We start from the raw sequence: 70,771 nt of genomic DNA on the forward strand, positions 1-70,771 counted from the left end.
CGATCGGGCAGAGACTTTGGGACCTGGACTGTAAATTATTGCCCTTTTTAGCACAACTTCTATAAAGCTTGCTTAGCATGAGTAGCTAAATTTGCTGAAGCCTTAGGCCGCACTCCCTAGTTCGGTGAGAAAGGGCCCCAGAGCTGGTGCAGGCAGGAAAGACAAGGGGGTTACCAGCAGTTTGCATTCCCATGCTTCACGCTCCGGGAGGAAGGATGTCAAGGCTTTGAAGTGAGGCCTGCTTGGGCACCGGGACCCTGGGGAGCAGGGCCTCCTCTCGCTGCGGAAACAATGCTGATTGGGGGGGGTCTGGGCTATCTCGGGGTCCAGATCATATTCTCTTTGTCTGGACCTTGGGAAATAACACCTACCGTCACTGCTGGGGAAGTAATAATTTGTCAAGGCTTTGAGAGATAAGGGCAAGACCCGAAGAATGAAAACACATCTGTCAGCAGAAACCACAACAGTAAACAACCTACCTAGGGACCCAATAAGGAGCAGGAGACCCCAGACCTAAATATTACTATTGGTCCAAACTACTGCGTGAAGGGCGGAGAGCTTAAGATTGGAAAGTATAATTGCCCAGGGATTTCTTTGTTCGGGGTCCCTCTTCGGAGGCACCCAGCTCGAGCTGTAACTACTGCATGCGTGTCATTACAATTTATTTATTTAATTTGCCTTGATTTGGCTCCGAACTTTTCAGCGGGAACCTAGGGTCGGACCCTGCTCGAGTTGTAATTACTGCACGCGCTTCACTAAAATTTACACCCAGGGTGAAGAGGACCAACAGGACACCGCTGGATCCACAGGTGGTGATATCCCTTTCTCTCTCCCTCTCTCTCTCTCTTTTTCTCTCTCTCCTCCCCTTCGCCTTTCCCCACCTTTTCTCCCCACTCCGTGGAAAATAAAGTTAAAAGGTTGTACGATATTTGACTGGTTTTAGCATCTTAATCTCGTCCTTGGGATCGTAACGAAACCCCCCCCGATATTGGATTGGGACAGGGAGAAAACAGTAAAGGAAGTCAGATTTACTGTCGATGTGTCAATAACATAAAAACAGAACTTTTCTTGTTAATACATGGACAAAATGTACAATGTATTAGATAAATAACCAAGCACCTGCTTATTTTAGTGGCTAGAAAAACCACCCTCAAATGACCAATCAAAAAAGGAGACAGAATTCATATCTGATCTGTTGGTGAATGGAAAAAAATGATTAATTTTATAGTATTCTCTAGTGTCAGTTACTTCACATGCCCAAGCTGAAAAACTCTCACACATAGACCATTCTGGCTTCAACTTCTGAAGTCTCAAAGCCATGGCAGGACATGTGGAGACCCTTGTGAAATAAGTACCCCACACAGCTGTTAGGTGTCTCCAGACTGGACACACTTAACACAAACTCTGTGCCCGGTTCTCCTCTTCTTTAAATTAGTGAAGTTGCTCTGAAATTCTGCCAAACGTTCCAAAGGCAGCACATTCATTAAACCTGGCACCAGTACTGCCGAGGAGATCTGAGGCTCACTGAGCTTCTGTGAGGCAAGCGTTACTGTTCTAGTTTCGAGTCCAGGTAAGGCGAAGAAGAAACATCAAGTAGTTCAGCAGGTTTGTACTATTGGTGAAGTGCAGCTGTGCAGCTGAGATCTTAGCGAAGGATGGATGGCACTGCATTGGATTCAGGTCTCGTTGCTAAAACCTCCTACATCACTTGGCAGATCACCAGGCCTCCATGAAGAAAAGGCTAAAATATTTCCAGTGTCCAGCTTGCTGAGGAAGAGACTTTCTCTGACTTGGCCTTTGCTTGCACAGGAGGACAGTGTCCCTGGCCAGAGTTCGCAGATATTGCTGTAGTATTGAGAGTAATACTCCCTGCTTTCTGCTCAATCACCTGGAATACGCATGTTCCTAGAAGATATTCCTCTTTGTTATTCAAATTATTTTATAACTAGACCCCAAAACAAAATACCCACTAGCAATACGAGGCATACTTACATCATGTCAAAACACACCTTGCAGGCAGGGAGATCAGAAGTTGCCACGGCTCAGCAATGCCTGAAACACCAGACCAGGCAGAAGCACTCACATGCGTGCAGCTTTGCGAGATAGAGACGTTCCACATATAAATTTCCCTGCCTCTTTTAACAGGTTGTTTTGTAAATGAGAAATGTTCAAATTTCCAGGCATGCTAATAGATTTACCGCAAAGGAAGAACAGCAAGTTCGACAAGTTTAATCAAGTTAGCTTTTTGTTAACACCTGAGAGCACAAAGTCAGGAGTTTAAAGCTCCCGCAGAATTAACACGAGAGAGTTTCTGCAATACCGTCTATTACCAGGAAACAATTACTCTGGTGCATTATTCACCTGAAGCATTTCAAGCCCCTGGGGTGAAAAGCATCAGTGCATGAGATGGACACAGCTTACTTAAATCAACCGCAGTTGTAGTGAAATGCTTAAGACAAGCAGAAGTTTTGCTAATATGAAGGGTAGGCCAGAGTCTACCATGCTAAAAAAAAGGGGTTGAACTTTGTACTTATGTGGATATCTCCTGCCCAGAGCTCTCTGCGGGCAGGCAGGAGACCCGTGTGGCAGTGCCAGCAGCAGTGCTCGTGCCAGCTCGGCTCGGCAGAGCGCGTGTTAGCGCCCCGGCTGGGCACGCGTCCCCCAGGCTCCGGAGCTTCATCCTTGCAGCAGGCTTCCCGGCTGGAACACAGGGCACATGTTCTCCTCTGCGAAGCACGGAGGTCAGGGTGCAGAGCTGTGCTGCCACATCTCTCTGCCCGTGCTCCAAGACTTTTCACTTTTTTAAACATAAACAGTGGGAGGTGGGAAGAACTTGCAAAGTCTGACTAACTTAGTTTTTCTGCAAACTTCTCTCTCATACAAGGCCATAACTGGAAAATGATATCTGCGTAACAGGGTTGAAGACATCTGCTTAAATGGACCATGCTAAGTAAAGTCAACTCTAGGTCAAACCCCGGCAGGCTCAGAGGAGCAGAAGCACTGGTGGTTGGGATCGCTGTGCTGGCAGCATCACCAGGCAGGAGAGGGAGCAAACACAGCACACTTACCTGGTCCTGTTCTGGGGAAAAAAGCAAGAAGTAGACTTTGTCAGCAGCCGTGTCTACGAGGAGCCGGTGCTCCCGGGAGGCGGAGGCGTGTGATCCGGGGCTGCAGCCCACCCGCAGCCCCCGCGGGTGCCAGGGAGGGCTTCTCTGCTCACTCCACCGGCTCTTCATGCCTGCCCTAAAAACTAGAAGCATGACTGTGCCTTGCACACATATATCTTATTTAGCTTTAAACCAGCTGTCCAAATACAGCACCAGTCACAGCCTAGCCACGGAAGCACAGACCTCAGTGCGGGCTGTGGGGCAAAACGCAGGCTCCCCTCCCCTGCTGTCGTCCTGCTCCCAGGATCACAGCGAACTGCTTTAAGGCTTTTAGCCTCCGCGTTGTCATAAAGACACACTTTATTCCCTCTCCATCTGCCCTCCCTAAGGGCCAGCAGTCAGGCTGTATCTGTTTCAAAGGCAGTACAAGCCGGTGCCTAAATAAATAAAAGGCAGCATGCACCAGCTGTGTGTCGGGATTCACATGCCGCTGCATTGCCCGTGGGAATGCCACCAGGTTTTTGCACACTTGTAACGTGAACAAAACCCGTGCGGCAAACACGGTGAGACAGGCGCTGGCTCTGCAGACAGCAGCTGGCCGCTCGCCCTCCAAGACAAGGGCAGGACTTGTCTCCAGCTTAATTTAAGAAGCGCAACACCTTGTCTATCAAGCATAACACTCAAAACCCTCACAGATTATTTTTTTGGAAAAACCTTGCTGGGGTAGCTAATCCTTGAGAAGGATAAATGGCTTCTGGAACGAGTGTACGACGCGTGGAGCAGCAACAGCCGCCCACAGCCCTGCCTGAGCACGACGCTGCTCTCGTGGGTCTCCCGTGTTCACAGCCGTTTCTTTTGAAAGAGACCTGGGTATCATACAACCACTTAAACTCCACGGGGCAGTCTGCAGAGCCCCTTGTCGCCTGCTTGCAGCAGGATGAGTGGTGACAGCGCAGCCGGGCACCGAACCCCCTTTCGGCCTCACCACCAAGGCGTGCTCGCTCTCCCCACCTGCCTCCTGCCAGCGCCGGCGGGAGTTAGCGGTGCGCGAAGGGACGGCCGGGCCGGGAGCCGCTGAGCAAAGAGCCCGTCCCGCGCTGCCTCCAGCGCCAAGGCCAGGCTGCCAGCTGCGGTAATGCAATAAAAAGGCGCTTCGAGATAACTCCGGTTATCTTATCTCTGGCGTATGTCTGCAGAAGGCCAGTACCGGCTCCCTGGGGACAGGGAGCTGGGAGCTGGAAAAAGTGAGCACTCGAGCCTGTGTTATCATCCGCAGGGAGGCAGGGAAGCAGTGCCGGCGGCTGGCGGAGGCAGGCTTGGAGATGGAGCCGGATCCAGGCATGTGCTAGCAGCTCCACTGTCAAATAGCTCATCGGAGACTATCTCCAGTGCACATGAGATAGAGGCACTGCGAGGCCTGGGTTGGCAGCCTGTTAAAAGCAGACTGTCAGATCGTATTTTTCCTTTTCTGTTTAATTTCTGCTCCTCCTTTATTCATTTTCCTGTCTCAGGCTGCCAGAAAGATAAAATGATCAGGACCAGCAGGGTCTGGCCCTGCGCAAGGCAGCTGCGGGCTCTGAGCTCGGTTGGGGGCCAGGGCCACGAAGACGCATCACCCCCGGTGCTGTGTATTCCCTTGGGCTCTTGCCTCTCTCACCAGTGCTTCACCGGCTGGAGCATCCGGGACCTGCAGAGCTGCTTCTGTACTAGCAAACTAAAAACGGCCCGGGCACAGGCCAGCGTACCCCTTTTAGAAGCTGTTTAAAGGTTTGCACGCTGTATAGCACAGCTTTGAACTATGCACAGCTGCTGCTTTTCCAGGCAAGGCCTGGGAAAGAGGCAGGGGACTGAACAGGCCAGGCGCTCTTCCCATAAGCAGCAAGGCTGAGATCGCCCGGTTTGGAAAGAAGTGTCCAGCCATGTGGCCAGGAGCTGTGCACTGCGGTTTGCCCTCAGCGACGAAGGGAACCCAGGCCCATTTTATCTGTTAGCGCTGGTGCAGTCCAGGTGGTGAGGCCCAGGAGGAGAGTACGAGACCCAAAATTATTGCAAAAATTAGCATTGCATATTTCATTGTCGGAATGCAAGACAGACTGTGGATGTCCCTACTACATTGACAACATGGGCTCAGTTGACTCAACAGTTCTGGTATACCAGTGCAAGTGATACATGAGTGGAAAGCTGCTTAATTTAAAACGGAAGTTTACCTACCTCTGTCTACATTAGATGGCCAAAGACAGAGTAGTTCTACCTAGATATTAAGCTAAGTCTTGTATCTTTTTATTGACATTGAGTGCCACTAATTCACCTCCCTACACTTTCAAATTGGACACAAACTCTCTCTTCAAGTCTCATTGAAACATCACTGCAGAGGTGCCAAATTGCAGAACACCTAATGCATTGTATACCAGGGATGGCCAGTTCTTTTTTTAGTCGCAGTTGAGATAGTCTGTACTTAAAAAGTTAGATATGGCTTTAAATTAAAATATATAATTCACTGCTACTATTGCGCATGAAGTTTGAGTGCAGCATGCAGTGCAGGCTCAGACTGCAGGTCAGGTCACCATAACTTAACCTTCACCTGCCCATTCATTTGGCGAAGCTGCCTAGTCTTATGGGCATAGTCCAACCCGCTACCTGAAACTGTGGGAAAAGGTGATGTGAGCGTTGGTGTTTCTTCTCCCATCTAGGACCAGCGACGGGCATGCATGCAGACACACTGGCTCAGCTGGCAGACAGGCACTGATCAAGCTGTAGTACCTAGGGCAGACTTGGTGGGGTTTGTATCCCTGCAGTAACTGTCCCAAACAACTAAAAATTAAAGCAGCTGTATACATATGGAGAAGTGAAACATTGCAGCAGTCATGAGGAAGACGGAAAGAGCAAGATGTGCACCGTTCTCAGCTAGCCCGGGGCAGTTTCACAACCTGAAGAAGAGAAGAATGGTCCTTTTTTGGAGATTTGCACTAGGACCCTTCCTCACTCAGAGGGGAGCAGTCTTCAGGCAAACGCAACACTCGAGAGAGAAGCAGGGAAGAGGAGCTGCCTTCATTTGTCGTTCATAAATTTCACGGTGATGTTTTGATTTAAAAAGCATGTGAAGGGTCTTGGCATACTGCTGGATGAAATCGGTGCATGATGCAAGCACTTATTACTCTTGGCTGTGGTAAAGTGTTTAAACTGGCAAACCCTGCTGAGCAAATCTAGGCACCTCTGAGAAACCTCCCATTTTGGGATATTTAATATGAAATCCCAGTGACCTCCCAGCTCCTTTCAGTTAGGAAGGCAAGCTGCAAGTTCAGCTTTTCTGCAGAAGTGCAACGTTAGCTGGCTGTCCAGAGGATGCACTCCCCTATCTCCACGTGATGGGTATCCTTTGGCTGATCACCAGCACTAACTGGCAGACATTAGCAAAGGTTAAAAAAACTGAAAAAAACAACCAAGTGTTAAAAGAAAAAACCTCCTCAGAAAATACTCCTTCTTAAGCAATCTCCTCTGACAGAAAATATGAAGTGACATTTCTGTGAGTTGCTGCCCATCCTTCATTTCTTGCACCTCTATCAGGAGGAAATTCAGCATCAGTCCCCAAAGAACGGCCGCTCTAGCAGCCCAGAGAAGGAGCTGAATTTTTTTGAGCACTTGCCCCAACCGCCTAAGCCAAGAGCAGCAGGGTGGTGGCAGGGACCCGCGTGTGACGGGGGCTGGGGAAGCAGGGCTGTGCAGCCCTTTTCCTCACCTTTTCCCCTTCGTAACTCAGGCAAGGACAACGCTGGGCTTTCTCCAGCAGCAGGCTTTCCTCCCTGGTGTTCGAAAGCCCGGATACGTTGCCACGAAGAACAGACGATGGGCCATCCCAGAACACGGGAAGATACACAAATATGCAATTTAAGGTGAAAGTTAGGTTTCCGAACTTGCATTCTGCTCCTGCGTTAGGGCTTTTTCAGAGGGGGGAACTTGTCCAGTCAAGCATATACTCTGCGAATGCAGGCTGTATGCCCCAAATCGCCAGTATAAGTGAGCCTCTGTTCCTGCAGAGATATTTCATTTCATCTAAAAAAAAAAAAAAAAAAGAATTTTAAGCGCACGAACAAAATCCAGAAAGAAACAGCTATCAAATAAGCAAACTTAGGTTTTCAAAGCATTTGATTCTATTTCATTTTCATCTCTATTATTGAGGAAAGACATCCCAGTATTAGCTGATTAAATTGGGTCGCATTTACTAACATGGTGCAAACACTCTGCAGGCAAGTCGCGCTTACGGGATTGCCGGATTCGTAGCGAGTCCGCTGAGAGCGCAAAAGGAGCAGTAAGAGCTAACGAAGAATTACAGTGCTGTAACACCATCTAGGGGATTCAGTCGCATCACAGCTCATGAGGGGCACGTGCTGCTGGGAGCCCAGCGCTAGGTGAAAAGGGCACTGCTCATTTTAAAGAGAATAGCACAGTTCTAACCCCCCCATCTTTCCTCGCCTTTTCCATACCACTGATTTGTTGCACAGCTCTTAAAATCTCCTGCACTACATGTCTCTCACCCTTTTTTCCAGCTTTCATTTAATTTTACCATATGTGGTGCTAGTCTAGTCCTCAATTTCCCTGCCTCTTGCCACCGATAAGCATAGATTATATATATAAACTTACATATGTATGATAACGAACACACAAAACCGACTGCTTTCAAAGTGGTTAGACTGTTTCAACACGATGGAAGCAAAGGTCATTTAAAAAAAGTGGCAAACCCACAAACACATCATAAGTTTCTACAACATAAAAAAGTGAAGCAAAACTTGACTTTGGCAAAGGAAAGCTGTGCTGCTTCTGTTCACGTCGGGGTGAGCACTGGGTATCAGAGCATCTCCCACTCGCTTCAGGTCACCCTGGACTTTCCTGAGCGCTGAGGCAAGAGAGAAGGTCCTCGACTCGTGTGGTGCACGGACACTCCTGTTCCTGCTATTTCTGCGAAACATGTGCGTTCCAGCACTGCTCTGGAAAACGCCCATCCAGCAGCACGAACACAGGCGTCTCCGTATGTTCGGGCCGCGATGGTTTTGCGCATGCTCACACCACAATGCCCAGTCCCTCCTGCCGAGTGGGCCTCCACCCTCCGCAAGGGCACCACCAAGCTCCCAGTTAAGAGGCTGGTAGGAGCCAGCCGTTTCCAGAGAGCCACAGACTGTGCTCCTTTTCCCCAGGGCTATTTCCAAACCTCAGCTGCTCTGTGATGCCCTTCTTTATTTTGGTCCCACTCAAGAAAAAGACAAAAAACAAAACAGTGTCACAGACTCAGAGAGGCCCGGCACAATTGCCCACAGCACAGTGAAAACAGGCTACAAAGTATGATGGAGCGAAGAGCAAGAAGTATTTCAAATGCATCCCGTAGTTGCTGTACTCAATTGCGGTGCTTCTTCACAAGCTTGACAGCAGGCTGTCAAACAGCCAGGTGCCTGACTTGCGTTACTGGTAAGCTGGTGCTTGCCTCCCACAGCTGCGATGGTGCTTGGCAGGTGGCCTAGTACACAGGTGACCACAGGTGACCACAGGCTCATCTCAGAAAAATCACCCCGCTCACCTCGCTGAGGACCCCTGGAGGAAGCCCGACCCCGAAGGCGGCCGGGGCAACCTCTGCTGTCTGTGCGCAGGATCCCGGCGACTTGCCGGAGCCAGGTCGTTCACCCGCCGGGCGCTGGCAGTTGTTCGCTGGGCAAACCCAGCGGCGGGTTCGAAGAGGAGTGCCTCATTCTGCAAACTTCTCTCAAAAAATGCCAGGGAAAAAAAATATCTCTGGCATCGCTACAGAGCATTGCCATGTCTGCCACGTGGACCGCTGCGACATCCAAGCGGTACGTGGATGGAGCAGCCTGCTTGTGAGGCTTTCCATTAGATATCCTAGTATTAGCCACTGCGCAGTTATGGCAGATGGAAATCCTGTAGCAGAAACGACCAACAAGCAGCCGTAAGCAGTGGGTGAAAGGAGCGCGGCAGCTAGGATGAGTAAAGGAGCCTACTCAGATGTATGCAGGCTTTAATCAGAGCCGTGGCTACTGCTCAGCACTGAGGAAGCCTTAATTTATGTACGAACACACTTCCCACAGTAATCCCGATCGTCACAGCACTGGCCAGCATCTAAGCATTTCAGATAGCATTTAAATGTCGTAGTGCCTCCGACAGAGTTGATCCAGGCTTGAACTGACATGCATGAAAACATCTGTCCCAACACAGCAGAGACTTTTGGGAGGCTTAAAAACAAATAGCAACTCAAGGTACACACAGCTTTTTCTGTGTGTTGCTGCTAATTTTTGACAATTAGATTAAATCACACGCCTGCTTCTACTCTCTGTGAAGCTGGTAGGTATCACATCTGCCCTGTAACCACACCTGCCTTGGATTTGCCCTGGACATAAAAAAAATGAGACTGGTGCCTTTCACAGAGGGAAGAAAAAAGATTTTAAAAATTATTAAAAAATAAAAGAGGAGCAAATGGTTGATTATTGATGATCATTGCCCCCATATCATAAGCAAGCACTAGACTGGCAAAGATTTATAAGCTGCTTGACTGACTAATTTCAAAGTAGTTCACAGGGCCACCTCGTATGAAAAAAAAAAAAGTGGTTCTAGATGAGTAACAGCGTGTATATAGACTGTATGTAGCAGCTCCATTTCCTGCAAGGACTGTTTAGGAAGTATCTTCTCCTTTCTGAATCCCTAAGAGATAAGCCTATACCTCACTAGTGCACTTAACCAGCTCTTTAGAAGGAGGAAATCATAAACTCACAGAATCGCTGAAGAGCTGGGGCTGGAAGGGGCGTCTGGAGAGCATCTCGTCCAGCCCCCTGCTCAAGCAGCTCTGCAGCTATTGCTTCTCCTCCTGAAATGTTACAGTATCACACACATACAATATGTGCTATCACCACTTGAACAGCACCAAGAAGAAATGCCTTGAAATACATCATAGAGGAAGTAATTTCCATTTACAAAACAGTTTCACATTCACGTAGAAATTTGCATTTTTAAACACCACAGTGTGACTTTGATCTCTCTCTGGAATTATCCCACTGGCTTCAGCTGAACTATTCGTGATTTAAAATGTTGAATAAAAATCAACTCAAGCTATTTTTGCTTCAGTTCACCTGTAAGAGCAGGTGCCTCATGTTACAGACATAAATGCAGAAACACCAAAGAGGAATGAACTGGCCGCTCAGAACGATTTCATCATCTCACCTATGGTTTCTAGTTTAAATATTTTTTTATTTTAAAGCAATGCTTGTGCATTCTACACACACAGATTTATGTTTAACAGGGAAGATGTAATTTTTCTCTGCCAAAAGAGAGAATATCCTAGTCTGAGCATCTTAGAAAACATGTTTTAGTGCTTAAAACATTGCATATTCTGCTGCTGCCTGACTGGTTTCCCCTGTGCAGCGACTTTGGCTGGTGCAGGGAGGAAGACACTGGTGCAAGGAGGAAGGCATCACCGCTTGATCACTTGCCTCTTGGGGCACTGCAGCCGACAGCTGTCCCTTTCGTAGACTTTAAGGCCAGAAGGAGCCACTCTTTAGACCTCAGGAATAACACAAAGCTTTCACTTTGTGCACCAATCCCAATACCTTGGCTTAGACTAAAGCGCTGGAGCCCTCAGCAGTGTTAACATGCAATCTATATCCACTGCCACTTCTTTTTCCACCACTCTTTAAATGTTTGTAGAATCACGATCTTTTTAGCACTCAGTAGGATAAACTAGAGCAGATCCAAAGGCTCACAGAATTTCCTGCTTTATGTTCTTCACTGCATACGCCAACAGGCATGTCAGTGTCGGAAACCTGGTGCGTCTGCGAGTCCAGGCGTCCTTAGTAGTCGTGAGTGCCACCTCCTGGTCTACTGCAAGCACATAGCCAGGTGAGCACCAACACAGGTAATCTGTGAAGTTTTAGGTCAAAGATTGACTGATAAAAAGCAGTGCAACATCATATTGACGTGTACTGGATGAGGATTTTCCCATGTTTCCTGTAATTTTTGAATGCCTGGAAGGAAGTTTTGTAACCGTCCACCTGCAAACAACCAGCAAGTGTGAAGAAGCAAGCTGAAGTCAGCAACAAACAGCATTTTTTTACTATATATGACATGGCTATATCAAAGAAAAGGCTGTACTTCATCAGAAAAAGATCTGGCAGTTTGTAACAGCTGCTTAACAATTCCCATCTTTAGCTCCAAATGATGGAAGATCCATTCCAGGCCCTAGGATCCTGATCTGTCTTCTCTGTCAGCGTGCTATCAGATGCTGGTCCATACTTTCCTTTTGTTAGCAAGGTATTTGTTAATATGGCAGTAGAACAAGTTCTAATTCACCATTTCTGCAACAAAACTTTTTATACAGATGGAAAACTTCAGTCAAAATTCATAAACAGCTTTGTTTCTGTTTACAGAACCAAATATGTCATATTAGCAGGCCACACTACATTGGAAAAGTGCCAAAGAAAGGACAGAATTCTGATGTGTTTTATCAGTGCAAATTAGGACAGACTTTACTGAAATGAAAGGATTATTTCAGTCCTAATAATAAGGTCCAATCTGGACAAATGTGTGCTAACCTCCCTTTTCATGAAAAACAGGAAAATATTTTTCCTTATTCTCTCAAAAATATGATTAGAAACAAATGTCTGCAGTAAGAATAAATATGGACCTGGTCTTAAACTTAATCACAAGTGCAAAAAGTGGATGGAAGCGACGTTTTAACTACTGTATGTATGTATGCTCTTACTATTGTGAAATTAATGGCTTGCAAATCGATTTGGACATATGCAGTACCTTAATTTCTGAATTTGTGTCCGTATTAGGAATAATGTTCTTAGAATCAAATTAAACATGAATAGCGATTGTTTCTAGTATACTGTACATGGTACTTACACTACATGTAGATCGTATATTTAGATATTTGAAACCACTTTCATTAGTAGAGGGTGGAATTTGGTCACTGGAATGGGATGGACTTTTCCTTGCTACGTTAAAGAGCACATTGGCACACCGAAACGGTCGGTGCTGAGGTCCCTACCCATGCAGAGCAGGTGCAGTTCAGGGGTTCTCCTCAGGTCTAGATTTAATCTGTGCCCTGAACCAAACCTCCTCACTGAGCAAGAGCCCAAGCGATCCCTGGGGCAGGTCTTCATACCTGACCCAGGGCTGGACCCCCAGTGTGCCCCAAGTGGTGGTGTCTTGAGGGTGTCTGTGAAAGGGGTCTCCCCATCTTGCTAGTGACAGAGACACTTCCGCAAAGTGGCCACGAATGCTTGTGTGTCCCACGCGCTGCAGACACACGGAGCTGATGCCTGCTGAACCATTAATCTGCACTGAGCATCTCTTCCCAAAGGCATTTAGGTCCAAATTAATTCCACACCAAAAGCCCATTCAGCGTAGGCTCCCTCTAAATTCAGTAGAGGGAAAAAGACACCACCAAAGGGCAATCCAGATCTCAGACAGGCAGAATAACCTCTAGATCACCCTTTTTTTGGCAGTGAATTCAAAGGGAACCCAAGCTGACAAGGCTACACTGTCAGGTGCCTGGTAGGTGCCTAAAACGAGGTGGGATGAATCCACTGGTTCAGCCTTGATTTGGCAACCACGACAGCAGGGAAATCCAACATTTCCTTGGTGTTTCGGCCAGAGGGTAGTCACTCTCAACATTGAAGACATGATTTTAAATATAATTTTAATTTTTTAAAATAGTATTAATAAAATTTTAAAATATAATCTGAAATTTAATTCCTCTGGGTTCGTTTCCAAACATTGGCTTTTTTTACTTCTTAGTAGAAGAAAAAATCTTTTCAGTCAGTGCACTCACTGTTATAGTACTTCCGCATTAGATAAGTCACTCTATATTTGCTGTTATTCATCAAGAGAGGAAAGACATTTGAGTCATGCCTGATTGCACCAAGTGATCTAACACAACACTAAATGCTCATAGTATTCATACACACAGCGTTTTCATCCTCAAAATGTTTTTCAAACACTAGTCCTAAAATTTGACACATTTTAAACTGTTGTTAAAAGCAATTTCAAACATAATATTCATCTGGTATAGAGACGATATATGGCAATGGTCATTAAATGTGTAGAAGGTAGAAGCAGAGCAGAAGAAAATCTTTCTTCCACACCTACAGGGGAAAGAGAAAATAGGTAACAGGCTTAAGTGGCAGCAGGAGAAATTTAAGGCTTGTTTCTGGCACCTGGTGCCATCTGAGGTGCCCTGGAGTGTCCAAAGCTCAAGGGAGCAGATCAGACCCAAGGTCTGTGGGATGCCAGCACCCACCTGGAGCAGCACTGAGGATCCAGCGGGATGCCCCAGTTGGGATGCAGGGTGCCACTCCTGTGGCGACTGGTCTGAGCCCTTTTTTGGGCGTCTGGGACAGGGCTCAGCTGCATTTGAGATGCTCCAGGACATAGCACCCGGATCCCTCCCTGCTGGCCCAGGAGGCACCACGTCTCCCATAGGGTCCTGGGCTGACTGATGGCCACACACGGATGCCGGGGATGCTCCAGGTCATTGCAGCTGGCCCCCACTGCTGCCTGTGGTGGAGGCACCTGACCTGCACCTCCAAGGGAGCCGAACAGCCCTCGTGGTGCTGCCGAGAATGCGGCACCCAGACACTCACCCACCGGCAGGCTTCTACTTGGAGATGTCACATTGAACAAACGCACGCCAAAAATAACAAGATCCTTCCAGCACTGCTTTTTATGCACATCCCAGAAATAAAAACAAAGAATAGTCGTGCTCTGCTTAATGTGTTTCCGTGTGCATCAATCCTAACATTAGAAATCTCAGTCACACTCACGATACATGGAGCATTATTATACCCAGAAACCAGCACATAAGCAAAATTCAGATTTCTTGTTTCTTACCCACAAAGCAGCTGCACTACTGATTTGCTTGCTTCCCATTTCTTGCATTAGAGGTACTGCTAATGGGAACAAGAACTTCTGTTAACAATTTAGAGTATTCAGAGCACCATAATAATGGTAAGTGGTTTTGGTGTATGGGTAGGGATTCTGTTTACCAATAAAACTCAGAAATAGAGCTAGTCTGCAGCAAGAAATAAATGAGAAAATTCTTTCCAAAATCTAAAATTTCAGTAGTAATATCAAATTCCAGAATAACAAGGGTAAGAGGGAGAAAAAAAAGAAATGCAGAAATGTACTTGGGCTAGAGAATTTCCACTGGCCCTGAGGGACTCTAGAATTTCTGTCCAATCTGGAATTTGGACAGTTTTTTTCAAAACCCTAGGTACTGAGGAACATAGCCCACATATCACATAATGTAAGAATTATCAAAACATACTAGACTCAGAAAAAAGCACTTATCAGAATGAGGGCAGCACATTAAACATGAAAAAGCTAGTTCAAATTGAAGTTAGCAGAAATCATGACCTAAGCTGGTAATGTGACACGGGGCATTTAAATGAAGTTATCTTATAGAGAAATTACGCAGGTGTCAAGAGATGAAATTAGGAGTAAATATAAAATTGTGTCTGTTAAGTCCCATAGTCTGTTGTAGAGTCAAAAAAAAAATCACAAATCAAGGTCATTCATAAATAGTCAAAAGAAAACGTTATGCAAAACTAACATGCAACATCAGCTATGATGTTTAGTATTCACTGGAAATGCTGCAAAGCCTCAAAGCAAGAACTAATGCTAATTATCATGCCATTTTCCTTTAATTTCTGATGAGCACTTGACAGAAATGAAATGCAAAAATAATCTCTGTGTTTCTAAGGCTCCTTGAGTATAGGAACAGTGATTGGCATGCAGCTGCCTAAATGAGTTTAGATGCGAGACAAGTGTTATCCATTCCAATGCACTTAAAAAACAGACTCTCTGTCCTATAAAACAAGCATGCAGCGCAAATATTTAAATAGAGGAAGAAATGGCTTTCTTTAATTCCATTTACTGAGCTATTCTGGTCATGCCCTGAGGATCTGCAAGGACGTATAACATCTCAGAAACCTCAATAACTCCAAAAGCAAGCAGAAACACCAGCTGGCTGCCAGAAACTAAGTGTTGCCAATGCCCCAATATCAGCCATTTAAAGGTATTAGGTAATGCTCTGATTTAGCACACTTCTTCAGTTTTTTATCTTTAAAAATATCCTAGGATAGGTTTAAATTTATAAAAGCAGAATACTGAAAATCATGATGATCAAAGCCTATTTACGTTATAGTTATAACCCAAACAGGAAAAAAAAGTCAATTCAGTTAAGCATTGTCAAAATGTGCCCATCCATTATGAAAGGCAGCTAGATCTGGAGAAATGAAAAAAAAAAGCTTGGAAAAACTACCAAGCTATAAAATTAAGCAGACAGGGAATGACGTATGGTGGGATTTGGGGCAGTTACACCATGACAAACTCAGAAAGTGTAATTTGTAGTGCTCTTACACAGCAGATAAGCCTCCCTTTTTTTTTAATTTTTCATGCAAAACAGGCGTGCAAAATTGCATGCCAATTTATCTATCTTGGCAGGGTAAAAAAAAAATTCATCTGGTTTTCTAGCTTTTGTGCCAGAAAAGGGTAGCTCCATCAAATGCTTTAGCTTTTCCATGAAATTCCTCAAGGTTGTGAAGCAAAACAAGTCACAGACACTTTGATTCCAACTTTGAGTCAAACATTACATAGTATTGATACAGCTGTTATTCCCCAGGCAAACCTTAATTCAAGAGGCTTGTGTCCATTTTCACTGCAATTCCACTGGAACCTGTAGCAGTCCATTTTAAAGTAATACTTTTGTTTAAAAAAACTGTTGTTACTAATACTTCAATTCTTATTGACCTAAGTGCTGTCAGTACCTTCTCTGATGAAGCAAAAGAAGGTACAAACAGCCTGGAGGGGAAAAAAATGTTGATTTTCTTCTACCTACCTTATGGGAGTATATTACCAATCAATTTTGAAGATGATCAACAAAAATAACTGAAGAAATTGAAAACATTAACTCTATAACTCCAAGTAAATTTTGGAAAATGGACATTAACTAACTTTTAAGTCTTCCAAAGGACTATGGAAACTAGATTCAGGATCAAATAGGTAGAAAGGCCTTCACAGGTTGTGCAAATCTGAAGAGCCCTGCAAATCCGCCACAGCAGGCAGAGATCTGTAACACAGCTATTGTCACCTAGTCAAAATATGGCAGAGAAAGAGGGCTGCACTTGAGCAGAGGGTTGTTATTTTGCAATACAAAACTCGAATTCTGGCTGGTGCTCATCAGATGGTGCAGTGTATTATTGCAGTGCACTGATTTTTCAAATATCCTCAAAGCATCTTTTGAGTAAGAACATTACTTTGCATTTCTGCATCATCGTACAGCAAATCTCTTAGGTAACGCTGGATTACATCAGCCAATAGCCCTTGCAAAGCACGATGGCACGATCCCCAGAGTAGGGATTATGAGACAGGCACAGAAAGGCCATCCAAGGAGCTTGTGCTGAAAAGCCAGCAGCAGCACACACTCTAGCACACTTCCTCACAAGATGCTATTTCACCTTTGGGCAATTTTTAGAGATATCTTCCTGCAAAGATAAAAAACAAAACGTTCTTTAACTGGCTACTGATGAGAGCAACAAGCCCCACCATCTTCATCCTGCACAATACTGACACCACAAAAAAAAAAAAAAAAAAAAAAAAGGGAAATTCACAGTATCACTAGGAATTACAAAGTAATTGCCCAGATTTGAAACCTATTATAAAAGGCAGAAATAAACCAATATTTGCAGTGCTGTAAGGAGGACTGGGAGGAAGGAAAGAAAGGAGAGAAACCGTGAGAAAGTGCAGTGCTGCACACGCAGCCACAGCAGAAAGTAACCTTGTTCCTTAAGCGGCCTTCAAACCCTCTCTAAAGAGCTCTTGCCCATTCCCCATGTCTCTGTGCTGCAGTAAAAGCCAGGAGATGAACAGCAACAGGCATCTACTTTCAAGGAGCAGAGAGGTTGCCAGTCTCCCAACAGTGTAGGGGATTACCTGTTAAATTTGGGAGCTGCTCAGTGCTGGCCAAGGAGAGCCGGATAGCACAGGGTGCCATCCTGGTGCTGCGCTTCCAAATAGTCCTGATACCAGGTACTTAATTCTGAGCAACACCAGGAGACAGGCAGCTTGCAGTTGTGGTTTCAAAGGTCTGATACCTCATTTAACAAATACAAAGACTGTTTGCTCCAAAAAACAAAAAGTTTTCTCCACCACTCATCATTTCCCAGGGATAAAGATTCCTCCCTGGGTAGATCTATTAATCCCTTGAACCAAAAACATTGAAAATGCTTGACAGAACTGTCTTGTCAGGAAGCGAAGCAAAGGAGTCGAAGCAATGCAAAGAAAATTGGGATGTCAAAAAACAGACATCTCAAAATGTGCTCTTGGCAGAGGGAAACTCCCACGCACGTTCTGAGCACCCTCTCAGAGGTAATTGCCTCAAACCAAAGACAAGTGCTTTGCACAAGCATATCTCCATATTTCCAGGGGCTGACCAAACGCTTCAGTCTTACCAACCGCTCAGCAGCACCAGTGAGGTCCCCTCCTTCCAGTGCTTAGCAGCTGTCCAAATCAGACCCCCCCAAAGCAGGGTAATACATTAAAAAGCAGTTATTCTGCCTATTTTACAGTCTCTGACATGCACTATTGTCTTTCTGGTATTTATTTCCAAATCTTGACATATGTAGCGAACCTCCCGCCCTCTTCGTCAGCATTATGAATCCAGTCTCACCATCAATATGGAAAAAGTACATGGAGAAAGCTGTGATATGGAGAAGAAGGTAAAATTATTCATGCTTAGGGGGTCCAGTGGAATTAATGAGGTTTAGATACAGCTAGCATGGCCATCTTCTAGTTTTCTGGTCTTGCAAAATGAATAGCAAATCTGAAGGCTCATTATAGTTAATTGCTTTTTTATTGGGCTAGCAGTACCTAACACAGTACCCAGAGTTGAAATGCAAAATCAATCTGACTAAATTTGTCCTAATCAGCTTCATAACTGGTATGGCATTATAATCTAGTAATTCTTTCTTCAAAAATATAAAAGATAAATTCTTTCATAAAAAGGCAATAAACCCCAGAGCATTATATTTTTATACATGTCGAAACCAATTTATTTATAGCCTTCTGTGCCTAACACTAATAAGTATTAATACATCCAGGCATAAAGTGAATACATTACACTAATCTTGTAATACAGTTTAATAATAGCTTTTTTATCTCTGCTATGACAATGCCAGAAGAAAAGCAGAGAACAAGGTAGAGAACAAAGGAGATGGTCCCTGCACTAGTGAGTTTATAATGTAGTTTACCAGTAATTTGTTTGAGCAAAGCAAGGTGGTTGCATGTTCACATTTTGGAGTTAGTTTTGGTGCTCCCCTGTGGTCAGCACTGGTGGTAACTTCTTTCTCAGGCTGCAAAATCCTGCCAGACACCGATTCATTGAGTCTGCACTGTTCTCGGGAGATGCACTTAATGTATCACTGTTACTACAAAGAGCAACTCTTTTATCTAGCCTATTGCCATGATCCAGATACGTGTTGTCAAGGAAAAGGAGAAATGCCACTGCTGAAAGCCACCACTTGTAGCCCACCAGGAGCTGTAGAACCATAAATCAAATTCTGCGCTGGGCGAATAGAGAAGAGCAGCAGGTTACACTCTGGTTCAATGGAGCACTTAAGCCCATCTTTATTTTATACCTCTGCATGATTCTTCTTGCTGTGGCACATGTGTAGATGCATAGGATGAAGTATATATTCAAATGCTTTCCAGAAGAAGACAGTTCCCCTGGTGAGCAGGAGCAATGACTATTAAGCCTCTTGCAACAGCTAATGTGGGGAACGTGCTCCCACAACAGCTCCGACAGGCGTGAGCACTGCATATTTTACACTTTGACTTTGGAAATTGGTTCCTCACCTCCTTCAACCAAAATGACTCCAATCCAATAACGTCCAAAGTGTGTTACTATGTCCACCTTTTTTATCAAGACTTTAAGGAAGGCTGGACAAGCTGAGCTTGGTACTGAAAGCCTGCTCTTAGTATGACATTTTCTTTCTTATTTTAGATTTCAGGAAGTCTGAATGGTTTCTTTTTCGATACCTGCAATCATTATGTTGCAACAGAGGAGAGACACAGGCAGCCCCAGACAGGCACTTTATTCTTTTTATGACTCTTAATGCACAAATATAAGAACATGAGGGACTGCAAAATACAAGCTGTCAACTATCACCATTAGAGAACTGATCAGCAAATAAAGTGCATCTATCAATATCAACAGAGAAAATGAGCCACGGTCTTTGGCTTTTAATAGCAACCGTTCAGTCTTCAAGAGCATGCACGTTCCAGCTATCGTGACGTGACAGTGAGAGAAAAGCCAATTCTGCTTGTAGTTCACAAGCAAAATAAAGTGTTTTCCAAATGGAGGAAGTCAATATTTCTGTGCATCCATTGACATAAATTCATTTAGAGTAAAACACTAATGCAATTAACTGCATTTACAGTTGTCTCCATCTAGAAGCTTAGCACTTTAATTACCTCAAAAATATTGTAGGAAAGTTTGGCAAAAAGCAGTTGTGAAAACTTCTGATCTCAGTCTCTTTAGCCACGTTCTCTAATACCTGCTAAGGAAAACAGATTGTCAGTGAACAGGGATCTGATTATTTGCTTCTTGTCTGACCTGAGGACGTGCAGTGGAACAGATAATTGCATGTTTAAGTGAGTTCTGGTCTTGGATAAGAGACATCTAGCAACGCTTCAGAGTGGAAAGAGACTGAGACAATGTACCTGATTTTTGGAAAGTACCCAGAAGCAGAAGTGACAATTTTATCTGTATACCTGACTGATGAAGCCCAGCTGCCACTTATAAGTACATAACAGTATAGAATTATTATAGAATACTATGTCCTGCTGCTATTATTACCTGCTTTACAGGAGTGTTCAACATAACCAGGTGTTTTTTTCCAGCTGAATCTTTTTCTAGGAAGACTTTGTCTAAGTTCCTTGTATTTGTGATCAGATCACAGTAACAGAAAGTAATACCTAGGTCAGAATACCAGGTCAGAAAACTGCTGCCAGATAAGGCTAACTGCAGGAAAACCAGGTTCTCCCGAGACCACGTACAATCAGCGATCCAGGGCAGTCACTTAGCTTTTCTGGAGGTCATGCCAGGAGCATGAATGTCACTTCTTTAATTGAACTTCTGTTGTGTCTTTGCCCCCACTCTGTCCTAGGAGGGGATGTACTGGCTGTTGCAGGTTATGGGTAGAATCCAAGATACTGGTTCTTACCCATAATGTCCATAATGCTTTTCAAGGCCTGGTAGGGGGTACCAGAGAGCTTGTCTCTCTTCTTGCTCAACACCGTCTTATCTAGAATTGGCAGTAACTTCTAAGCTACCCTTCCCATACAGGGAGACCATTGCTGGCAGTGTTTCATTAGCTAGTACATGCATCACGCTTAGGGGACTTTCTCCTTGAGGTGTTTGAAAACTGGGGTGAGGCTTAGAGAGACCTATTCTTTACTACGTAGGTCAGGTTTTGTTCTGTTCACTTGAAGTCCATTATTTTGAAGTTTTGCTCTGCACATTCATGCATGGGAGAGCAAAATAAATTCCCCATTAAGCTGCTAAGAGAATAGGGAACATAATCATCCTAGGACAGAAGAGGAAAAAAAACCACTTCATTTGTCGCAAAGCATATGTAATCACCTGGCCAAAGATGGGTGACCATGACTTCCACTACACTGAGCAGCTTGTGCCATCTCCATTTGCTTCAGGATGCAATGGCCCCCTGCTCTGATCTTGTGTGACCCCGCTCCTCTTCCTCACGGCCCTGGAGATCATTTGTGGTGCTTTGTGGTGTGCAGACACAAACTCGCTGTTAGAGAGTGTCACCCGGGTGGCAGATAAAGGGTAGACCATGATGGACAGAGCATCAGGTCACTGAAAACCTCAGTGTCCCCCAAAACAGGAACACAATGAAACAAGACAAGTTGACACCTCTGATTTATACAGGCTACACCTAAGTTAAAAAGAAATAGAGGGCTGTTTTCTGCTCTATGAAGAGGAAACTTTGAACTCTATCGCTTAGTAGTTTGAAGGAAAATCCCTGGAATTTTATTAAAAAAACCATGCTGATACATATAGTTCCTGTTAGAGTCATCTCTAGGTATTGAAGAAAAGCTGCATTTTAAAAGCAGAACAAAGCTTATTTTAAAGCCTGGAATTCCACAATTTTGTATCCATGATGCTAATACATGCTGAATGTTGAATACATTTTTCATCTGATTCAGTTTATTAAAAGTACTTTGTCATATGAATTTTATAGGAGATGTCACTTGAAAATAGGGGAGGAGCAGAGCAAGCAGTTTTATTATTTTTTATCCACAGTATTGGTTTCTTGACACAGCCAAGGCCCTTGCATTGGAGGCCTCTCAAAAATGAAATCCGGAGGGTTACGAGGTTACGCTCACTGCAAACGAAGGAACATAACACACCATTATTTCCTGCAGTTCCTGTTCTGTTTGTGCTGTAATTTGTGTGACTGCAAAGATCAAAGAGATGTAAAGCACAGGGACTGGGTAAACCTATTGTTAAATCAATACAATGTAAACACAGCACATGGAAAGAACAGTTTGACCTTATTTCACTTTCTCCTGCTCTCGGAATGAACACCATGTCAATATGGTCAGCAATGTAGCAGTCCCATGGCTGTGTCCCCACAATGACTTCGGCTATGGCAAATATGGCACTTATAGGTACAATGGTGAAACACCAAGAAGCTTTCTGGAGACATTTTCCCTGTGCTTTGGTGAGCCTTGGGTGAATAGATGCCTTTAAGTCAAGCAGATGAAGCCTGACTTGGGGTGCTGGCACAAAGGAGGAGTTGCCACCTCCATAAAAGAGGCTTAGATAAGCATGGCAGTGCTGAAAATTTGGATTACCACGTGCAGCAGCTGTCCTGGCAGGGCCTGACAGGAGGAGAAGTGGGAAGCCCAGCAGCAGCATCGGCTCCGCAGAGGTCCTGCAGCTTCTCCAGGCAGAGCTGCAGGTTCGGGGCACCTTGACACTGCACACCATCCTTGGCCTTTGGCTGCTGTGGGCTGTTGTCATCTCTGGCATCAGCTTCTTTGTACTACCAAGGTGTCTCTGGAGGTCTCAGAGCACTTTATTCATGGAAAAATATTGCCTCACAAAGCCCCCAGGGAATAAGGTTAATATTAGGTCCATCTACAAATGGAGGGCTTCTTTGCAGCTTTCCATGGTTAAAACGAGGGGGAATGAGCACAAAGAGTCAGCCAGGAAGGTCCCGTCTCACTCCATTAGAGCCTTCCTGGGAGAAGGAGTCAGTCATCCCAACTCACCAACGCCCCAGCATCATTAATTTCTATCATATCTGACCTTGGTTAAGAACCAGCCCTAAGCTACACGTATCTGTCCGTGTGTTGTTTTGTGTCAGGTGCACATGGCTCCACAGGGTAAGGCTGAGCAGAGACACCCCGCGTAGAACCACCAAGAGACAGCTGAAGCTAAGGGGTATCTGCTCGAGCAAACCAGCACTGCTGCCTCCGGGGCAGTCAGGCAAGAATGACTTCCAAGTTATAAGTAAATAAGTCTTCAAAAAAGATGAAATCTACTCATGCCTCCTGGAATACTCCTTACAGGAGTCTCGCTGTATGAGCCAGCTTGTCTTTTGTATTTCTTCTTCTGTGCTTCTTGTGAACTTCTGCAAATATGCTCCCTTAATGTTGTAATGGATGATTTAAATTAACAGGTTCCTTACCTGCATTTTACCTCAACCTGGCTTGGGATGAGAATGATTTCTAGGTTACTGGCTAATGACAAGTCATTTTCATACAAATCATGGTAAGTCTGTATCCCAGGACAGCAGGATGCTTGAACAAGAGCCATAGTTCCCCAGCCCTTTCTCCAGAGTGTCAAAAGGGGAAAAAAGGCCTTATATAAATTGCAGAGACCAGTTTGAAAGCTCTTATCATAAGTCAGGAGCAGAAAAAACATACTTCAGTGCCTGGCTTTCAGAGCAGCTCACACCTGAAGCCAAGGAGTTTGTCAAACCTCGAGAGGCAGCATGCAGGTCTGCCCATGTCGGAGGCAGGACATCAGCCTGGCTGCATGGGGAAAGATGGGCAACACTGTCGAAGCTCCTTCCATGCCTTGGGGCAGCTGGAATAAATCCAAGCAGCAAATGAAGGAGTTTGGGGAAGATGGTGTCCCCTTCTGCCCAAGCTGTGGGTGGATCGCATGCCCCTATACCCTCATGTACTCTGGGCCATGATTTGGCCTGAAGACAATGAATTCCTGTCATTATGAATAATAAGCACATAGCACAAGTTGCCTTTTGAGGGGACAATGACATATCTAGACTATGGTCCTACGATTGAAGAGCCTTGATTTCATTGGCCAGGAAATATGCCCTATCTAGACATAGGACTTTGAAACTCCTCAGACATCAATTTCATGTTTTATACCAAACTTTGTGGAGGCTGAAGCAGAGAAGTTTTTGTGACATTTTCACTAAAGCCATAAATTCTTCAGCTTAATGCTAATGCTGAGTTTTCATCATATAAACCAAATAACCTGCAGTATAACTGACCTTATTTTCTTTTAGCAGAATGGAGAAGTACCTGTGAAATCAGGCGATTGACAGCCCTGGAAATTAAATACACCCACAGCACAGCAGATTGCTTTGCTGGCATTTCTTAACCTGTGCTAGTAAAACCAGCTGGATGACATGCCACTGAAACAAATGCATACTTTTCCTCTGATCTAGTGGTAGTACTTTAGAATGATCAAATGATCTATAGAAGAGTTTTGTACCCTGGGGACCCCATGGGAAAGAAGATGAATCCAAGAGGGACATTAAAGTAGGATGCCTCAGTGAGAACAAAGTCATTACTCCCCAGTATTACCCCTGTGGTAAGATCCTGGGCGAGGTTCAGGCTCCTCACAACCAACCAGATGCTCCTTGTTATTGTTACTGACCTGTCAGTCATCCAGTTCTGTGGTATTTCTTTAGCGTTCCCATGTGTCTAGGTATATCTAGACCACAGCCCCAATGGAGGACTTCAATCTTCATACGGGCATCTCAGTGAATGCAGTAGGGCTGCACAGAGCCAGCACCGACGTGGACAACAGCCTGGTGCCTCGGCCAGGTTCCTTGCCAGCCTCTTCTGGGATCTGCCTCTGCCAAATCGTCCTGGCTCTCCCAGGGCTTCCTGCTCAGCAGAGCTGAAAGGCCCTGCCCAGAGCCGTTGTACTGCTCCAGAGCCATTGTACTGCTCATCAACAAGCCTGAGAAACAGGGGACTTCTGGGTCTGGTTCAGAGCCACTCGCATACTGCCTCCCTCATATTCCCCACCACTCGTCACTCCCCACCACTCGTCACTCCCCAACATTCATTACCCCTCTTGCTTGCCACCACTACAGCCCTGACTACCAGGATATGCTTCAGCACTAATACACTAGTGGCCTAATACAGATACTTTTTTTAGCTCAGAAGGGCAGAGCTGGTATTTCAGTAAAAACCCGGTTCTTGTATGTTGACCTCCTGAAATAAATCCAGGCTCCTACAGATGTGCAAATTAAGATTCATTTCAATGTAAAGAGAAGTGTAATGGTACAAGTCTTAATGGTGTAGCTGCCTGCTTTGACTGCTGGATCTCTGGTGCTGAATCATCTTTCAGCAAAATTATACATTGATAAGATGTAGAAATGACATATACATTTCTCTCTTGTAGAACGTGAAGGAAAGTATTAAGAGCTCTTGGTGTGTGAGTTGAGATTTTTGGTTAGATTGCTATAGCTAATGCCTAATTATCTATTTTTAACAAATTTAAAGCCAGTAGGTTAGCTATAGGGAATCAACATATACATCCATACTGCACATTAAAGCCTACAAATAAAGAAGTGCAGGTTAAGATCTCTAGTTTTGCCTGAACAGCAGCAAAAATGAGCTTGCAAGCACAGAACCTCATAATCTCCACCTCACCACTGATGGACCTGCCATCCGACCTAAGAAGTGCTGATCAGTAATGAGTACTCACTGGATAACTATGAAATTTGTTCTTCAGCTCTCATTTGTACTCTGTTACGCAAGCCCTGCCTTAACATATGGGTTGTCATCTGATCTGTCTTGATGCTGTGCCAAATTTAAACTTCTAACTGGATATAAAAGTAGACTCATTTGAATAAAAGATACCAGTCCCAAACTGTTACCTTACTGTTGGTGGGCTTTTCTGGCTTGTTACTGTAGGTTTTTCTGTAGGTTTTAAGCATAGGAACATTCTGAGGCCTGGCTAAAAACCTATAACAAAGTCTGTGCCTGTGACCAAAACGGTCTCTTCCTGTTTTTTATTGCTAAGTTCTTTGCATTCCTCAAGTTCTTTAGATGATGGGTTTCAAAATACTTTAGCAATACAATAAAATTCTTTGATGGCATTTGCTTATCATCTCCATCTCACACACAGAGTCAGGGCCAGGTCTGGCAGGCATTCGCACTACCTGCGGGGACAGTGCCCTTGGGGGCTCTGCTTGAACGACCTAAGCCAGTGATCCAGAAGGGAGGGAAGATGCCTCAAGCTTCAGCATCCTCCCATGGACTGTGTGGGCAGAAACAAGACCCCAAATCCCCTCATCTACCCAATCTGCCCCTTCAGTGCTGTTGTGCAGTAGAGAGCAAGGAGGAGGGCGTGTCCCTGAAGGATGTAAAGGACATATATCACTTGCCGCAAGGGCTAGGCAAGATTTATAGGCAATCTGAATGGGGTAGGAAGAGTGAGCTTTTGCGGTGCACTGGACTTCAGACTACTCCTGACAAACCAATTGTCAATGGTATCTCACTATCGCTCCTCAGTGATTTCCTAACCATGATGAAGCAGAGCCATGATTAGGAGATAGGCTTTCCTCACAGCTTTGAGCAGGAGGCCAGATTTCCTCTCCTCAGTATGGATATAAGCAGAAAAAAAAAATGTTTACTAAGAGCTCACCAGCTCCTGTGAATTATTTCTGATGTCCTGCCTTACACAACCTTCTAGTTATCTGAGATGGAAATGACTAAGTGTAGTGATAAACTATTAACAGACAAAGAATCTGAAGGGGAAACTATATACCAGAACCAAAGCAATAACGTGTTTTATAAAACTAAAGCTATTTCTTTAATGTGACTATCTGAAGACAGATGTAATTGGCACATAATATTCCAAGTATGAAAGGAAGTACCTCAGGAGGTGAAGGTGGGTATGCTGGTTTCCATCAACTGAGAGCTTCATCTTGTATTTCTACTTATTTGGAAACTCCAAAGCAGATACGTCCTAAAGGACAGGTTGCTTTATGAAACTCTCAAAGAGACTGCTGAATCAATGAAGTTTCAAGAAACATCATTCCCTCTAGGGCTAGTATGAAAAAATCAAACAAAATAAACAAAACAGATTCTTTTTCATTTTAATTGGGATTCACCAAGTAAATATTTCAGTTGTCATCTCTGCCTCAGCTAACCTTGCCTTTTCTAGTTTTATTGATGCAAATTATCTCTTTTCTTCCTCTGCTTATATGCAAGTGTGCCTCAACAGCACCTTCCTGTGCTGAGCCCTGGATCCTATTCCTCTCTGTCTGGCAGGTTTTAAAAGACACAAGGGCTATTTAATAGAAAAGTGAACATTAAGCACTGAGGACAATAAAACAAAAAAATCATAACTTGTGGGATTAAGCTACCTTAATAGCTTTACAAGAACTCAGCAGAATGCTCATTTTTAACAAAGTAGATAAAGCACTGCATTTAGCAACTGATCTTATCCAGTACTAAGAGGAATCAAATTCCTAAGGGCAGATACAAACTGAGTGAAATCCTGATTCCAGTAAAAGCAGTGTAAAAACTCCTATTGGTGTAAGCTGAGTCGTAAGCATCTTACCTTCCAACAAGCAACCAGAGCTGAAGTTGGATTACTGCCTTCTGTGGCATTTTGAAAGGTGTCCTCGGGGTATGAGAGGAAAGAGGACAGGAGAGGAGATGTGGCTCCCTCCTCTCCTACAATCATCCCAGATAGATCAGCACCTCTGGAAATCAAACGTGCTCCTGTTATAAGGAGGATCTGTTCTGGAGGACCTAAATCAAAAGAGCACAGCAGACACGACCCAGCACTTCTGCAGGGTTTAGGAGAGAACAGCAAATAACTTGTCCACAGCCACAGTGGAAACGTCTACAACAAAAAACTCCTGGCTCTTAGCTCAGTGCTATAAATTCAAGAGCTGCTTTCCTTTTTCAGTTACATCAGTGAAATATAGTTTTCAGTTCTTATTATTTTAAACTACTTTTGTAAAATGATAGAATACATTTAACATCTGTGTTTAAGAATAAAATCTAGATTTGTTATAATGGCAGCAGTTTCCATATTTGAAAAAAAAAACCCAAACAAATTACAAAGAAGAGTAATTCAGCCTTATTCAGGCTTTAGTCTTCCTTCAAGAGTTCAATTCAGAAAACATGCTTCACTGCAGTTACTGTAACAGACAGGACAGAGAACCTGTGTTTTTTCATAAATACACACGACGGTGCTTTATGAGAGCCTGAATTCAGCTCAGATTAACCTAGCTTACTTTTCCACAGCACAGACGTACTGAATTGGGATTTTGTGTTCGAGGTCCATCACTGAGATAATAAAAGACTGAGAATCTTCTGGGATACTTGACAAAATAATCTTCATAAATAAATAGAAAACTCACAGCATAAAGCCCCAACCATAAAATCTGATGATATGCTTTACTCTAGGCTGGAGTCTTGGACAAAACACTATCATAAATCATGCTTCTCTATTGTATCTTCAGCTTCTAGCACTTACTCTCATTCACAGCAGAACAACAGGAAAATCATACCAAAAATTCTCAGCAAACATCCATATATCAGCTTGGCTTCAGAAGGGCCATCAGAGCCACAGACCTGTGCACATCTGAGGAACAGTGACTGAATGACAGAGAAGGGAAATCAGCATTAAGCCAGACAAAATGTAGGTTTTCTTCTGGCACTGAAGAGCAGGGTGAGATGGTTAAGCCAGCGCTGACCTGCCTTGCCAAGATATCAAACACTAGCAAGAAACAAGTCTGAAAACTGGCTTTGTCTGTAAAACAGCCTGTCACAAGGGGCCTTAAGGAATGGGTATCAGTACTAAAGACTATTAATGTCAAGGGGTGACATGTAATGCAAGAAAAAGTTTCAGAGCTCTGGCTTAATCTCGGAGACCAGTCCTATACAGAAATGGATGCAAGCATGCGCACGAGCATGATCTGAGTTAATGTTTGCTGTTTTTAACTGCGGCTAGACTCAGCATTTCCAAGAAAATTCTCTCTGTTCACATTTAAATATTTAAAATGTATATCCTATATCCTTGTTTTCCTGCAATAGCAATTCATTTAATTTGTCTTGCATTTCTGTATCAGTTCTTCATTTTAAATCCAACTTTACATTCAGGACAATTCTTTTGCTGCATCTTATCTAGTCCAGTTATGCTTGTTTCAAATAAATCAATTGTCTTTGACACTACAGGAGATTTGACAATAGTAGGAATGCAGCAAAATATATTTAACAATACGACAATCTGTACTTTCATGTTTGCAATCATCTTTTTGATAATTATTAAAAGAATGCTACTAAAATATTTATTGTTATTAGCTAAAGTCTGATTTCAATTCCATTCACAAAATTTAAACCCATGCAATTATATAATTCCAGGGACCTGAAGATCAGGAAGAACTTTGCAAAAACAGTATGATCTCTGATTTTGATGTATTTATTTCTTAAGAGAATGCTTTCCAAAGGTCTTTGCTTTCCAAAGGTCTCTTCTAAAGGACCTTTTCCAAAGGTCTTGTAGCTGCAGAGTGCTTCCTGGACATACTGAGCTGTCTCACTGCCGAGTCCCCGCGCAGCTTTCCAAGTGCTCCTGAAAAACAGGCCTTGTCATCCTCACCTCATATGCTTATAGGGAGACTCTCAGGAATGGCAGTCCCTGTGCCAGATGTAGGCTTAAATAATTAGCTCAAGATCATGAAAAAAAAACAACTGCAGAATTTAGAGCAGACGTAGATACTGTGGCCTTGAGTGTTGTTTCTAAACTGACTGTAGGAAAAAAACCACAGAATTATACAGATCATAATTATTGAACAGTCATTTGCATGTGACATCTGAGTCACTCAAATAACAATTTTTTTCTGATTAGAAATGGACTTTTGGGTCCTGTACTTGGAACCTGATTTATCTTTAGTTAAATACCTCTTAAATCAGTGTTAAGTCATTGTGTTCTATTCAACAGATTTTAGATTGAACCAGCTCTGTGCTCCCTACAAAGGACTATTTACACTCTTAAAACAAACAGCATTTTATACAATTGCTGGATAGAGAGCCATGCCAGTGATTTTTAAACTAATCAGACATAAATCACTTTTTACTTACAGTCAGCAAATGGGCTTGAATAAATGCACCCAATGTTTGGGAGAAAAATATTTGCCTAAGTCTCTACCATGCAGAGCTCAAACACATCTGGAAAACCAGCAAATAAGCATTTCCCTTCTTGGGCACAAGTAAACAAGCAGCCAGTTTAAGCTCTATTTGCAAAAGTTAAATATAACAGTGATATAACATAAACACCTGAGGAAAAAAAATGAAGACTGGAGCACTCACCACATCCTGGTTGGGCAGGTAGTGTTAACAGAAATGCCAAAACTTACTGAAATACTGACAACTATTTGCTACAGAAGATGAGCAAAGAGAGAGATAAGCAGTCAACTTTGCTCCAACCAACATTAATCAAAACTTTGGCAGAAGTGGTTTGGGCCCTTTGTCTTTTATTGCTCAGTTGAAGACAGCGATGAACAAGCATGAGAAAAGCCACAGAAGAAAATAGTTATAGCAAAATGTGCCTAATCACAATCAATAGCAATATGTGCCAAAGCACAACCTTTATTTCATTTTGAAATTTAAGAAAAAAAAATGTCCAAGCACTTGAAAATTCTCTGTAGGTCAAGGGACAGTATTATTTTCTGAAAGGACACTTTTCCCAGCAGACATCCAGCTTTAATAAATGCTCCTTTTCATAGTGAAAATAACTCAGTACAGCCTCTCCAATGAAAACACATTTGCCCTGGCACAAGCAGGCTTTATTTCTAACCTCAGACGGTCTGGTTACTTGGAGAACAATCAGCCACTTCTATTGACTAAAAGATGGAAAAGTAAATATGAAAAGAATTTCTCTTCAAAAGGCAGTTTTCTACAGCTATCTTTCATAACATGTGAACAAGAGGAAACAATAAAATAGGGTCATTCTGTGCTGCTTCCTTTCTGTAATTTTATTGAGTGTTAATCTAAATAATTAATACAAATATAAAGCTAGTCCATTCCATGAACGTTAAGAGACTTTACAGTATAAAACTCCCTGAGATACAATACAAGCATTATATGTAACTTAAAGGAAAGGATCACATACTTCTTTATTCCATTTAAACCATAATCAAACAGTAATATTAATTCTTCGCATTAAAAGAAGAACATAATTGCCTTAATTTCCTCCACCTCCACCCCAACAATTCTAGGCATAGAACAAAACCACTTTTTCAAAAGGTATTTGGAAAGATTTTTCTATTTAGAATAGAAAATAAATAGACTTAATTTTTTATGGATGGATTATATATATCACCTGCAGCATCTTGTGGAGATGTACATGATCTACAATCCAACTTGCTAATACAAATTTATTTCTTATCACTGAATTTGGACTCTACAAACTGAATTTAGAAAAAGAAGTCCTTCACTTATAACAGTATGCCTACTATTAGCTTCTTGCCCATCAGTCTGCAGAGCAAGCCAAAAGTCAGACTAGATTCACAGAGATGTTGCATAACTGACTTCAGCAGCTGTAGACCAAGTCTGAACTTCCTCCCAAATCTAAAGGGAAACCTGTGCAAAGCTTATGCGAATAGTATGAAACCAGAAAAGGCTACTTTTCTTCCTAAGCAAGTACTTTGTAACAGTTTTTACAAAACTGCAGCTTTCATTATGAAATTCTTGAAAATACTCAATACGTTATTTACAAATACAGCACAACTGTGATCTTTTCATTCAAAATGATGCTTTAGATTATGGCATGACTGTTTTCTGAATTTTATAAAACTCTAATTACTCTATGATTTTAATTCCTGCTTCTCTTGGAAAGACTGAGAAAAAAGTATCAGTTGCAATCTTTGGAAATGCCTATACTAGGTATTACAGCCAGATCTTCTGCCTGGGGCATTACTAATGATTACACAGAAGACAGTGCGTCAGGAAGCTTTCAGGGAATGCTAAAGAATTTAGAAAGACTGAAAAAATACTTTATTTTTAGCAGCCTGATGAAAAGCAGTGTAGTTTTAAAAAGCAGTTTAAAAGATAACTCACTACTTTTAAGAACAGATTTTTGTATACATTTAAGTGAACTGTGATTAAAAAGTAGACAAAAAAAGGATAGATCAAAAGGAGATTCTATTATCTTGACACTAGGTATCAGTGTTAATGCTATACTTAGAATTATTTTTTTAAAGATCTCAAAACAGCAGTTTTGCAGAACTAGTAGCCACTGGGCAGAGGAACAGATGGCATGCTGTCAACAAGCTCCTGCTTTAAACTATCACTTAAGACCTCTCTGAAGGAAAATGCAGCATCAGGGACCATTGCTACTGTGCTCTGCACTGAGTTAACCGTCTTCTCCGCTTTCCACATAAAATCCCTGCAGCAACTCTACAATTAACAACAGAAAAGTTCATGAAGCACTTTTAGCCGTCTTTCCTTGCACAATAAAAGAAGGGAATAGACACTGGAGCCAGCATGATCTCACCTAGTAAATCTGTACCAAATTACCCACAAGCTTCATTATTATTACAGATTTTTTTCAATAGCCTTTAGCTCCCTGCTTAGCCAATCATAAGGAACATCTAATTTAAAATAAATTACAGTCAGCTGTCAGCTAATGACTATAGAGAACCTACTTGACACCCCTTATTGCTTGAGTCAAACCTAACCTTATTCCACCCTAAATACTACTCACAAATGCCAGTAAACTCACCTCTTCTGACACCCCTCGTTCATTTAAAACTGCCATTCTTGTTTCCTCACCTGTTCCGTTCCCCCTGCTTTTATTCCAAGTGAAGTCTCTGGGTAATCCCATGACCTCAAATAGCTGCTGGACGAAACCCATAATCATTTGTCCTGCACTCTTGTAGGGTACCACTTTTTACCACCAAATCTTACAGTGGCAGGAGAGGAGGGAGGGCGCTGAGCATCCTGAGGACCAGGAAACTGCAATTGAAGTTTCCTTCCAGATTACAGCATACAAGATGCAAGTAACCAAAAAATATCATACATTGACTACTAGGAAGATCTTAGTCCAGCAAAGTGGCAGAGCTTGAAAGGCTTGGGAACATCTACTGTAAGTTTTCTCCGTAGGCAACAACTGAGGAAGTCTTAGCTTGGGAATCTATTCATATATTGAAGAAAAAGAAAAGAAAAAGCTGAGGTGGAAGACACCCTCAAAACCAAAAGAAAAAAATAGTAACTCTTCCTCTCCCTTTCATGTTCTTTCTTTGTACAGTCTAAGTTTTTAACAACAGTTCAGATGTTATTCTATACAGTAGTTTTCTTTTGGAAAAGTTTTGGGGCTTAGGCTGTTCGTTTTTTCTTTTCTTTTTTTAATTATTATTTTTACAAACAGCAAAGTGGCCTTCTGAATCATCCATCACCTGGCAGAATTTTTAAAAATACATGCTATAAACTAAAATAATTTCTACATATTCTAAAGATAACAGAGAAATAAGTTAATCTTTTGTATACATAATCAAGATAGTAATAAAAAAATCTGCAGTTCTGAGTCTTTCCCTGCTTTTTCCTATATGGCACTAATTTTGCAGTGAAAACATACAGACTCCTGTAAACATCAACTAATTCCTGAATAAAGCAAGGGTGGGAATGTTCCAGCTTTATTTCTACATTCTGCTTTTTCCTGTACTTATAGCTCTTCTCCACTTTCATACGGCATAAATGTGCTTTTGGCTTTAGTAGGCAATGGAAGAAATACTTCATATTATCTGAGGCGTCTGTTCCACTCAGACCCAGACCCTTCCACACACTTTTTCCTAACTGGAATTTTTATTTGGCTCAAGGAGTTATTATTTGGTTGCTGCAATTTAAAACATTGCTAAAAAGTGCTACTATATCATTACATTCTTCCATTCAACACTTGAGCCTAAAAATTTGCCTGCAAAAGCTTCTTCATATTCCTTATAATCACGGTTGAATATATTTGCCTTTGTGTAGCAAAAATATGTCTTCAGAGTACAGAAAGCCAGCACTGATCACGTATCTCCTATGAGCAGAAGAAAGTTTCTTGGTCCAGGAAGCTGTCGTTGCTGACAAAATTGGTTTCAGCTGTATGGCTGAAGGACTTGGCATAGTTTATTTATGTCTAGCTATGCACAACTGTAAAGGTTTCAGATCTGCAGGACTTCTGGAAGCTTAGTTTCAGTCTTGAAGAGCTGCCTGACAGTCCTTCATACTTTCATAATGTTGCACTTTCATAAAAAGTCTCCCTTTTTTCAACTTTTCACAGCTTATTTGCCTGCATCCGTACGCTTTTCTTGACGACGACAGACCTCCACGTACCGCTTTGGCCAAGCAGGCGACCTCCGCGAGAGCCAGCCCTCGCTCAGCCCTGACAGAGCCTGTTCCCAGGAGAGGCCCGGCAAGCCTCGCCCGCCAGAGCCATCAGCTTTCAAACCAGCTGGCCAGATTTCGCACGGTCTTGATTTGATTCCCAGCCGTCCTCACGGCCTCGCAAACCTTGCAGTAATGCTCGTCCCAGAACGAGGTGACGTGGACCTCGTATTTCTTCCTCCAGGCGAAATAGCGCCTGTAGTTCGGCTTGCTCTTATCGAGGAATTTCAGGTAGGTGGCCAGCCGCCGGGGGCTGGGGAAGTCGTCGACGTGGATGAAGGAGTCGGGCGGGATGAAGCGCTCGTAGTTGGCCCTCCGGGGGCCGAGGACGACGGGGACGGCGCTGGCGGCGAAGGCGTTCCTCCAGAGCTTCTCGGTGATGTAGTCGGTGTGCTGGGAGTTCTCGAAGGCCAGGTAGAACTTGTAGGCGGAGACGGTGGTCACCACGCCGCCCTCGGCGAGCGCCAGGCCCCGCGCCCCGTACACGTCGATGGCCAGGTGCTCCTTCAGCTGGCGGTAGTAGCGCACGCGGGCGTGCTCCTCGTTCCAGTTGCTGATGACCCAGGCCACCAGGCGGGTCTTGCGGGGCAGGCTGAAGGGGCGCGGCGCCGGCGGCGCGTAGAGGTACCCGTAGGGCACGAAGACGTCCGAGTCCGCCCGGTAGGACATGGTCCAGTTGAAGAGGCCGGCGAAGGCGCGCAGGCCGGGCGAGTGCGAGGGCGACTCGAAGTTCATCCAGACCCAGATCTGGGCCGGGGGCCGCGGCGGGGGCGCGCGGGGCAGCCCCTGGGCGCCGTGCAGCGCCAGGTCGCGGTGGTGGAAGAGCACGGCCCGCGCCTCGCCCAGCCGGCCCCGGTCGGCGCTCAGGCGGCAGCCCGTGATGTTGTAGCGCCGCCGGCAGTCGGGCGCCCGCCGCGGCCGCCCGAAGGGCTCCCACCACAGCAGCACGCTCACCTCGGCCCCGGCCCCGGCCCCGGCCCCGGCCCCCGGCCCGGCCCCGGCCCCGGCGGGCGGCGGCTCCCGCAGGCAGGCGTACAGCGCCAGCGCGGCGCCCAGCAGCGCGGCCGCCAGCGCCCAGCGCGGCCGCCGCCGCCGCCACCAGCGCCGCGGGCAGCGCGGCCGCGCAGCGGGGCGGTGCCGCGGGCCCGGCTCCATCGCGGCCGCCCGCTCTGCCCCTCGCGGCCGCCGCGGGGGAGCCGCGGGGCCGCCGCCGGCCCGCGCATGCTGCTCCCGCCGCTGCTGCTGCTCCGGCTGCTGCTGCTGGCGCCGCCGCCTCTCAGCGCCCACCCCCTGCCCCGGCTGCGCCCCGGCGCACGGCGGCGGGCAGCCACCGCCCCGCCCGGCCATCGCGGCCCGGCCGCCCCGCCCTGCCCTGGCCCCGGCCCCGGCCCCGGCCCCGGCCCCGGAACCGGCCGCCCCCGCCCCGCCCCGCCCCCTCGGACTCCCCCCGAGGCTCCCCCGGCCCCGCGGGTATCACCCTCTCCTCCCCCGCAGGCCCTTTCCCCCCTTCCCCCTCTTTTCTTTCCTTCCGTGGCGGTGGCTGCTCTCCTCCGGCTTCATCTCGCACCCCGTCCCCTCCCTCCCCGCGGATCTTCGCTGTCACCCGCCGCCGCTCTGCCTCTGCCGGGCCTCGGCTCTCCGCTCCGCCCGTGGGCAGCGCGTGGGCACTGGCGGTCCTCGTCTGCCCGCGTCCCGCAGGCCCGCGTTCCCCTTCCCCGACCCGAGGACCTGTGCTCGGGAAGGGCCCCGCTTCCCCTCGCCCGAGCTCCCGCCGCAGAGCGGGCACCGAGCGGTGCGAGGACGCGGCTCACGCGGGCTTGGGGCCTCCGCAGGCCTGCGGGGAGGAGAGCGGGGCAGCACGCGTGGAGGGGCGCCCCGGCTGTCGGGGCACACGCACCGTCGAGGCCGACCCTCACTCCTCACCCTCTCGCTCACGATGAAGACTGCCTCGCTGCTTCCCATGCACCTGCCCCCTTTCTATTCCTTCCGATCCACCTCCTTCCCAGAGCCCCAGGTTCAGTCAAAATCCTTTTCCTGCACAAGCAGACCTAGGGGCTACACAGTGTATTTGGTGGACCTGCAGGTAAGTACTTTAGAAGAGGTAGAGGATTTTCTTTTTAAATAGCTGCTATTTTGAAAGTTAACTTGAACGAAGTTTTGAATAAATCACTTGGCAAAGAGATAGCAAGCAGCCACAGTAGCTTTGAATTCCTGCCAAATTCATCAAACAGTTTAAAGCGCCTTTGCAAGGATTTACAATTTGGCAAGGGAGAAATAAATACTTTAAACAAGTGGGATTTTTTATCTGTCATTTGAAAACATCTTTTAGAATCAAATATGTTTAATTTTTAAACCTCACAGGTATTTAAAAAAATACAAAACTTTATGCTTAACAGAAATTTACCTTTTCCGGCTCTGTTTTGCTGAGAATAATGGTATGAAAAGTATTTCAGATAGGCTTGAAACTTTTCCCCAATCATTTGCTTCAGTGAACTAAGAGATCATTGATTCACACAGTTCAGAGAATGTTTTTACAGAACTGGAGAGTTTCCAAATCTGACACTACGCATTTTCTTATCCAACAGCTATAGATCCAAGGTCATCTCTTTTATAAGTCCACTGAAAACAACAGAGTTACATCAGGCATAAATTCAGTGAGAATTTTATGCCTGGTGTAACTCCACTATCTTCAGTGACGGTGAAGGCTCACTGACCATTTACACTGCAGCATTGTATTTACATACCGAATAAGCCAAGGCCCCGTGACTTGCTGCTGTATTAGTAGAGAAAGTGACTCAAGACTGTTTTCCCCCCCAGAATAAAGAACAGTTGTGTGTGAGGTTGGTGTTAGTAGGTTAATAAATAGAGGTACCTCCATAAACTTAATAGTTGCACATAAAAATACTTGCAGATTTCCATTGTCCATGTTGGAAGCACTCATAAAATATAAAAAACACCCAACACCAATGGTTATAGTTCAGCGATATTTTCTTCTGTATTGGAACATTATGTGCAAAATTTTCTATACTTCCATACCATATTTCTCTAATTCATGTACAAATAAACACCTATCTCATTTGCTACCTCTTGGAAAATCTTTGAGGATTACCATCTTGTTGGTCCAACTCCATTCAGTTACAGAGAATGCGAATGGGATGTGCTAAACCCAAGCAGCATTCGTAGAGCTCTGATTCTTGAATGGGCTTCTGTGAAAACATCTGTACATGCATATATTTATCACAGAATCAAAATTAGAGTTACAGGTGGTCATCATATCTTCGTTAGCCAAAGTCAGTATTATATTACTTCTGTTCTAACACACAGTGTCGATTGGAAGGGATCTCTGAAGGTCAGTAATCCACCCTCCCACTCAGAGCAGAACCATTGCCAACAGAACCTCAGGTGCTCACCTAGGTGCTAGCTTGACCAGCATCAAGGTCTTGAACATATTCAAGGGTGGAGCCTTCATAACGTCTCTGGGCAGCCGTGCTGTTTCCATGCCGTGCCACCCTCTCAGTGAAGATTTTTTTCCTGATGTCTAACCCTGAACTCCCAACCTGTAATTTGTGGCTGTTGCCCTTAATGTTATATCCAAGGACAGTCTGGCTCCATCACCTTCATACTTCACCTTAAAGATGGCTACTATTAAATCATCCCTTCACCTCCTCTTCACAAGACTAGCCCAAGACCAGCTCTCTCAACCTCAGGAGAGGTTGAGAACCTATGAGAACCTACTGTGTGATGATCATCTTGGTAGCTTTCTACTGGATCCTGTTTATGTTCTCAACATCCTTCTTGAACTGGGAGGCTGGAAGCTGGACACAGTATTCCAGGTGCAGCCTCACCAGTGCTGAGAGTAGGGGGATAATTGCTTTCCTTGATCTGTTGGCCATACTTCTCCTGATGTTGCCCAGCATGTGGTTTGCTTTATTTTGGAGGAGAGCTCACTGTTGGCTCACATTCAGCTTTGTGTTCGCTGTAACCCCCAGGTCCTTTTCAGCACAGCTGCTTATCAGCCAGTCTATTCCCAGCCTGTACCAATGCATGGGGTTTTCTGCCTCGCATGCAGAACTCTATTTCTCCTTGTTGAACTTCACAAGGTTTTTGTTGACTATTTAAGTTTCTCAAGGCCTCTGCAAACTGAAGCTCTACTGTCCAGTATGTCAACCCTCCCTTCTAGTTTAGAATTGTCTGCAAACCAGTGTGCTAGCCAAAAGCAGCAAAAAAACTTAATTCAGTACAGTATACATAGGAGCTGTCTTGACAACTAACTACGCTGATTTATGTTACAACATGGGAATCTGGGAAAATTATTCCACAGTAAAAGAAAACTCCACACAAATATGGAAATATACTATAATGCCAATAAAGAGTCAAATTCTCTGCACTTTCAGTTCCCCAAAACAATAAACATCTTTCTTCTCATTCAGAGAGCCAAATAAGAAGCCAATAGCATAAACTGCACTCAGAATCAGTCCAGAGTCCACGCAATACACTGAACATTACTTAAAAAGAGAATAATCCCTGGTCTGCTTCATCTAATTTCAGAGTGGTCTAAAAACTCAACCTCAGTTCTACTAATTTCCTTTCCTGAGCCATTTTTGAAAATAATGTGAGAAATTTGGGACCTATGAAAGTCAGTGGGAAAGCTCAATTGACTCATGTGGAACTGTGATTCACTCAATATATTTGATCATGTCAACTGCAATTGTAGTTCTTATTTTCCTTCAGAAGCTAAAATTTCAGCATTGGTATAAGACTTTGGAGGAAGCTAAACTAGATTTTACTTGCCTAGTCAAGTTTTCATGTCTATTGCTTGAATATTTGTTTGTAAGCCATTCCAATTCCAAAGCCTAACCAATTGCAGTTAATTCCTCACCCCCATTTTGGAGGTAAAACAGCCCAGGATCTAGCTCCTTCTTGGACTGAGGACCAGACAGAATTCTTGGTACTGTATACACAAGTCAGGGAACTGTGATTAACTGCTCCATGGAAACTGCAGTAAGCTCCACTGCTGATGATAGACAGGAATTAAAAAGAAAAAAAAGAAAAAAGAAAGCTGGCCCTTAGTAATGAGGCTTTTGCAAAATAAAAAAATATTTTGCTAATTTGAATGTTAAATATTTGCAGTTTCTAACAGCAATATTTTTTTTTTTGCCTAGAGCTGCCCATCTGGCTTCCTCATCTCCTCTGAATCATTCTGTTTTGTCGCACTTGAGAAGTATTTAGGCCTAGAAGATTCTTTGAAGTTATTTAAGAACTGTCTGGAAAACAGTTTAGAAGGTACAGGATGATGTAGCTGTATTTTCAGTCACAGTTATCAAGCCAGACAGCCTATCAACCAGGGAAATCCTGTGGAGTTTTTTATCCTAAAACAATGTGACCTGCTTAAAAGAGTGGAAGGATGCTATCGGTACCAAAATGACACCAACAATGACTTTGAAGTCTCTTCTTCATAAACAGTCCCTGCGGTTTCAACAGAAATTTTTGCCAAGAAAGGCACTAAGTCTTGTGTGAAAAAGAGTGATATAAGTTCTGTTCTGTATAAATTGCATGCTATATTTTAGCATAATGTTTAAATGCCTATAATTTGATTACTTAATGTTTCATATTTGGGATTATGATCTTGCTGCTTGACAGTTTAAAATTCTGAAATATGACCAAAGATAAAAGATTCAGTTGCAAGCTGATGCCTGCCTCATTGAATGAATAGCTTCTGAACAGGCAAGCCCACATGACTGCACATGAAGCAAATGTGATGTTAAAATATTCTGCCTGGCTACAGTTCCATTTGTGCCTGTGACAGGAGTTGGATTAAATCGATGAAAAGCTGGCATTTCCAGGTCAAGGCACAGACATGAACAGATGTGCTGAGCACACTGTGAATCAAGGATACTGTCCCCAAATGCTCTTCCACCTTCCATTGCAGTAGACATCTTTGCTGCTCATAAATAGGAGCCAAAACTGGAGCAGAAAGCTCTCCTACCAAAAGCAAGCCCAAATTTGGCTCTGCAGATATTTGTTAGCTATTACTATGGATTTCAATCTTGCTTGGTTTTTTTTTGGAGCACTGCACTAAGTAGGCTTATAAATTCAGAGAGAAAGAAGTATGCATAAACTGCACCTTGAGGCTTAATCTACTGATGGATATGTAAAATTATTTTAAGATGAAGATCTGTAATTCTCCAACTGGCTTCAGGAACACAACCGTTTCTGCCAGCACAGAGTCTCTTCGAATCACTGGAGTACAGAGATCAGTTCAGAGAGTGCTGAGGGATGCAGTTGTTACTCCAAGTTATATATTAAGTTCACCTACAAGCACTCCCCTGATTACTAGAACGATATCACTCTCATTCTGCTTCTACCAGTGATAAAATAAAGGAGAAAATATTTTGAAGAAAAAAAAAAGTGTTTGTTTAATCTCCATTGCTTAATTCAGCCCTTTCAAGCAATGATGATTTTATGGAGAAGTGTCTTTTTACAGTTGGAGCTTAGCTATATTGTGTAACAATTTCCTTTTATTCCAATCTGAATTGAATGCTCACCCACATCTTGTTTGTCCTGAGAACATTACATAGAGACAAGGCAAACAAAAAACGACTTAAGGCACAACAGGTACTTGGAGGTAATTTGGAGGAAGCTGAGAAAGTTCATATCCAGCCCTTCACACGGGCAATGGCACCTAGTAATCAGATGACAAAAGCACCTTCAAGTTCAGTATGGCATGCAGTAAGGACACGATTAAATTGGGCATGGTCTCCTTCAGTTGTCCAAGCAAGGCCTGATTATACAGTTATGCACTGAAATGTCTTCAGTGATTCAGGCAGGCACACAAATGCTACAAATACCTTCCACGTGCACTAGCTCGAATAAGAGGGGTGGACAATAGTCTTAGAGACCTCGATGACAAACTTGCCCTCCCACAGCGCTTAGCTGCTGACTAGTAAGAATCAAAGATCATGATGCTTCACAGGGTAAAAACCACTCCCTTGAAAATAGGTTTGGACTCTTAAAATTTTGTCTGACAGTGGCAAAGCCATGGTGCCTGCTCTTGGCAGAGGGTGCTGCCTGTGGTCCTTCCCGTTTTCCACTCTCTGCTGGTCATAACCATGTTCCAGCTGTTCTGTGGTCCCTCCACTCCAGGACCATGTACAGTTGGGTTTTGAGTATCTCCAAAGATGGAGAGTCAACAACTTCCCTGGGCAAGTTATTCCAGTGTTCAATCACCCTCTCAGTAAAAAAGCTTTTTTCTTATGTTTAAATGGAATTTCCTGTAATTCAGTTTGTGCCCATTGCCTCTTGTATTCTCACTGGATACCACGGAGAAGAGCCTGGCTCCATCATCTTTACTCCCCCCCATCAGGCACTAATACACATTGATAAGTTCTTCCTGAGCTTTCTCTTCTCCAGGCTGAACAACCCCAGCTCTCTTCAACATCCATCCCAGGCACCGCTCCATGCATTCCCACTGCTCTCTCACACAGCCTGTCCTTCCTAAAGAGCCTGTATCTATCCACTGCAGCATTCCAGTTGCGTGAGCTATCCTGTCACGTCTCTGCAATGCCAGTGGGATCTGCAGCTGCACACAGATGTCTAATTCTCCCTGCTTGTTCCCTATACCACATCATTTGGGTACAGGCACTTCAGAGAGGCACCCACTCAGGATTTCCCAGAAAAGTATGAGAGCTTTCCTCTCAATGCTATCTTGTAGGTACTCCCCAATTTTTGTGTATACACTTGGGGTGGGCCCCCTTCTGCCATATTCTGTTGTTTTCAAGGGCTCTCCTGTCCACATCACTCTGCACCCTTTGCTTACTAGCCTGGTCCACCACCTTCTCACTTCACTGGGGGTTGTCATCTCCCTTCCTCATCATTCCTATTTTATAGGTCTCCTCACCAGCTTGGCCAGCCTGTTTGCAAAGATGCTTTTGCCCTACTTGGTCAGGTGGATCCTATCTCTTTCTATCAGTTCCCAGTCTTCAAAGAAGGTCCCATGATTGCAAAAGCCAAATCCCTGTTGACACCAGCTGCACGGCCAACTGTTAACCCACAGGACCCCTTCACTCCTCCTCATGCCCTTGACTCACCCCACAGCCATGTAGTCACACTTGATACACTCAGGGTCTACCCAGGCAGTACCGTTGGTGCCCATGTGGAAGAGCAGCAGGGGGTAACAGGATGAGGGCCAGACAAATGTTGGCAGTTTCTCTACCGTATCCTGGATCCAAGCCTCTGGAAAGTAGTAAACCTCCCTAGACAGCATGTTGAGCTGGCTGACTGGGGCTTCTGTCCACCACATCAGTGAGTCTCCCACTGCTATCACTCATGGCTTCATCCTGGTGCTCCTGCATGGTTCAGGCACAGCCAGCTCACCTGCTTTGTTGGAGAACTAACAGCCCCTCATCTGCTACCACAGCACTGAACCTATTCTGTAGCCAATGATCTGCAGGCAGGAAAGGAGCCTTCTTCCCAGTACCAGAAGTCAGAAGCTTCTAGCCTTCCCCATCATGGGAGCTTCATTTCTCAACCCAGTAAGCACTCTGCCTGTTTCTCCTTCATTACAGATTGCCCCTGAGCCTTCACAGAATCACAGAAGGGTTGAGGTTGGAAGGGACCTCTGGAGATCATCCAGTCCAACCCCTCCGCTCAAGCAGGGTGACCTAGAGCACATTGCCCAGGACTGTGTCCAGATGGCTTTTGAATATCTCCAAGGAAGGAGACTCCACAACCTCTCTGGGTAACCTGTTCCAGTGTTCAGTCACCCTCACAGTAAAGAAGTTTTTCCTCATGTTCAGATGGAACTTGCTGTGTTTCAGTTTGTGCCGATTGCCTCTTGTCCTGTCTCTGGGCGCTACTGAAAGTAGTCTGACTCCATCCTCTCTACACCCTCCCTTCAGATACTTGTACACACTATTGAGATCCCCCCTCAGTCTTCTCTTCTCCAGGCTAAACAGGCCTAGCTCTCTCAGCCTTTCGTCATATGAGAGATGCTCCAGTTCCTTCATCATCTTAGTAGCCCTCTGCTGGACTCACTCCAGTAGCTCCATGTCTGCATGTCTTGTATTGGGGAGCCCAGAACTGGACACAGTACTCCAGATGCAGCCTCACCAGTGCTGAGTAGAGGGGGAGGATTACCTCCCTCAACCTGCTCTCAAAGCTATTCCTGATGCAACCCAGGATACCATTGGCCTTCTTGGCCACAAAGGCACATTGCTGGCTCATGGTCAACTTGCTGTAAGCCAGGACCCCCAGGTCCTTCTCCGCAGAGCTGCTTTCCAGCAGGTCAGCCCCCAGCCTGTACTGGGGCATGGCATTATTCCTCCCGAGGCGAAGGACTCTGCACTTCCGTTTGCTGAACTTCATGAGGTTCCTCTTTACCCATAATCTCTTCAGCATGTTGAGAGCCCTCTGAATGGCAGCACAGCCCTCTCAGCCACTCCTCTCAGTTTCGTATCATCAGCAAACTTGCTGAGGATGCGCTCTGTCCCTTCATCCAGGTCACTGATGAAAATGTAGAACAATACTGGACCCAGTATTGACCGCTGGGGGCCACCGCTAGCTACAGCCCTCCAAGTCTTTTCTTCTCAAAGCTAAACAATCCCAGCTCTCTGAGCCTCTCAATGACAGATGCTCCAAGTCATTAATCACCTTCGTGGCCTTGCACTGGACTCGCTCCCATAAGTCCATGTCTCTCTCGAACTGGGGAGCCCAGCACGGAACACAGCATTCCAGGCGTGGCCTCACTAGTGCTTAATAGAGGGGAAGGATCACCTCCCTCAACCTGCAGGCAATGCTCTTCCTAATGCTTTCCCAGCCTGTCCTGGTGCCTGGGTCTCTTCCTCCCCAGGTGAAGGACTCTGCAGTTCCCTTTGTTGAACTTCATGAGGTTCCTCCCTCACCATTTCTCCAACCTGCCAAGGTCCCTCTGAACAGAAGCATCCACTGTATCAGTCACTCCTCTTAGTTTTGTACTGTGTATAGACTTGCTGAAGGTGTACTCTGTCCCATCATCCATTAATGAAGAAAAACTGTACTGGACCCAGTATCAGCCCCTGGGGGACACCACTAGTGACTGGTATCCAGCTGGACTAGGCTGATCACAGCCCTGTGAGCCCGGCAGTTTAGCTAGCTTCCAGTCCACCTCACTGTCCATTTATATAGCCTGTAATTCATCAGTTTGTCTAGAAGGAAGTTATGGGAGACAGTGTCAAAAGCCTTGCAAAAGTCAAGATAAACAACATCCTTGGCTCTCCCTTGTCCACCAAGCCAGTCATCTCATTATAGGCAGTCATCCAGTCAGTAAAGCACAATTGTTAAAGAATAGTGAATTGAAACTGTCTAGAAATGGCTGCTTAGCACAACTTATATAAAACTTGCTTAGCATGAGTGGCTAGATTTGCTGAAGCCTTAGGCCGAGCGTGGGAAAGGTAACAAATCTTTACTTAGTTTAATAAAAAATAGTGCCTCAGAGCTCGTTCAGGCTGGGAAAATAAGGAAGCCACACGCAGTCTGCACACCTGAGTCACCCATTCCGAGAGGGAAGACGCCAAAGCAACTGGGAAAAATAAGACCTTGGGATACAACCGCCAGACCCAACAAAAACAAAAGTACAACCATCATCAGAGACTGCAAAAAAACAAAAATAAGGAGAAAAACAGCTTGCCTCAGAATGACGATGAGACCCAATGAGCAGCAGGAGACCCCAGACCAAAAAATTACCATTGGTCTAACTATCGCGTGAGGGGTGGGAAATGTAAGTTGAAAAGACTATAATTGCCCAGGATTTGTTTACGTTAGGGTCCCTCTTCAGAGGCACCCAGCTCGAGCTGTAATTACGGCACGCGTGTGATTAAAATTATCTGATTTGTTTTGATTTGACTCTGAACTTTTCTGCGGGAACCTAGGGTCGAGCCCTGTTATGGAGGCCGACAAGCCTAATTTCCGTAACACAGTTTCCCCTTCATAAATCCATGCTGGCTACTCCCAATCACATTTTTGTTCTTCATGTGTTTGGAAACAGTTTCTAGGATTATTGAATCAAGGTGAGGGTGACCGGCCTGCAATTCCCTGGATCCTCCTTCTTGCCGATCTTGAAGATAGGAGTGACATTTGCTTTCTTGCAGTCCTCAGAAACTTCCCCCAATCACCCATGACCTTTCAAAATTATTTTTTGCTTTGTGTTTGTACATTACCTTGAAGAATCTGTGATTGTTCCCTAAGTGCTATGATAATACCAGAAATACCTACCAATGATCATTTTGTATCACCTCACTGCAATAATGGTTAAGAGTGAGAGTTAAGTGACAGATTATTTCTGGTACCATGCTGTCTCTGTCATTCTTTAACACTAGGGTAGTTACGTCATATTAATACAGACATCACAGGCTTATTTATGTTAAGCTTTTATTAAATCAGTTTAAATAGTGAAATACAAACTCTTGGTCTATGAGCTGCTGGGTTTAATAAATGGACTCAGTCTCAGGAATGTTAAGACATCTCTATAATTATATTACAATCTTCTCCTGGAAGTTAGAATCATTTTATAACACAGAAGCCTATAAAAATGCCAGGTTTCACAGTAGCAAATTTTTGTCAAGTGACTAATTTAGTGACTAATTTAGTAAGTTTTGGATTGAGATATCTTCATCACTGACTGAAATACTAATCACATTTGGCTACTACATCTGAAGAAAGGCAGCACAAGGATATAAATAAAACAACAACAAAGGAAGAGGGAATAACTAAGCAGAACTAAGCATCTAAGCAGAACTTCCTTTAAAGTCATAGAAATATAGATCTGCATTTCCAAAGGCAGCTAGTGATTTGGGATGTTTGTTTTGAGACATCGAATAGGCTCAGATATTCGCATGACAAGAGTTTAGCAATCTGTAAAAAAAAAAAAAAAAAAAAGATCCTCTATGAGGACAGGTGAGACACCTACATAGTGAAGCCCCCACAACCACTTGTCACTTAAAATGTATCCTGCAGGATGGACTTTAGGAAAAGGCAATAAAAGGAAGAAGCCAAAATAAATGCATTAATTTTACCAAATTCAGCAGCATGGGCATACCTGCTTAATTTTTTCTGTTTTTTTTTTCCTCTCTCCTACTTATTTCTCCATCTTTTTCCCTCATTTCATTGAGTTTTTATCTCTGCTTAGGAGAACCAGAGAAAAGAACACAGTTCAGCAATTTCCAGTTCCCTTTAGAAATTCTTAACCTTTTGTCCTGTCTCCTCTCTCATTCCCCTTGTCCATGCTTCTTCCTTCTCCTTTGGGTGGTGCCTTTCCCCTTTGCTCTAAAGCTGATAGGTTCATCTCCTTTCTAGAAACCTCTCCTCTGTTTTGTTCCATTTCCATAGCCTGTACCTAGTCCCTCTCTCACTCTTTTAGTCTATTATCACTTCATTTTTTGCCCAGTTCCTTTCACAGAATGTGAAGTGTGAATGGAAATGGACTGGTGAGTATAGGAGCTGAAGCCAGATTGCTTTCAGTTTTTCTCCTGTCCTGTATCTTCTCTTCCATCCCTTCTCTCATTGCCTGCCTGTTGTGCTACAGAAAAGTCAGTATAGCTACTGAGAAGAGACATCACTTATCTCTTTAGCAGCAGTCCCTAGGTACATCTGGATCCCAAAAGGAAAACCAACAGATATCATGAATTTCAGCATCAAAATCATCTTGAATAAACTGCTTCATTTTAAAGCTGTGCTTCTCTAATGGAACTTAATGGGAAATGGAGGCAATCAGAATTCAAAACTCTGGATTGAAAACTTTGAAAACTGTGTGCTTTTACTGGAAGCCTTATGAATATGAGTTTTAAAATTACATCTATGTCTCTGAGCTCTTTGACTGTATTATCTATGGTTTGACTAAGATTTATTTGGCTTAAGTACATACCACAGGTGACTGCAGTTAGTAGCTGACATAGATTAGGTCTGCTCTATAACCAAAATATTTGTGCAAGTATTACCCCTAGAGTAAAGGCAGACATGGCAGAATGCTATACTGGGTTAAACCCTTCTTATGCTAGTAATAACTTAATTCATGCTATTGTTGTAATTACACTCATATAACTTCCATATCCAGACAATGCTGTGGTACAAAATTAATAATATGATATGTCAGTAGTGTGAAACTTCAGACAAATAGATCTGGTTGTGGAGTCCTTCCACATTCACCCCATCTAGTTGCAATGCTGATAGGTGCCCATATAGACACCTTTACTATTTTATTATTTAACTGGTATAGTATAAGCATTTTACACTTTTGAAATTGGGAGGTTTTTTGTAAGAAGCGACTGCTGTAGGTGTGATAATCACAGGTGCTTCTGCCCTCCCCAGTGTTCTTCAAAAATGAAGATGCTGCTTTTCATGAAGCCTATCCTAAGGAAAAAGTGCATACCGAAACAAGACAAATTAGCACATACTTTATGCCGAAGGAATTTTTTTTAAATAGATTTTGTCTCACAATTATATCTCATTTTAAAGTAGCTAGATAAGGTAGCACACTGTATCTAAACCCATTGTAGAACATTCTGTAGAGTACAGAATGCTAACTTTGAAGGGAAGAAAGAAAATGGGAATTAGATATACCCAGGATATCTTATTTGTGTGTTAGTCAAACATTTATGGCTAAAAGGGGCTAGTTCTTAAGCTGCCACTATCTCCAGAGCTCACAAGATCAAGATAGGAGAAAAGAGGTGCTGAAAGTGAAGTCACGCAGCCAGCCATATTTTAACATCATTGGTCCCGAAGAACGTGAGAAAGAGCCTTATTTAACTGCAAAATATGCTGAATTCATATATTCTGCAAGCCCATGGCATGAACAATTTTCTTCTTATAAAGCTTATGAACTCCACGTTTCCTTTGGGTTGGAAGCTGTCTCTCTCCTCTACAGAGTCAATACATTTCCAAGGCAGAGAGAAGCCAGGTACATTGAGAAAGACTGCGCTAGGATCTACCAGCCCAGAAGGAACAGGGCTACCCTGCAAAGGCAACACCCCAGTGAGTTTAAAAACGATATGCCCCAGAGCACCCACTAGCCATAGCAGACAAATGCTAAGATGCCCAAAATCGTACCCAGATCCATCTCTTTTCAGGAGATGTGTTGGAGGAGGGCTTACTACAGCTGTAGGTATGCAAACATTTGAACTGGTTAAGGCAGGATGTTAAGAAATGCGAGGTTCATTATCTATGCATAAAAGTCATTGCTCATCAGTAGGAAACAAGTGGTTATTCTACATGTTTTAGCAAGGTTTCAGAATATGAGATAAGGTGACTGAACATAGCAGTCCTAAACAGGTTTCTTAGGCAATGATCTGAAGTCAGGCGGCTACTTGCTAAAGGAAGAGATGAGTTATGGCCTTAGAGAAAATAGATCTGCAGTCCAGTAAGATGTCTATGAATTATAAAATAGTATCACCCTGCTATTTTAAAGTGAGGTGTTATAGTGAAAATTTTTAATTATTGACTCTTACTTTTCATTCCTTCATGCCTCGAGTAGAATTTAGGTTGCAAAAGTAAACTGTTTCTGTTCTGTGATGCTGGTTTCAGGCCTCCCATGGAGAAATTCTTTTTCACACTCCAAATTCCTTCCAGAGCCACTGTTAATAATTTGTTAAAATAATACCATTATAACTGATTACTCCAGCTTCAGTCCAGAATTAATGTAACTGTTTAAAAACAACCCCTTTCGTCAATACAATAATTAGAAATAGTTAAGGACAATACCATAATATTCCTCCATAATCAATGAAAGGCATCTTCAGAGAACAATTCAGATTGCTAAAGGTGTACATCTTTCTGTACTATCTATACAACAGTCTAAGACTACTACGCTCCTAATATAAGCTGGGTGCAGCTGATCTATGATGTATAAGAAATACTAGCAATACCACAAATGCATCCATTATGATATATCAGTCATACAGGAACAGCAAATGTCCTCATAAATTCCCCCTAAAGATAGCAGAACAACAACAACAAAAGGTAATTTATTTTGTAGCAAGGTTACATTGTACTAATCTTGGTAAAACAGTAACCTTCTTACTAATCATCTACATTGTGTAAACCACTAACTGCCCAACCTGACAACTAGCCCAGGTCACTTGAGAAGCATCTCTAATTCTCCATATGTATACAGGAGATGAAAAAGAAACTAGGTTGTTGCTGAATAATATGCACATCACCATCTAACTGACCTTATTATATACAGCAGTAAACCCTGTAAAGAACAAACCTTGTAAAGAGCATTTTCGTAGTGGTTCTATTTTATCTGAACTAATTTAAGCCTCTGTCACACACATTTCATTAAAGGATCTCCAGAAATCATGAGAATATATATGGTAGCATCCATTCATATGATCAAAGTGAAATCATCCAAACAATTTTGATCCACTGGCAGATGAACACAGTGAAACATAGATGTGTTAAGCTCTTAGTAACATTACATAACATGAGCAGTGTCATCAGACCAAAGCTAGCATCAGCAATTGAGCTAGTTGTCCACATCCCCTTTACAGTCAATAGAAAAAGAACAGGCACTTTTACAGCATGATTCATGCAAAGATAGATGTCTAGATCAAGTCAGAAGAACTTTATTTACAAAGCATGTAACGATTAAGAGAGATAACGGTGGGCCTACTCCAACAAAGTGCACCTTAATATAAGCAAAAAAAGAGCTTTACCCCAAGGAAGAGAACCTGGGGCTACGGAATGGCATATTGTAGAACAACAGGATCAAGGATATAAAAGTAACAGTCAACAAATAGCTCAAGGCTATAGTGCTAATGGTAATTTCCAGATGCCAGTAGAAAAGTTTACATAAGTACATGATTCTCTCTCTGTACAGGCCACAGGTGATACAAATACTGAAATAAAATGATCAGATTTGTTATCTACATTTTAAAAGAGGAGGCAAAACAATTGGTGGAAGTACAAAAAGAGACCAAATTAAGTGCTAAACAAAATATTTACACAGAGACATGTTAAGAATTTAAACTGCTTAACCTACCTAACACTGAATATGTGATCTTCATTAGAGTGTACAAGTTAATTCCTCTGAAAGAAAATCCTTGATACTAGAAAAGGCATTACAATATAGCTGAGAATAGCAAGAAGTTGAATCATGCATATCCAAATTAGAAACCAAGTATGAATTTTTAACACACCAACCACTAGAACAAACTAACAAGGGAAGATGCGGAATAACCAGCTTTACTCACTGGACTGCACACCACAGTACCTGGCATGACTAGTAAAGACAATGAGGCCTGACAGTCAACCAGATAAGCTATCCTATCCTTAAACATCACAAATTTCTGAAAAATAAGTTTCTAAAATTAGAATAATAGATGTTATGGCTGCAAGAGACCACCTTCATGATGAAAATTAATGTCCTACACAGGTCACAGGGCCACATACTGATTCCTGCCTCAAGACTAGTAAATGAGCTTGGAGCAGGCCTAAAAGTTCAAGTGGAAAATATTAAAAGGGGACAACCTAACTGATCATTGTTAAATTGTTCCAGCAATAAGTACCCTTTTTGTTAAAAATTGCTAATTACTTCTACTTGGATTTTACCTCCAGTTCTTAGAACTTGTAATACTTTTGTCTCTAGACCAAAGACTCTCTGCCCTCTTCCATGACTTACATTTCCTCATTTGCCTACTGTAATCAAGTCTCTCCATAACCTTTAAGCTGCCTAAACAAGGCTGATTTTCTAATAGCTTTCACTGTTTTCCTGTCCTTTATTTACTCTTACCATTCTTATCTCAACATTTTCTTTTCAATAGCAACTTAAATTCTGAACAGCAGAACTGGATGTAGTATTCCCATAGCTACAGCACTTCTTTCCAAGAAAGTGGTAAGATAACCTCCCTACTCTTTGATACTTGTTTCTGTTTTATTAAACTGATAGGGAATTATCTGTGTTCTCTACACTCCTGTAAGTTCAGGCTAAAAACACCTACTAAAGACTATATGCAGTTCTTTTCAGTTCTACATGTTCTGCAGGTTATTAAATAAATGTTCTGGGGTGGTTTTGTTTAAGTAGTATTTTCGCCACCGTTCTGCAAAAAATTTTAGATTTCATTTGCCCTGACAAACACTTTCCATTTGGTGACAACGACAATTACCTGCAGCTGGATGTTTAATGTGGCACTCTTCTTTCCGAAAATAAAGCTCTTCTTCAAGTATTTCCTTAACTCTCCTAGATGGCTCAACATACACAAATTTCTTCCCTGTTTGTAAAACATATTACAAAAGAAGCAGTTATTTTGAAACCTAACAAATGCTAACACACTTTGTCGAATGTAATTTCATTTTATCCTGCTCTGCTTATATGTATCTTTAACACACTTTAATGCACATCATTTGCTGATACGTCATGGCGCTCAGGCAGGCCCCGCTCCCCAAAACGGAGCGGTTTGTCACAATGGGGCCGCAGCACGTATCTAAAAGGGAGCGTGGCTGGGTCCAAACCGCACGGATGATGGTGGCAGGGTGAGACGGCCTCTCTGCCGCGGCCAGGGCGACGCCAGGGCAGGCGGGGGACGGGGAACGGGCTGCGCGGAGGCACCCGGGAGGCCTCGGTGCAGACCCGGGGGCTGCCCAAGGGGGAGCGGGGGCCCTGCCAGGCTGGGCACGGCGCCGGGAGGCGGCACCATGACGCGGGGCGGCCTGAAGCCCCCTCCTCCCCGCGGCCTCCAGCACGGCTCCACGGAGAGCCCCACCGGGGCAGGCGCCCCCGGGACGAAGGCAGCGCCCTCCGCCAGCGGGGCAGGGCGGGCTGGGGCCGCCCGTGAGGCCGCGCTCCCGCAGGGGGCCGGCGCAGGGAGCGGGGCGAGGAAAGCAGCGCGGAGGGGCGCAACGGAGGCCCGGCCCCCGCAGCAGCGGGCGGCCCGGGCAGGGCGCCGGGGACACGGCCGCGCTCACAGGGCTGCCCGCCGCCGCCGCCTCGCCGTGGCCGCCCGCCTTCTCGGCCGGCTGCTCCCCGCTCGCCGCCCGCATGGCCGCCGCCGCGCAGGCCGGTTGCCCCAGGAGCTCGGGGCGGGGAGGGCGGGGCGGGGCGGCCCTCAGCCCGCCCCCGCCATCTTGGGGCCGCCCGCGGCGCTCGGGGCGCTGCAGCGCGGCCACACGCGGGGGCGACCGCCGGGACAGCGCCCAGCCCCTCGCCTCCATAGGCCCCGGCGCTGTTGCGCGCTCTGGCCTAGGCCGCCTTGCAGCCGCCCCAGGGCTGTGCTTACGTGCCTGCTTGGGACACGTAGGGGATGGAAACCTCGAATTTACGTGGTTCCTTAAAAAAAGGGGCTGGTTGCACAAGGGTGCGTTGCTAGGTACCACGCACAGCCCCCATCGATCTTGTTGGTACCCCGCACTGAGCGCTGCCGCTGCCTCGCAGATAAAAAGATGTCATGTCTTCTCCATCCAAAGGGAAGCAGCAGCCGGTTGATAAAAATAAAGTCAGATGAATCCGGTTTTATTGGATGCATGCTGTGGATCTAACAGTCCAAAGCATCAGCTTGATTTTAATAATGTCCTTTATAAAATGAGGCATTTGGGAGCATTATCTATTTATAGCAGCAAAGTGGAGTTTCAACTCTGAAATTTGAGAGGGGTTAGTAATTATTGTAGTATTACTGTAGTAAATGGGGAATGGCACCAGATGGCAGCAGATACACACACAGAGACAGACAGACAGACAGACAACACACATGGGTTTTGTTTCAGCTCGTGGCTGAGATAGCTTTGTCGAGGTCGTGTTTTGCACACTCCAGAAAGTGAGACTACAGAAGATGTAAACCATGTCTGGTTACACAGATGCACAGTGTAATCAGTAATTCCAGTGCAACAAATGATGATTTTGGAAATTTGAACTTGCCTGTCTGCTTTTTCAGGTAACAACATACATTAATGTGTTTGTATATTCTTCTACAGCTGCTAGATTTAGCAACGCATATGTGTTCTGGAAGCTTAGTGTTATAATTTGTTCAGTATCTAAAACTCACAAAGCTGTTAATAAAAGCTTAAAACATAATTACAAATGAAAAGTGATGCAAGATCCATACAACACACATTTCTATGTTTTTCCTTGATGCATTTCAAGGTGCATTCCTCCTCTACAGCTGTCCAGAAATGAGACTTCCAGAATATTGAGCATTAAAAATTATCTTGTACAATTCATATTTCAAAGGCAGTTCTGTATTTTCTAACAGAAATGATGAATGGTGCTGTAGAAAGCTGGTTCAGTGGAGATGACCTCTATGATGCCTGATCAGAGGATTGAATGCAGAGCAACATATCCCAGCCCTGCTGGCTGCTGCTATTAAAAACATGCATCAAGGCTGCATTACTGGCATCTAGAAAGAATTTGGGGGGAATCACTTAGTAGGGTGTCTGCACAGGCCAACAAAATATTCTGTTATAGTTCTTAATAGTGAGTGACAGTACTTCAAATCTTGTATTCAGTTTTCAGTTCAAGTTGATTTACAAATAGAAACTAGTTTCTCTAGTCCTGAATTGTAGATGGGAAAGTTGAAGCTCAGAATCATACAGCATGCTATTATCATGGGAAAAAACTTTCAGTGTCCAATTCTCACCCATTGCTTTACAGATCACATGCTGGGCTAACAGCATTGCTGGATTTCTGCCAGCATCCTTCTAATCCCCTCTGATTTGGGGGGGGATAACCAAAAAACTGCCTGCTCAAAGCAATTGTTCTGAGATGTACTATATTGGTCCTTAAAAACTCACTAAATACTTGCATGTGGTTGTGATTTTTGTCTGAAATTTGCACTTGAACAAGCAAAAAGCAAGACAAAAAACCCATCCTGGAATTATATATTAATGGACGTCTCACTGATAGCTAAATAATCCAAAGATATTAATTCTCAAAAAGAAGTTGACAGAGATGCAGATCAATGCAGCTGATGGGAACAGTAACACTGGTATAGCAGGAAATCTTTAGGTAATGCTAAGTTAAACCAAGCAGAGTACTCAGAGCTAAGACGGTAGAATATGCAATTCAGAGGCCACTAATGTTAGCAGGAATGACAGAATCCATTTTAGTAATAGACAGTTGCTGTTGATAGTTGCTGTCAGGATCCTGGGTGACAAAAGTGCAGCCCATCAAGTAAGTGTGACACAGTCCTGTGATTAGCTAGCTACAGCTGTGTAAAGGCAGGATTAGCTGAAACTGCAGTGTGCTATTCAAGTTAAGAATAGCTGTCTTCAGATGCTATGAGAGAAGCTTGCTCAGAGTCTTAACAGAGTTTGGATATATTTATTGCATAGTGTTAGTCATTGGGCAAAGCAGAAAAAAAAAAAAGGAATCATGTAGTATTATCAACACTTCTGATTTTTCCCTGCAAGTCTTTGGGTGAACTTAGTCTATTCATTAAAGTCCTTGAACTCAGAGTCATGAGAATACCCAAGGACTCTAACTTTCGCTGCAGATAAGTGAGGTCCTAGCTTGCATGACTGAAGATAAAAGCCTGCATTCAGCTGCATGCTAAAGGACTCACAATCATAAAATGAAAAATAATACACCTCAAGTTTGGTTAAATAATGGCAGTCAAATCAATGTCAGGACTTTTAGAAGCCCAGCTCACGTTTGAGTGCCTAGAGTTAGCAATATTAGCTATCATGAATTAAAAATGCATCAAATAAGGAAATGAAAAGAACAGAACTGTCTGCAAATTACAGAATTTTGAGGGAAAAAATACTAGTGAAGTTTTTAAGCCATGCTGCTATCCTAGTATTTGACTTGGAATAAGAGATTCTCTCTACGGATTCAAAAATGGAGCAGAAACACAGTTGAGCATGTCCTATACTAACTTAGTTATAACTAAATTAAACACAATAGTATGTTGACTGTTTATCTTCACACAATTAAGGTTCACTTGTTCCAGCTAATGCCATATCCACAGCAGTAAAACTTTACTCAACTCTGACTTTCTCTAAAGTACCAGGAAAAATAAACTGAAACTACTTTAGCATTCTCTGAATAATGCTTCTGATTATGAACAAGCAATTGCATTCATTATTGAACTTTCAATTAAAAATATGACAACACAACATTTACTGTTAAATATTTTATAACAAGCTTTACACCAGGATCACCAAACATTTTATGCATCCCCCAAATAAGTTACATTCATCCTGAGCTTTCATGCAGTCTTTAAAAAGTAAAATTTTTCAAAAATTAAGATCCAAATGAGTTTTAATAAAGTCAGCCTAACCCAGCCAGAATTTTTTCACATTATGTAAATATTCAAATTTTCCCTCCAGCTTTAAAACACACTACTGTTTGGGTCTAATTACAGTAGGTCCCTCCAAATTTGCATGAGTTAAGTGAAGACTCACTGAAACTACTGAATTCACTGCAACTTTCTGGATAGCTTGAGTAACAGCGATCACACTTCAAAGTACGAGCCTACTGTAGATGAACTGCAAAAAAACCTGACATTTTGATTCATAAGAATACTAAACTATCTCCAATTAAATCCTTGTTAAGCATGGACAAAACGCAACTGCTGAGCATACAGAGTGCTGGATTACAATCAAGAGGAAGTAAAGCTCATTCATAAGATTAGTTACAACTTTTAAGAATTTGACACACAATTTATGCAGTCTTCTACTATTTCAAAAAGGTAGTGATATACGTCAGTCCTCCTAGCAATGTCAAGGGCAGTTTCATCCAAGTTATTTTTCAAGTCTGGTTTCACATAGCGATTCATCAGCAAAAGCAGAAGGGTTTGTTTACTATTTTTGTTTCCCGCAGCAATATGCAACGGTGTCAACAATCCGTTTGTCTGAGCATTGATGTCTGCACCCTGCTGAAGCAAGAACGAGGCCACTTTTGTATTGTTCCACTTACAAGCGCTGTGCAGAGGTGTCCAGCCATCCACTGTCAAAGCATGAACATCTGCCCCGTGGGCAACCAATTCATGTGCAATGTCCAAATGCCCACTGTAGGCAGCTCGATGCAGGGGAGTGTATTGATCTTCATCACGAGTGTTAACTGGAGCTAGCTTTTGGGAAAGAAGCCTTCGCACTGTGCTCAGCTATGCAAGGAAAACAGATAATTTAATATGAAAGTGAGATATATTGCTTTTACTGTTATGTTCTTAAAAAAAGTACCACAAAAAGTAAGGTTCTGTTAGTCTCCAAAAAGTTTATGTGCAACATGCAATTTAAAAATAAAACTATTTTTTGTCACTGGTTCTTTTAGAGACAAAGCATCAGTAGTCTGGTACAAAAATACACAGCCAGTCCCCCCCCCACCACCACCACCGATGAGTTTTTAGCATTTAGTTATAGTGCCTTAGGAGTACCTTTGCCTTGGACCCTCTACCAGATAACTATATAGAAATTAATACCTCCACAAAATTGTAAATGCGTCTTGCTTGTGTAAGACAGACAACTAATGAAAACAAATGTACATAAGGGTATAACAAGCTACATAACAGGAATTTTGGTCTTTTCTCCCCCACTTTGAAGAATAAAAATCCTTTTTGCACTAAAAAGATAGGAAAACAGATACTGAATTCCCTGTATATGTAGCTTTGGAGAAAAAGAAGATTTCAGATACACCCCTTTCACCCCAATTAAAAGGCTTAGTCTCTGTGAGGAAAGAATCTTGCGTGCTTTCAGCTTATAGCAGTTCAAGAACAGTGCTATTACGTGAACTACAATCAGAGCTTTTCTTCTGGAAACTAATTTACCCAGGAGTGGGTGGATGGGTGTACTACAAACGGTGACATTTTACAAAGCAGCTTGCAAAACCTTGACAAGAACAGTACAGAGAGATAAAATAAAGTATATGTAAGGTTTTTCTTCATGGAAGAAATGATAGCTTTCTATTCAAGATAACATTATTGTCAGTGATGTGTATGAGGAAAATGAATGTCTTACTCGGTTGTTTTCAGCTGCCCAGAGCAGCAATTTGTCTGGATTTTTTTCCATTTTTTTTTCTTGCATTTCATACCATTCCTCACTTTTTTCTTGTTCCTCTTCTTCATCTTCGGACTGTCCTGACCAACAACTCTGCGTTCCTACAGGAATCAAATGCCGGTGCGTTTCCAGCAATTCCAGCTGGTTAAAGTTCTCCGTAAAATCCACTATCTGCTCATGGTCGTCTTCCTCATCTAGACATTTACCTTCGCTCATTTTCAGCTAGCACCTATAGCAACCAGACACACAATATTTAATTTTTTCTCCCATGCTACCACGATTCCTTCCACATTCCTTCATATCTTTCCCCCCTCTTAAACACAAAAGTTATTCTTGATTTTTTTCATTGTTTTGCTGTTGAACAGCAAAAAAAAAAAAAAAAAAAAGTGTATGTTTTTCCTCTCGGATATTACCGGCGCTGTCGGCGCCCCCAGTTACTCGCAGCCACATCACCTCGGGGACACGGCACGGGGGCGAGCAGGTACTCCGCACGCTGGACGCGCCGCGCAACCCGCTTTGGGGGACGAGGGGGCTGCTGCAGGGCCGGGCCCAGAGCCGCGGGCCTCGCTCCACGGGGCCCGACCTCCCGAGGAGGGCCCCAACCCTCCGGCAGCGTTAAGGGGGGCCGGGAGGAGCCAACCCCCAAGCTCGGGGCCGCTTTACCGGTGACTCCCCCCCCCAGCTGCAAGCAGGTTTTAGCGCTCGCTTCAGGCGAAGGGCCGCCTGCTGCCCTCCCCCTGCGGTCTCCCATCCGCGCTCGGAACCCGACCGGCCCTGCTTAGCTTGCCCCCACGCTCGACCCCGTACCCCCCAGGACACCACAGAGGCGCCCGCTGCTCCCTGCCCACGGCGCACTCCAGGGGCGGGGCCGCCCACGCACCGAGGCACGTCCGCCGCCCGCGCGCCGCTTACCAAAGTGGCGCGTCCGGCCTGCGCACCCCAGCGGAAGTGACGGAGACGACTGCCGGGATTAGCGTTCCCAGTCTGCCAGTCGCGCCATCCCTACCCGCCAGGAGGGCAAGCAGCGCGCGCGCGCTTTGAGTCGGGCGGGTCTCGCGAGAGCCTCGCGCAGCCGCCGCGCGGGCCCCGCCCCCCCCGGCGCCATGGAAACGGTGCGCGGGGGCAGGCGGCGGCGCTGGGCCTGTGCGGTGAGAGGGACGGGACGGGACGGGACGGGGCGGGCAGCGGCGGCGGCGGCGGCGGCGGCGGCTTCCCTCCGCCCGGCAGGGCCGGCCCTGGCGGCGGTGCCATGCCAGAGGCGGGGACGCGGAGCGGCGGGGGGCGCCCTGGAGGCCCGGCGGCTGCGCTTTGGCGCTGCCGCCTCGGAGCGCCGTGGGGCCTGCTGTGGGGGGCCGCTGCCCCCGCGTGCCGGTGCCAACCGGAGCTGACTCAGCTCTGCGCTGCACAGCGGTGTGTGGTGTGCGGCCGCCACTGGCTGAGCTCGGCTTCCTTACCCGAGCTCGGGTTTCCGTTTCGTTTTTTGCTTGGTTTGTGTTCTGGGCTTTTTGGGGGAGGGGGGCGGGGTTTTAGGAATACTTATTATTAAAGCACTGGGTAATTGACAGCTCAATTCGCTGTGCCTTCGGTTATGATCCGTTTGTGTTTTTCCCTCTTAGACATACCTATGAAGCTAGAAACACACTCGCTGACCTGACTTACTAAACCGTGTCCGGAGCCTCTCTGGGAGGAGTCTCGGCAGAAAGATGAGTACCATCAACTCACAGTAAGCTCCTGTTGTCCTCGGTCCCGTGCTGTCACATGAAATAACAAGTCTTCTGTGTGTTTGGAATGAATTAAGAGCTCAGATTTGCATTGGTGTTTTCTTTCAAGTCCTTGCGATCCTCATGCTTTCCTTCATATGTATGTAGGTTACCAGTGCAAACAGAGGGGAGGAATGCTTCTTTTCGAAGTCTTTTTAGAGGCAGAAAACATACAAAGGATTCTTTATGTTTTTGTAAGTTTTTTCAAAGAGAGGGTTGCAGCTTTGTGGTAAAGTAGACTGATTTGGACAAGCTAATTTTCAAATTGGTTTGTTTAGTTTTCTGAGGTACTGTTTGCAACAATAGTTAAGTGTTTTGAGAACGTTACAGGAAAGAAGATAACGTAGAATTTCTTTAACAAATTCTCCTGTGTATTTAATGACTTCAGACAGAACAGCCTACCTTAATAAAGTCTGTGCTGCAATTCTTAAGTATATTGTTCTCTAATGCTAATTTTCCCTTTTTACTCAGGCATGATGAAGACACCTTTAAAATACTAATTGCTACTGATATTCATCTTGGATATTTGGAGAAGGACCCAGTGCGTGGAAATGATACCTTTGTAACATTTAATGAAATTTTGGAGCAGGCTCAGAAAAATGAAGTAAGTAGTACTTTTTGGAATAAGTAGTACTTTTTGGAAAATAAAGCAGTGAGACCATGGAAAGTCCATTAGAGCTCACTAGAATGTACTATAAGGCTTAGTCCTGGTGCACTCTTAGTAATAACAAACTACATTTATTTATTTATTGCAACCAGTTACATTTCTGTTTTACTAAAAATAAATACTTACTCCTTTATAAGAGTGTTCTTAAATTATAATTTTGGTAATTTTAACAGTGATTTCAGCATGCCATCACCAGTTCCACTGAAAGGGAAAATAACGGGGGAGAGTGAGGGTAAAGATTAAAAAAAAGTCTTCAGATACCTCAGAAAACAGGAATTCCTTTCATTCAATTAAAAATTTTTCAAGTGTTTTCACTGTTCTTAAGAACTGAATGTGCTTTAGTCAAATTACTCGTAGTCTTGATGAATTTTTTATGTCTGTTTCAGAAACTAAAACTAATATCCGCTCAAAGTAATGCAGAGATAGGTACTGATTTTCTCTGGCTAGTACTACAGGAATAAAAAGATATGTATCTCCTCTTGCGCATCAAAGAAAATGTTCAGGAGCTGATTTGGGACCATTTGGGACACTTTTTTTTTTTTTGTTAACAACGTCTGTTGTTCTGTCCTATAGATTTTCATAGATTGTGGGGTTTTTTTGAACAATTTAGTCAGTTTGTTTCATGAGAAAATTAAGTATAGAATGTCTGCAACTATGAGCTATTGTTTTACTTAGAAGTCCAGATATGATGAGACTCCTTAAAAGACACAACTTAAACTATTTGTTAACAAGTCTTTTAAGGCAATACAAAGTGCTGTACTAAAATAATAAAGCTTTTGTTGCATGCAGGTGGACTTTGTTTTATTAGGTGGGGACCTTTTTCATGAAAACAAACCTTCCAGAAAAACGGTACACTCTTGTCTGGAGTCACTAAGAAAATACTGCATGGGTGATCGTCCTGTTCACTTTGAAATTTTGAGTGATCAGGCAGTTAATTTTCATTTTAGCAAGTAAGTATGTTTCTGTAAATTATGGTATGACTTGTTCGACTTGCTTATTGGTTAATGTATCATGAATTTATGATTTACAATCTCTGTGAGTAGAACCTTGAAGTTTTAGGCCTGTGTGGGACGGTTTGTAGCATCACCTTATCCATGGTCTTTAATGATCTAAGTCTATAAATGACTGTACACGATTTTTTGAGAAACTTCTACATGTGTTGTAACCCTTGATACTTAGGTTCTATCCTGTCTGTATGATATGAAAAAAAAAGGCTTGCATGAAATGCTGTGGTAAAATCAGCAGTTTCTCATGTGTAAACAAAGGTTGCACAGCCCAGTCTGCTGCTCTTGCATGTACCACACAGCTCGTTATACTATTCTTCTCATAAACATGCCCTTAAAAAAAAAAATCTCTCTGCTACCCTACTCTCAATGGGATGCTCCATTGAGCATGATGCTCCATGATGCTCCATGGATAAGAATCGTCTTACACTGTGCAGCTTAAACTTACTCATAATCATTTAGTATTCATTTATGCCACTGTCATGATGTATTTGTGATGATACTGATTTGAAGAGAATATTGTGAATTGTCTGTGAACAAACTTATGGACAAAATTTAACTTCTTTTCCCCTTCCTGTTCAGGTTTCCCTGGGTGAACTATCAGGATGGAAATCTCAACATTTCTATTCCAATTTTTAGTATTCATGGCAATCATGATGATCCCACAGGGGTAATTATCATAGTTGTACTGTACTATTATATTACAGAAATAATATCATAGAAATACAGGCTTTATTTTTCTTTGAGAACAGGCTAGCTGCAGTCTGTTTTCCTCTTCACTTAAATCTTTCTGTATGTCTTCAAGAGTTCTCTTACTTAGTGGCCACACCTTGAATGTGACATTAAAGAGAAAGGAAGGAAGGTAGGAAATTAAGCAGTCCGTATGGACTATGTTAATCTCTTAATTTACATAGAATTCTGTCATTAAGAAGAGAGGTGCTTCTTATGCCAAAAAATGATAGACCTCCAGAAAGTTTCTAAAAAATTCTATCTATAGAGACTGTAAGCTGTTTTCTTAAGGAAAGTAACTTTTTGACTTGCTCTTAGGTAATGCATACCATAGATTTGTCTTCTATTAAATGAATGTAAATTTTCAAGGAGGCTAGTTTAATTATGATCAAATGATTATTTGAAAGTCAACAACTAGAAGTAAACAGGAAAAGTTACCTGAAAAACCACCAAAGATTTATGTTCTATATTAATAATTATGCATTTGATATCTAATAGTTACTAATATTACCAGCATATCACAGAGATGAGTGTTTTAACAGTAGAAGTGTAACGGGAGCTATGGCTAAGTAGTTAGTTTAACCAGATACAGTCTCTCAAATACTACCAAAAAGTGTGTGTGTTTTTTCTGAACAATTTTAAAGGGCAGATGTCTTTTAAAATGAGGCAAAATTGTAAGGAAAAGGGTTTTGCCTCTATACTGGTAAGTACTGAAAAATTGCTAAGGTATATGGAGGAGGTCTCCAACTTTAGGAGTTACTTAAGGAAAGAGATTCTCTTTTCCTTTTAAGATGTGTTTCACTTGGACTTTCATGGCTACAATGTTATTACTCCAACTGCAATATCTGTAAATGTTCTGTTGAAGATTCTTATTTGTTTCTTACTATTTTCTATAGGCAGATGCACTGTGTGCATTGGATATTTTAAGCTGCGCAGGATTGCTGAATCACTTTGGACGTTCAACTTCTGTAGAGAAAATAGATATTAGTCCCATTTTATTGCGTAAAGGCAGAACAAAAATTGCCCTATATGGCTTAGGTAAGTGTTAGTCTGCCAGACTGTGGCTAGACTGATTATGTATTACCAAAGTTCAATAGATCCAAATTAAGTTGGAACAAAGATAGTGCTGCAACAAACCCAAAGGTCTGAGTAATACTAAATTTAAGTGTATCAATTCTGTGTTAGTGTTCTTGCTCAGAAATGTACATGCACCAGCAGTGTCCTTATTTTGTGACTTTGCAGCAGGGCTATTAACTTCCTTAGGTTTATGCCTTCATTTTCGCAGGTCCCCAATTGTTTTGTCTCTCTTGTCAATTTGGATGTTTTGAGGAATGTCACGTTTTTCCCCCTGCTGCAATTTCACTGTCAGCCACAGAGCTTTATTCTTATAAATTCTTCAATAACTGTATTTCTGCCCTTCTAATAGTCTTAAATGAACCCTGGTTAGGTTAGCTACAGTGCCTGTGCTTTGAGTCATGGCAATAGCACTCTGATTTCTCACTTTCTTTGTATTATGCTTGCTTACTTCTTTCCAGGTAAAACTTTAACACTGGATATTCGTGTGCCATTTTGGTTTTGTTTAAAAGCATAAACTGTCTGAGCAGAAACCTAAGGTCTGGCCTGTCTGTCTGAAGTGGTTCATAAGTAACATCTGTCACCTTTAACCTTGATTTCTTTCAAGAAGTTTATTTCATGTTTTAAAGCTGTTCTGTGCTGGCTTTTAACTTCAGTTTGTCTCTTAATATTTTTTCCTCCACCTGTCCTTCGACCCTTGTTTCTTACTTAGACAGGTTATGCTTGTTCACTTTCTATCTGGAGAAGTTAATTGTTAAGATCTTCACTTTTTCTGCCGTATTTTATGCCCAATTATGAATGCCTAAACATTAATTTTTATGGCTAGAAGTGAAGTCCTAGTTGGCCATGATTCCGTGCATTTAATGAGATACTTTAACAACTTGTTAGGTATTTTAAGGATTAACAATGAGGGTTCTAAAGTTGCAGTATAAAGTATTAAAAAGCATTTGAATTTCTGATGCTTAGAACCACTACTGGAAAATGTAACAACTTCTCTAAAACATGGATGTTGGTACATCAAAATGTACATTCCCAAAATGTTTCTTTGAGCTTTTGACAGGGTTATGTACCGTCCTGACCCTCTCTGATTCAGAGAGCATTTGTTCATGCACAAATGGTGTAAACTCCATGTAGGATGTTACTGAAGTGCATGGTAGAAACTGAGTATGTGAATCAGTCATGGGTGGTTTTTTTTTTTTTTTTGTTTTCCCCCCTTACTTAGAAACATTTGGGAAATGATCACTTCTATGTTGTGCAGTAAAGCACAGACTTTTCAGAATTCATGGTTTATTTTTTGTTTTGTAAGAGTTTCAAAGTGAGTTTAATATCACTATCTCTCGTTGATAGTATCTGTTTTTAGAATCATCCTTGCAACAAAGTATACTTTTTACTCAGTAAATAAGAAACAAAACACCTCTTCTAGTATTTTTACCCCCTGCCCATAGTCAGTTGTTCTGCGTAGAAAACTGACAAGAAGTCTCAAAGTAAATGTAGTTAATGCAAATGCTTTCAGCCATTATTTAAAGGAAGATTTCATGTTTGAATGTCCTTTTTTCAGAGGCCAATCTAGTAAAATAACTGATTTAAACTTTGATCTGTTCAAATTATTAATCCCATCTCAGACTTCTTGATCTGATTTTGCCACAAAGTTTTGTTCTCCATGCTTTTATTAATAAAGTTGCTAATAAAGATGCTATAAAGTAAAAAGTTGGTTTGCCAAAAAAAAGATATAATTTTTTTTTATTTTATTTTTCTTTACTCCAGGAGCCATTCCAGATGAGAGGTTATATCGTATGTTTGTCAATAAACAAGTAACCATGCTGAGACCAAAGGAAGATGAGGATAGTTGGTTTAACTTGTTTGTGATTCACCAAAATAGGTAGCAGTATTGATTGAATTAAGATGACTTTTAAACTTACTACGTTGTTTCATTAAATTGCCTTTAAAAGAATATGGAAGAGAGCAGATATGCTATTTGGTGCCTCTTGAGTTGCTGGGTTCATGGTTTGTTTGTTTTTTTCCCCAAACCTAAGTTTTTCCCAAATAAAAGCATTGTTTTACAGCTGTTCTTGTTATAGAAAGATCATAAAGGAGGAGAGTTGAAATAAAGGAATTAGAAATGTTGGGAAATTGCTCCCTCAACTCTCATGGTTGAGGAGAAGGCAAAGTTTGTATTATAAAATGCATATAATCAAGTCTTAAGTCTACATGTTAGAGCTGAAGAGAAAATCAACTGTGGATGCAGTTACATAGAGTTTGTTGTGTTAGTCTGAGCTACAATTTGACAAGTACCAAATCTTTGTTTGCACTGTTATGCTTCACAGAGCCTCTTGTATTGAGGATGGCTAGCTCGTGTTCTTTGTGCCTACACGCTTCTCCCAGCTGTGTTAGCAGGAACAGGCAGAGTTCCTAGTAAGACTGGTACAGTTTTACAATCTTTTGTACAATCTCTTCCAGGTTCTTTCACATAGCTTTTCCTGAATGAATAAGAGTGCAATCCTCATATGGGAAGTAGTGGTGAGGCAGAAGTATACAGCTAGGGCTGAGATAACACCGCGTACTGGTCTCTGGTAGTCTGAAGAAGCTCTCTCCTTTTCTATGTTAGGAGAGCTACCTGCTAGTTATGAATAATAAAGATGAAAAGGGGAGGGATGGGGGCTGTCCTGTGTCTGTTTAAATCAGCCTTTTTGGTCTGTTTTTAACAACAACAAAAAAAAAGTTTGAGGTGCTATAAAAGCATTCATACAGATGAAAATTGAAGATCATGCAAGCCAAGTAAAGAGGAGGAAGGAAAGAGGCCCAAATAAAAGGTAAGAGGTAGAAAAGAACAAGCTTCATTCAGAATAGGAAAATGCTAAGGAAAACTCCCAATGTAAGTTGAATATTTTCCTGACTTAAATCAATATAAGTTGCCTTTTTGTTTAGCCAAACACTTTAACAATTCATACTTCCATAGAAAATAAAGAGTACTTAATGTGAAATGTCAAATATTTTTACTGGAGTGTCTCTATCACTTTAAATCTCACTTTATCACTTTAAATCTCACTTATGTGATTTATTTTGTGATTATCCTCCTTCCCTTCTTCTCCTCACCCCCATGATTATACATATTGTAATTCTTTTTCTCTTCTTTTGAACAGGAGCAAACATGGAGTCACCAACTACATTCCAGAACAATTTTTAGATGACTTTATTAATCTTGTTGTGTGGGGTCATGAACATGAGTGTAAAATAGCTCCAACCCAAAACGAACAGCAGCGTTTCTATGTTTCTCAACCTGGAAGTTCAGTGGTGACATCTCTGTCTCCAGGAGAAGCTGTGAAGAAGTATGTGATTTCTTTTTGTTTGGTTGGTTTTGTTCTTGCTTATATCTTGCCTTGTTTCTTTTCCATGTTGTGTTGATAAGGACATTTATGTAGCCTAAAAAAATATTTCTAGAAAGTATAAAAGGAATGGTGTTACAGTGTAGATAAACCTCAGAATGTAACATAATAAATGAAGCAGAATCAGTTTCTATAATTAGGATTAAATCTAACATTTGATGCAAATGCAACCCGGCTCATTCTTGGACTACAAGAGTGTGTTTATATGTGCTTGTATGTGGAACAAGCACAATATAACTCTTAGAAGTGAAGTTTGGGAAGATCAACCCTAAAGTACAGATTTGAAAAATTCCTATGGCTTTTATGTGTTTGTCTCTGTAAAACAAACATGAATTTAGAACCAACTTCTTGTACCTTAGTTTTGTTAGGGTTTTTCTTCTAGTGAGTTACATTTCTCTTTGTAGACACATTGGTTTGCTGCATGTTAAAGGGAAGAAGATGAAAATGCAGAAGATTCCTTTAGAGACAGTGCGGAGTTTCCACATGGAGGATATTGTTCTAGCTGATCATCCAGACCTTTTTAATCCAGACAATCCTAAAGTAACTCAGGCAGTACAAGCATTCTGCATGGAAAAGGTAACTAGTATGGTTAACAGCACATGGATAGGAAATGTGATCTGTGACTAGACTGGAAGATAAGAAATCTTATTTCTTGCCCTGTAAGATTTGCGTTTGACTGAGGCTGTGTTTCCACAGGAACTTGATTTGTTGGTGTTCACTGCAGCCTTGGTTCCCAGATTCCCTGATTGGGATGACCTACTGAAGTAGCCTGCGTAACCCCTTTCTGGCCTCTTTGTCCACGTCATGTTTGTATGAAAGCTCCCACCTGAGAGTGGGGCAGTGTCGCGGCCCGAAGGGAGTCGTTCAGGACGACCTCCCTCCCCTTGGGGCCAAACGACCAAGTTCGTGATGCCCTTGGATTGAATTAAGGTGAAACAACACCAGCCAACCAGTTTTAAGATTTATTAAGGCAAAATGGAATCAACTAACTAGACATGTCCCACGTCACACGTTTAGGAAAAAAAGGGGAAAAGGGGAAGACGGAGAGAGAGAGAGAGAGAGAGAGAAAGATAGATATCACCACCCGTGGACCCAGCGGCATCCCGTTGGTCCTCTTCTCTTGGGAGTCTCGGTGGCGGGGGGGGCGGAGGGGGGCCAGCGACAGGAAGCTCCCGTCTGGTTCCGCTGACTCCGCTCGAGTTCCTCAGTCGTTGCAAGCAAGCCTCCCCCTAGTCACCCAGTCTGCAGTTTTTATAGGTTCTTGCCCCACCTCTGGGAGGTGCTTCCTCGCTTCCCATGCAGATTAGCTGTCGTGCGCAGTCCGCCCTCTCGGAACCTTCCAGAAACGGGCTGGGGCACCTGGGGGTCTCCTGCCCATGCGCAGATGGCAAATGAGTACATGTGGTTCCTGCCCTAGAGATGACCTTCTGCCCTTTTCGCGCCCTTTTTCCCCCATGCAGGTGCACGAGGTTGTTTACCTCACGGACGGCTCCCAGGGGCGCCGGCGCAGCATTGCCCGATGCGCCTTGGCAGCAGCGGCTTTGCAGCAGAAGCAGCAGCAATGTCGAGACAAAACTGCATGTAGAGAACCGGTCCTCTACTGGCAGTGAGGCATTTGCTCTTTGGAACCAGCATAAATACACTCACCAAAACCCTGATAGCTGGGCTGTGCAGTGTGAAATGACATGAATAACTAGGGCAGGCATGTTCGTTGCTCTTGGTTCTTTAGGTCTGTATTAGTCTCTTGTTGCTTTTCTGTAGAACTGCTGATTCAGCAAAAGATAGCAGCTAAAATGCTGTAGAGTAGAACAGTATGAATGTTCACTGGTGTAGGTACTGTTGGACTAACTTCCATCTGAAAGATAAGCCTTTAATTGTGGGTTTTCTTCTCTCCCATTCCTGTGGTATTTGGCTGGATCCTGATAGGTGTGTTCAGGACTGAGAGCCCATGATGTAGTTTTATAGCCTTGCTCCTCCTTCCACTCCCCCCACTCCTTGAGTCTAATTTTGGATTTGATTTATTGGATCTACATTGGGTATATTTTAAAGTTACACTTGAAGGGTTCAGACATCTTTAAGAGAATAAAATAAAACTGAAGACTTAGTTTTGTTTCATAGGTTGAAATGATGCTGGATAACGCGGAAAGGGAACGTCTGGGAAATCCACGCCAGCCAGAGAAGCCTCTCATAAGACTACGAGTAAGATGTTGTTCAGTGTGGGTTGATTTGTTCTAAAAAGTCACTGAAAAGTTTAAGTGAAGTCGTGCCATATGTTTAAAGGTATAATACACACAATTTCTTACTTTTTACGGGCAAATATAAACTGTCTTCATCCCACAGCTAGGTTATCCTGTTTTATCACTAATATTCTATAGTAAAGGATGAGATGGTAAGTGTATTTCACTGCTACTTTTCTGAGCAAGGAGATCAAAAGTGGCTATTTACAGAGTGGGTTTTTTTGGTTTTTGTTTTCTTTTTGTTTTGTCATAATCTTGTGTTTCTTCATAACATAATATAAGGAAACTTTCCTGAAGGCTAGGAGAGGAAACAAGCTGGGAAGAAGTTAGGAATCTGGCCTTTTATTAGCTATTCTACATAGTATGGTAAAGAATTAATTACAATTTTATTTTTTTACTTTAATTTTCCCTTTGAAGGGTAACAAAATTATCTTGGTGTACGTGGCTTCTCTGTTTCTATTTGCTTCATCTTTAAATTTTTCCTTTCTTTTAGGTTGATTATACGGGAGGCTTTGAACCATTCAGTATCCATCGTTTTAGCCAGAAGTATGTGGATAGGATAGCTAACCCAAAAGACATCATACATTTTTTCAGGCATCGTGAACAAAAAGAGAAGAATGGTAATTAGGAAAGAATCACTGGCTTTCCTTGATTTTCATTCTACCCCACCCCCCTCTCATTTTTTTGTTACCCAGCCTTTGCTTGGTGTCTGCCATCTCATTTCTTACAGAAAGAGTAAAGGTGTAGTCTTATTCAAGTGTCAGTATGGCACAAGTATTCCTCTTCTGTTTCTTGGGTTTGTCTTAAATTTTGATATTTGGTGCAGCATCTTCTGACAGTTGTTCATAAATAATTCCTTTTTTGCCCTCAGATCTTAATGAGTTGCTTACAGTACTGCAGATAGCCCCTATAGGCAGGAAACTCTTCCAGACTGAATTATTCCCTGATTCTATGATAATTACTGTGAAGGTCATTAAACATCGCATTTCTGACATTTTCAGCATGAGATAGTTGAGTTTGGGGCACCCTATAGGAAAAAAGAGGAGTATTGTGCTTCCCCCCCCCCTTTTTTTTCCCCCATTTTATTGGTATAGTAAATAAATAGTTTATGCCTAAGATACCAATAGAGGAGATGAGAGACTTTTTCATTAAAAGACAAACAAACAGTCCTGATATTCCATAGCATTTTGTTTGCCCTAACTAATCATGTATATGAGATGCTGTTTTTAGCTTGCTCTGGGTTTGTCTCTATTCAAGCATTTCTACCACATAAATAATAGATGTTGTAATACTTCTCCCTGTGCCTAGAATTTTTAAGAAATGGTTAATAAATGTTGACAGTTTTGCCCTAATGCTGGATCGGTAGTCACTAATGAAAATGCAGCTTGCATAAGAACATACTGTGCTGATCTGAAGAACTGTTAATATAGCACGTACATTTTATGTATTCCAATTCCATTGGCAGTTTTTGCTTATACTGTCACTTCTATGAAGTTCAAAACATTACATATTACAAATTAAAACTGCATTTAGTGAGGTTTTTACTTTTTTAAATTTTGTTTTATTACTCTTTTTTTAACTAGTTACATAATCTTGTTAACATGTTCAGAATACAGGATAACTACCATACTTTTCATTGTTTTGGGTCAGTGCATTTTCGTTTGTCTACTTAATATGCATCTCAGCTTCAGGAGCCTTTATAATACAAGCTAGATGGCTAGTAAAGCAATCATAATTTCTATTGCACATGTGCATAATGCTGTGACTCAGTACAAGAAGCAGCTAAGACTTTGTTTAATAGTCCAGAAGGTGTTACTGTTTCTTTTGTCATAGCTGCTTATAAAACAGCAAACAAAACATTCTGTTTTGTGTTTGCATGTGGCAAATGTCTAGAAGCAGTCTGTAGTCCTTTTATATTACTTTGCATGGTAAACAGTAACCCCAGTTGATTAGCACCATCATTCTTCTGTCATTCCTACCACGCTGCCTGGAGGTGGGGCAACCTCAGTGAACTATGAACCTTTTCTACTCGAAATCAGTCAGCATGCTTCAGAAGAAACTTTCTTCTGTAATAATAGTTACGCATATAAAATTCCTTGTGCTTGGATGGGTCCTTTAATTTTCTCCTAGTTGTGATTTATTAGAGTTCAGTTTGAATAACCTTCAAGACATACTGTTCAGTTTCTAATTCCAGACATTTGAGAATTTGAAGAACTTTATTTTTGTATCTGCTAGAGATGCAGTTCTGTCTTACACAGTTGCTGCACCTGTTATATTTATCTGTTTCAGTACATTAGTCTAAGGTTTTAATAATAAACCTCTACATATAAAAGGCATCACAATTTCTAAGAGGCCTACATTAATAATTTTTCCTATTACTGTCAGTGGGGTGATGCTAATTAAAAGCTGCTAACTCTAGCATGAACAGTGGGTGATAATACCAATATGCTTTTCTGTCCTAGACAGTGATCTTAATTTTGGAAAACTGGTTAGCAGACCTGCTTCTGAGGGGATGACACTGAGGGTGGAGGACCTTGTAAAGCAGTATTTTCAGACAGCGGAGAAGGTATCTTTATATCTTTTATGAATTTGTTTATGGTATATCGTGTTTTGATCATCTTTGCACGTATTACTTTCTTAATGTATTGGGGAAAGAGGGTAGAGGAGAGAAGAGGGAATGGCAGTGAAACACCTCCAGTAGCTCCTACTACTTTGACTAATTGGTATCTGTAGTAATATCTAGATGAATAAGTAAGAACTGTTGGTGTTTACAGAACTGCATTTCAGTAGAGTAGACTTCTGCTTAATAGCTCTTGATGCTTCAAAATAAAAACGTGCGCTGCTCTGAAACTGACACTTTTTGATATTAGAATTTTACAGTAATTCTAAGCAACTTGTCTTTTCTTTATAGTCCATCATTAATAATTCAGTGTCTGTTTTTAAGAGCTTTTTTTGCTTCTCTGCAAGTTAATCTTACTCTAGTTTAAAGGGGGGGGGGGAATTGAGAAGAATAGCTTACCTTCTCACCTTCCTCAGTAATACCTTCAAGACAAATTATTCTACATGTGTAAATTGTAATTTGTAAGCATTGTAATTTCTTTACTTTTCATGAAATATTTTTCTTTGAC

General features: G+C 43.0%; 3 protein-coding genes, 1 long non-coding RNA gene, 1 other non-coding gene and 1 pseudogene across 8 annotated transcripts in view; 1 reads left to right on the plus strand and 5 right to left on the minus strand.

Annotated features, from left to right (window-relative positions):
• Positions 1–1,049: 1,049 nt before the first annotated feature.
• LOC135330506 (uncharacterized) lies at positions 1,050–3,392 on the minus strand. Its single transcript, XR_010392526.1, has 3 exons — positions 3,069–3,392; positions 1,993–2,052; positions 1,050–1,905 (listed from the first exon to the last, which is right to left on the minus strand). It is a non-coding gene; the product is annotated as an uncharacterized LOC135330506 (long non-coding RNA).
• A 27,041-nt stretch (positions 3,393–30,433) lies between these two features.
• FUT4 (fucosyltransferase 4) lies at positions 30,434–35,202 on the minus strand. The gene has a single exon (XM_026109157.2). The coding sequence runs from the start codon at positions 35,184–35,186 to the stop codon at positions 33,891–33,893; it is 1,296 nt and encodes a 431-aa protein (XP_025964942.2). The 5' UTR covers positions 35,187–35,202; the 3' UTR covers positions 30,434–33,890.
• A 7,297-nt stretch (positions 35,203–42,499) lies between these two features.
• Positions 42,500–43,235, minus strand: LOC135327634 (uncharacterized; annotated as a pseudogene).
• A 1,990-nt stretch (positions 43,236–45,225) lies between these two features.
• LOC112988567 (uncharacterized) lies at positions 45,226–51,714 on the minus strand. Its single transcript, XR_010387327.1, has 3 exons — positions 50,972–51,714; positions 48,314–48,439; positions 45,226–47,219 (listed from the first exon to the last, which is right to left on the minus strand). It is a non-coding gene; the product is annotated as an uncharacterized LOC112988567 (transcript).
• A 2,383-nt stretch (positions 51,715–54,097) lies between these two features.
• Positions 54,098–57,829, minus strand: ANKRD49 (ankyrin repeat domain 49). 4 transcript variants are annotated; one of them, XM_026109151.2, is made up of 3 exons: positions 57,702–57,829; positions 56,751–57,018; positions 54,098–55,900 (listed from the first exon to the last, which is right to left on the minus strand). In XM_026109151.2, exons 2-3 carry the CDS (start codon positions 57,003–57,005, stop codon positions 55,439–55,441), a joined length of 717 nt encoding a protein of 238 aa, XP_025964936.2. In that variant the 5' UTR covers positions 57,006–57,018; positions 57,702–57,829; the 3' UTR covers positions 54,098–55,438. The 4 variants fall into 4 exon arrangements, with proteins under 4 accessions (XP_025964936.2, XP_025964938.2, XP_025964935.2 ...); XM_026109153.2 differs by having other exon boundaries at positions 57,670–57,734; XM_026109150.2 differs by having other exon boundaries at positions 57,597–57,713.
• The window catches only part of MRE11 (MRE11 homolog, double strand break repair nuclease), a 24,254-nt gene continuing 11,282 nt past the window's right edge, over positions 57,800–70,771 (plus strand). The window contains exons 1-12 of the mRNA XM_026109146.2: positions 57,800–57,937; positions 58,406–58,512; positions 59,021–59,153; positions 60,006–60,166; positions 60,803–60,890; positions 61,846–61,987; positions 63,788–63,902; positions 65,164–65,349; positions 65,811–65,982; positions 67,525–67,605; positions 68,137–68,263; positions 70,106–70,209. Of these exons, the coding sequence (XP_025964931.2) occupies positions 58,493–58,512; positions 59,021–59,153; positions 60,006–60,166; positions 60,803–60,890; positions 61,846–61,987; positions 63,788–63,902; positions 65,164–65,349; positions 65,811–65,982; positions 67,525–67,605; positions 68,137–68,263; positions 70,106–70,209 (1,329 nt within the window). The 5' untranslated portion in view covers positions 57,800–57,937; positions 58,406–58,492. The remainder of the gene's footprint in view (positions 57,938–58,405; positions 58,513–59,020; positions 59,154–60,005; positions 60,167–60,802; positions 60,891–61,845; positions 61,988–63,787; positions 63,903–65,163; positions 65,350–65,810; positions 65,983–67,524; positions 67,606–68,136; positions 68,264–70,105; positions 70,210–70,771) is intronic.

The sequence above is a fragment of the Dromaius novaehollandiae genome, chromosome 1 (genome assembly GCF_036370855.1).
Source record: "Dromaius novaehollandiae isolate bDroNov1 chromosome 1, bDroNov1.hap1, whole genome shotgun sequence".
Lineage (NCBI taxonomy): Eukaryota > Metazoa > Chordata > Aves > Casuariiformes > Dromaiidae > Dromaius > Dromaius novaehollandiae.

What these genes read in the sequence shown, in the direction of transcription:
- FUT4 (XM_026109157.2), bottom strand. Translation starts at nt 35,186, where the DNA reads ATGGCCGGGCGGGGCGGTGGCTGCCCGCCGCCGTGCGCCGGGGCGCAG.
- ANKRD49 (XM_026109151.2), bottom strand. Translation starts at nt 57,005, where the DNA reads ATGAGCGAAGGTAAATGTCTAGATGAGGAAGACGACCATGAGCAGATA. An exon ending in GGGCAGCTGAAAACAACCGA is followed by an intron (nt 55,901 to 56,750) that starts GTAAGACATTCA and finishes TTCCTTGCATAG; the next exon opens with CTGAGCACAGTGCGAAGGCT.